General features: G+C 43.8%; 3 protein-coding genes and 2 long non-coding RNA genes across 5 annotated transcripts in view; 4 read left to right on the top strand and 1 right to left on the bottom strand.

The window, feature by feature from the left end:
- The window catches only part of LOC129861014 (protein bicaudal D homolog 2-like), a 98,303-nt gene extending 78,264 nt beyond the window's left edge, over positions 1-20,039 (bottom strand). Inside the window, exon 1 of the mRNA XM_055932022.1 lies at positions 19,434-20,039. Coding sequence (XP_055787997.1) covers positions 19,434-19,673 — 240 coding nt within the window. The 5' untranslated portion in view covers positions 19,674-20,039. The remainder of the gene's footprint in view (positions 1-19,433) is intronic.
- A 6,128-nt stretch (positions 20,040-26,167) lies between these two features.
- On the top strand, positions 26,168-34,843 carry LOC129861013 (uncharacterized). Its single transcript, XR_008760493.1, has 4 exons — positions 26,168-26,272; positions 29,668-29,787; positions 33,161-33,366; positions 34,032-34,843. It is a non-coding gene; the product is annotated as an uncharacterized LOC129861013 (long non-coding RNA).
- A 5,638-nt stretch (positions 34,844-40,481) lies between these two features.
- LOC129861012 (androgen-dependent TFPI-regulating protein-like) lies at positions 40,482-47,905 on the top strand. The gene is made up of 6 exons (XM_055932021.1): positions 40,482-40,736; positions 40,952-41,101; positions 41,255-41,356; positions 46,528-46,643; positions 46,803-46,975; positions 47,181-47,905. The coding sequence occupies exons 1-6, from the start codon at positions 40,497-40,499 to the stop codon at positions 47,204-47,206; spliced, it is 807 nt and encodes a 268-aa protein (XP_055787996.1). The 5' UTR covers positions 40,482-40,496; the 3' UTR covers positions 47,207-47,905.
- Positions 47,906-48,011: 106 nt separating this feature from the next.
- LOC129861011 (protein tyrosine phosphatase domain-containing protein 1-like) lies at positions 48,012-56,089 on the top strand. The gene is made up of 9 exons (XM_055932020.1): positions 48,012-50,144; positions 50,670-50,835; positions 50,929-51,009; positions 51,116-51,237; positions 51,334-51,471; positions 51,580-52,622; positions 52,914-53,108; positions 53,525-53,635; positions 53,722-56,089. The coding sequence occupies exons 1-9, from the start codon at positions 50,135-50,137 to the stop codon at positions 53,854-53,856; spliced, it is 2,001 nt and encodes a 666-aa protein (XP_055787995.1). The 5' UTR covers positions 48,012-50,134; the 3' UTR covers positions 53,857-56,089.
- An 11,490-nt stretch (positions 56,090-67,579) lies between these two features.
- LOC129861010 (uncharacterized) lies at positions 67,580-70,503 on the top strand. The gene is made up of 2 exons (XR_008760491.1): positions 67,580-69,051; positions 69,242-70,503. It is a non-coding gene; the product is annotated as an uncharacterized LOC129861010 (long non-coding RNA).
- The last annotated feature ends 1,586 nt before the right edge of the window (positions 70,504-72,089 follow it).

Genomic DNA, 72,089 nt, shown 5'->3' with positions numbered 1-72,089 from the left:
ATTACTCATATCAGAGCCCGTCTCTGGTGTTGATATCATGACTCATATCAGAGCCCGTCTCTGGTGTTGATATCATGACTCATATCAGAGCCCGTCTCTGGTGTTGATATCATGACTCATATCAGAGCCCGTCTCTGGTGTTGATATCATGACTCATATCAGAGCCCGTCTCTGGTGTTGATATCATGACTCATATCAGAGCCCGTCTCTGGTGTTGATATCATGACTCATATCATAGCCCGTCTCTGGTGTTGATATCATGACTCATATCAGAGCCCGTCTCTGGTGTTGATATCATGACTCATATCAGAGCCTGTCTCTGGTGTTGATACCACAGCCAGAAGAGGACTGGCCACCCCTCATAGCCTGGTTCCTCTCTAGGTTTCTTCCTAGGTTTTGGCCTTTCTAGGGAGTTTTTCCTAGCCACCGTGCTTCTACACCTGCATTGCTTGCTGTTTGGGGTTTTAGGCTGGGTTTCTGTACAGCACTTTGAGATATCAGCTGATGTAAGAAGGGTTATATAAATACATTTGATTTGATTTTGTACCCAAATAATTTGAACTTCTCTTTTAAAAATCCACCTCTCTAAAAACAAGTCTCTCACCGTTGCCGCCTGCTTTAGACCACCCTCTGCCTCCAGCTGTGCTCTGGACACCATATGTGAACTGATTGCCCCCCATCTATCTTCAGAGCTCGTGCTGCTAGGTGACCTAAACTGGGACATGCTTAACACCCCAGCCATCCTACAATCTAACCTTGATGCCCTCAATCTCACACTAATTATCAATGAACCTACCAGGTACCACCCCAAAGCCGTAAACACGGGTACCCTCATAGATATCATCCTAACCAACTTGCCCTCCAAATACACCTCTGCTGTTTTCAACCAAGATCTCAGCGATCACTGCCTCATTGCCTGCATCCGTAATGGATCAGCGGTCAAATGACCTCCACTCATCACTGTCAAACGCTCCCTAAAACACTTCAGCGAGCAGGCCTTTCTAATCGACCTGGCCGAGGTATCCTGGAAGAATATTGACCTCATCCCGTCAGTATAGGATGCCTGGTTATTTTTTTTAAATGCCTTCCTCACCATCTTAAATAAGCATGCCCCATTCAAGAAATTTAGTACCAGGAACAGATATAGCCCATGGTTCTCTCCAGACCTGACTGCCCTTAACCAACACAAAAACATCCTGTGGCGTTCTGCATTAGCATCGAACAGCCCCCGTGATATGCAACTTTTCAGGGAAGCTAGAAACCAATATACACAGGCAGTTAGAAAAGCCAAGGCTAGCTTTTTCAAGCAGAAATTTGCTTCCTGCAACACGAACTCCAAAAAGTTCTGGGACACTGTAAAGTCCATGTAGAATATGAACAGCTCCTCCTAGCTGCCAACTGCACTGAGGATAGGAAACTGTCACCACAGATAAATCCACTATAATTGAGATTTTCTATAACATTTTTCTACGGCTGGCCATGCTTTCCACCTGGCTACCCTTACCCAGGTCAACAGCACTGCACCCCCCACAGCAACTCGACCAAGCCTTCCCCATTTCTCCTTCTCCCAAATCCAGTCAGTTGATGTTCTGAAAGAGCTGCAAAATCTGGACCGCTACAAATCAGCCAGGGTAGACACTCTGGACCCTTTCTTTCTAAAATTATCTGCCGAAATTGTTGCAACCTCTATTACTAGCCTGTTCAACCTCTCTTTTGTGTCATCTGAGATTCCCAAAGATTGGAAAGCAGCTGCGGTCATCCCCCTCTTCAAAGGGGGGGACACTCTTGACCCAAACTGCTACAGACCTATATCTATCCTACCCTGGCTTTCTAAGGTCTTCGAAAGCCAAGTCAACAAACAGATTACCGACCATTTCGAATCCTACCGCACCTTCTCCGCTATGCAATCTGGTTTCAGAGCTGGTCATGGGTGCACCTCAGCTACGCTCAAGATCCTAAACGATATCTTAACCGCCATCAATAAGAAACAATACTGTGCAGCCGTATTCATTGACCTGGCCAAGGCTTTCGACTCTGTCAATCACCACATCCTCATCGGCAGACTCGATAGCCTTGGTTTCTCAAATGATTGCCTCGCCTGGTTCACCAACTACTTCTCTGATAGAGTTCAGTGTGTCAAATCGGAGGGCCTGTTGTCCAGGCCTCTGGCAGTCTCTATGGGGGTGCAACAGGGTTCAATTCTTGGGCCGACTCTCTGTACACATCAATGATGTCGCTCTTGCTGCTGGTGAGTCTCTGATCCACCTCTACGCAGACGACACCATTCTGTATACTTCTGGCCCTTCTTTGAACACTGTGTTAACTAACCTCCAGACGAGCTTCAATGCCATACAACTGTCCTTCCGTGGCCTCCGACTGCTCTTAAATACAAGTCAAACTAAATGCATGCTCTTCAACCGATCGCTGCCTGCACCTGCCCGCCCGTCCAGCATCACTACTCTGGACGGTTCTGACTTAGAATATGTGGACAACTACAAATACCTAGGTGTCTGGTTAGACTGTAAACTCTCCTTCCAGACTCACATCAAACATCTCCAATCCAAAGTTAAATCTAGAATTGGCTTCCTATTTCGCAACAAAGCATCCTTCACTCATGCTGCCAAACAAACCCTCGTAAAACTGACCATCCTACCGATCCTCGACTTCAGCGATGTCATTTACAAAATAGCCTCCAATACCCTACTCAATAAATTGGATGAAGTCTATCACAGTGCCATCCGTTTTGTCACCAAAGCCCCATATACTACCCACCAATGCGACCTGTACGCTCTCGTTGGCTGGCCCTCGCTTCATACTCGACGCCAAACCCACTGGCTCCAGGTCATCTACAAGACCCTGCTAGGTAAGTCCCCCCTTATCTCAGCTCGCTGGTCACCATAGCAGCACCCACCTGTAGCACGCGCTCCAGCAGGTATATCTCTCTGGTCACCCCCAAAGCCAATTCCTACTTTGGCCCCCTCTCCTTCCAGTTCTCTGCTGCCAATGACTGGAACGAACTACAAAAATCTCTGAAACTGGAAACACTTATCTCCCTCACTAGCTTTAAGCACCAGCTGTCAGAGCAGCTCACAGATGACTGCACCTGTACATAGCCGATCTATAATTTAGCCCAAACAACTACCTCTTTCCCTACTGTATTTATTTATTTTGCTCCTTTGCACCCCTTTATTTATATTTCTACTTTGCACATTCTTCCACTGCAAATCTACCATTCCAGTGTTTTACTTGCTATATTGTATTTACCTCGCCACCATGGCTTTTTTGCCTTTACCTCCCTTATCTCACCTCATTTGCTCACATTGTATATAGACTTATTTTTCTACTGTATCATTGACTGTATGTTAGTTTTACTCCATGTGTAACTCTGTGTTGTTGTATGTGTCCAACTGCTTTGCTTTATCTTGGCCAGGTCACAATTGTAAATGAGAACTTGTTCTCAACTTGCCTACCTGGTTAAATAAAGGTGAAAAAAAAATAATCCACCCCCATCAACCCCTCATCCTCGATTCCACACCCATCAACCCCCCACCCTCGATTCCACACCGATCCACCCCAATTCCTATCTAACCCACCCACCCAACCAAACCAGTCTCTTGGCTAGCCCCCCCCCCCACCACAGACAGAGAATAATGACCCCTTTCCCACTAGCAGTAATTGGTCTCTGGGTGTGGGGGGCTAGTCACTCCTGCCCTCTCTCCCAGTGGGGTTAATTGTCAGGTCAGGAAGGTACAGCCCTGCCATATGAGACCCAATCCATCATACAGACAGACAGACACACAGACAGACACAATGTCACATGCATTAACCATTCTGCATTACAATGACAAATTGCTGGGTTTCATATGCACACTATCCTTTAAGTGAGAAATTAGTCCAAGCGAAATGCATGGATGTTCACTTCCAATAACTGCATTGACTTTCTGTCAAATGATGGATATCTCATCATTAGTCTACCTTAATATACTTTAACTCTAACATACACAATGCAGTGAAATACTTGGGAGAGAAAAACAGTGCAAATGCAGGCCACATATCCCTCCTAACACAGCCTAACAATGGTTAAGCACTTCCCTTCTGAGTTGTGGCTCTTTAAACTCATTAGGAAGACTTCTGGTGAAACCGAGCAGGGTTTTGCTCTCTTCTATTCACACCTAAAAGAGAGCAGGCTGGTTCCCACAGGAAAGCCTGACACTGGGCCTTGCCACCCCACACCCCTCTCCCACTCTCCATCTCTTAGTCCCAGTTTTCAAGGACCCCTGAGAGACTGGCACACATCCAATTACAATCTCCCCATACCTACCCTCCTTTCCAAAACACACACAATCCCCTTACCCCTTCCTAGTCCCTTGTGATCGTTCTTGATCCACCCCTCCTGCTTCACCCATTTTCTAGCACCATCCCTCCCTGCCTCCCCTCCTACATGTCTGACATACAATAGAACATATAGCAGTGTTCCAGTTGGGTTTCCCTGACTATGGTCCGCTCTCCTCCACACCCACCCAGGCTCCACACCCACCCAGGCTCCACACCCACCCAGGCTCCACACCCACCCAGGCTCCACACCCACCCAGGCTCCACACCCACCCAGGCTCCACACCCACCCAGGCTCCACACCCACCCAGGCTCCACACCCACCCAGGCGGAGAAAGGAGGATACTGGGGGAGATATTCAGGGAGTGAGAAGGGACCCAAATTGACTGGCCTACTTTCACTGAGGGCCTGGTGGAAGACGGGGGAGAGGGATGGTGGGGGGGGGGGGGGGGTGTTAACAGAAGGCCTGGGGCCATAGCCTGGAATGAGAGGGTGGCCCAGTGGAGCTGGGTCTGGTAGTGTGGTGGGACTCAGAAGGCAAACCATGGACCCACCCAGATACACTATACACACAGTGCCCCCAAGCTCTTCAACATGGTCATTCAAACAGTGAGCTGCAGACTGCAGTGTAAGATGGATGGATGGATGGATGCATAAATTAACGGAGGTATTTCATCACTGAGTCTGACACCTCATCCCAATATAAGCTCTCCTTTCCATGTCTGAGCCCCTCGATTGAAGATAGGGGTGGGGCTGGTCACACCTGTGTGTGTGTGTGTGTGTGTGTGTGTGTGTGTATGTGTCAACTAATGCAATAAACATAATTATCCCTGCGCTCTGTATTATGCTAATAATACCCCCTCCCCCCGTGCCCCTCTTTTGTTTTTGGGCATGTTCCCGTACCCCAAGGGGACCTCTTATACACCATCAGGGCCAATTCTCCCCCTATATGCCCTGAGGGTGTTCTCCTGGGGGAGAGGCTCAGGAGGGGAGGCGGATCCAATCTCTCATACACCACTGAGCACGTGTGTAATAGCCAGGTCATTAGCACATTCATCCACATACTAGAGCGTGAGTATATGTGTGTTAAATTAGAACACATTAGTAGATGCTGGTTAAGGACCACATCACAGCATCAGCTCAGAGGGGTAGGTATCCTCCGTTTCCTTGGCGATAGTCAGAACAGGAAACAGTGTATTTAAACACCCCACTGAGAGAAAATCAACACATTGCTTCCACAAACACTCATCTTCATTGTCTGACGACTCATACGGTATTGAATTCCCCTGCTCTGTCTATCGCAATACATTCATTTTGGGGATGAAACGTTTGTGGGTGTGGCGTTTGGACGGAGCAATGTGTATGGGTAGCCAGGCTACCATCTTCAGTATTCAAAACATAAAGGGGGTGGACAGGGATTTTAATGAACTCTATGCCTCTGCTCTGTACCTCCTATTCTCTCAAAGATGTCCGGTCTAGTCCATAGAGCCATATTTCAGCTGCTTCCGTACTCCTATAATTAACCAGCTAGGGCTGTGTTGAGGTAAACAGGATGCATGGTTGGACTGTAATTCAATAGAGGGTAGGAGCTGTGAGGAGCAACAGGGAGGTAGCTGAGGGAGAGCGGACGGAGGGAGTCAAGACGCCATGGGTTCGGAGTGAGGAGGCCAAGCAGGGTTGAGACTTGATGCCTCTAGAGATGCCCTTGAAGTATGGCCTTATCTCTCTTATCTTAACCTCTGAGGAGGGCTGGGGGCAAGAAAGATGTCTTGTTGTCGGGCTCTGAAGCAGAGACATGACATTTGATAAAGACTTTTTCCACATTTTGTTACGTTACAGCCTTATTCTAAAATTGATTAAGTCGTTTTGTCCCTCATCAATCTACACACAATACCCCATAATGAGAAATCTAAAATAGGTTTTTAGAAATGTTTGCACATTTATTACAAATGAAAAACTGAAATATCACATTTACATAAGTATTCAGTCCCTTTACTCAGTACTTTGTTGAAGCACCTTTGGCAGCGATTACAGCGTCAAGTCTTCTTGGGCATGATGCTACAAGCTTGGAACACCTGTATTTGGGGAATTTCTTCCATTCTTCTCTGCAGATCCTCTGAAGCTCTGTCAGGTTGGATGGAGAGCGTCGCTGCACAGCTATTTTCAGGTCTCTCCAGAGATGTTCGATCGGGTTCAAGTCTGGGCTCTGGCTGGCCCACTCAAGGACATTCAGAGACTTTTCTTGAAGCCACTCCTGCATTATCTTGGCATTATCTTGTGTGCTTAGGGTAGTTGTCCTATTGGAAGGTGAACCTTCGCCCCAGTCTGAGGTCCTGAGCGCCCTGGAGCAGGATTTCATCAAGGATCTCTCTGTACTGTTCTCCGTTCATCTTTCCCTCAATCCTGACTAGTCTCCCAGTCCCTGCTGCTGAAAAACATCCCCACAGCATGATGCTGCCACCACCATGCTTCACCGTAGGGATGGTGCCAGGTTTCCTCCAGACGTCACACTTGGCATGTTTGGCCGGGCGGCCAGCTCTAGGAAGGGTCTTGGGGGTTCCAAACTTCTTCCATTTAAGAATGATGGAGGCCACTGTGTTCTTGGGGACCTTCAATGCTGCAGAAATCTTTTGGTACCCTTCCCCAGATTTGTGCCTTGACACAATCCTGTCTTGGAGCCCTGCGGACAATTCATTCGACCTCATGGCTTGTTTTTTGCTCTGACATGCACTGTCAACTGTGGAACCTTATATAGACAGGTGTGTGGCTTTCCAAATCATGTCCAATCAATTGAATTTACCACAAGTGGACTCCAATCAAGTTGTAGTGACATATCAAGGATAATCAATGGAAACAGGTTGCATCGGAGCTCAATTTCAAGTCTCATAGCAAAAGGTCTGAATACTTATGTAAATAAGGTATTTCTGTTTTTTATTTTTTGTAGGTCTTAAATCACAAAATGGGGAGAGGGAAGGTACAGTGTTGCTCACAACAAGCAGGGAGGAGCGGGGTAGGGTGGTAAGGCTGTTTCCCTGGATCCGTTAAGGGTGTGTGGGTGTAAACTAAACTACTGTATCTCAGGTCGCCTGGAGCGCTTGGCAAGGCAGAGAGCATAAACAGGGTTTGATGGCGATCCGATAATAGAGTTAATCCATACACTTTCATAAAAGGAACTATGCAGGCGGGAGTCAAGTAAACACACACATCTGATCCATTTATATAACATACAGTATACTTGCAGAAACAGCATCAAATAACCACCCTGACACTGACAGGCATTTACTCTTGACCAGGCAGAGAATAGAGAGCCTATCTCCAGAAACACTACATAACCAGGTGAGGGTCAGTGCAAGTACAAATAGTATGTATGGTTAAGTGAATCTAAGCCGAACACCAGTGACAGTACCCAGTGTCTAGGTGAACAACACTGACAGTACCCAGTGTCTAGCTGAACACCAGTGACAGTACCCAGTGTCTAAGTGAACACCAGTGACAGTACCCAGTGTCTAGGTGAACACCAGTGACAGTACCCAGTGTCTAAGTGAACACCAGTGACAGTACCCAGTGTCTAGCTGAACACCAGTGATAGTAACCAGTGTCTAGCTGAACACCACTGGCAGTACCCAGTGTCTAGGTGAACACCAGTGACAGTACCCAGTGTCTAGCTGAACACCAGTGATAGTAACCAGTGTCTAGCTGAACACCAGTGACAGTACCCAGTGTCTAAGTGAACACCAGTGACAGTACCCAGTGTCTAGCTGAACACCGGTGACAGTACCCAGTGTCTAGCTGAACACCAGTGACAGTAACCAGTGTCTAGCTGAACACCAGTGATAGTAACCAGTGTCTAGCTGAACACCAGTGACAGTACCCAGTGTCTAAGTGAACACCAGTGACAATCATGGGACTAACAAGCCTTTCACTCTCAGAATATGTGTAATAATAATCATCAGCACAATCATTGATATAGGACACATTTGAGAGAGACAATTAAGAGACACAAGTTAGATAAAAAATGTGCTGAAGAGTACATTCTGTGGTGAAGACAAAACGTCTAGCCTAATCAGCTAGTTGAGGAACGGACAGAATGTGATGACAGAGATAAAGAACAACAGAAAGAGGAGGAGGACAGGAGAGAGGGGAGAAGTGGGGAAGGAGAGGAATGAGAGGCTCCCCTCCATCAGTTTACAGCACCAACTCTGTAACACACATGCACACAGGCATGCACACATGGTCTCAGATGGCCCATTCACACACATTGGGTTCTTTGTGTTGAGGGATTTATGAAGGCGATGAGTAGAGGAGGCAGGAGAATGTCAGTCGTACACAGAGACCAGAGCTCTTCTGTTAAAACCCTAACATCGTGACAGAGGATCTCAGGCCCGCCATGATGACCTCATCCTCTACTTATAGCCTGATCTGGCCATAGTGCTCCACTAATAGGATTACACTAGTGGAAGAATGACCCTGCTGGGCCACTGTACTGCTACTCTCAATGCACTGTGACTGGAATCATTAATTCAGAGCTACCTCGATCTAATGTCCAAAGAAACAATTACCAGTCCACACACACACACAAACACACACACACACACAGTCAATCAGATCACACACACTGTCTCTTTATGCCCTCCTGAATTCCAGGGGTACTCCGGGTGGTTGAGGAAATACCCAAATTGCCGTTATCCTCAGTCTAATACCCTCCGAAAGCTAAATACAGCTAATATGGCCCGATACTGTAATCTGGGGTCCATACTGCACTAGAGAGGGCAGATGGGGGTCTGGGATTTAACCCGCTCTAGGGTGGCATCCTGGGGGCGGGGGGGCATGGCCCCACCATAGCTCCCACCACAACAGAAAGGTGGCGGACTCAACAGGGCATGTGTTTAGAAACGGTGGCTGAAGTGAGTCAAAATCCCCATGAACATGAACTTCTACCACACCAAGTCTGATAAGACTGAGACTTGGCCAGTGAGAGGGATATAGACGAGACACAGGTAAGCTACTTGATATCTGATCCTGGCGAGAGAGCTTCCACTGCAGTCAGTAATGACATCATCCTGGGTACTATATGCTTAGCTAGGCAAGGGGGCAGTCAGTCTCCACATGCTGTCCATCATGTGTGTTGCACTACAGTAAAACCCAGAGAAGTGATCTAACAGACAGTTATACCCTGGAAATACCAGGCACCTGAAGCATAATACCAGGCACCTGAAATTCTAAACCTTTACTCTTGCTGATGTCATGGCTGCTTTCTCCCAAAGCAAACAGCAACAGTTCACCTGACTAACCCTCCCACCAGAGACGCACCTACACCAAACCTCATAACTGAAGAAGAGACAAACACAGCTCCTTCCCCTGCCACACCACCCAGCTACTACCCTGCTTCACAAACACTCAGCTCCTGGCCTTAATCTGGCCATGTATTCTCATAATCTCCAACCGGCACAGCTAGAAGAGGACTGGCCACCCCTCGGAGCCTGGTTCCTCTCTAGGTTTCTTCCTAGGTTCCTGTCTCTCTAAGGAGTTTTTCCTAGCCACTGTGCTTCTACATCTGCATTGCTTGCTCTTTGGAGTTTTAGGCTGGGTTTATGTATAAGCACAAGGTGACATCTGCTGATTTAAAAAGGGCTTTATAAATAATTTGATTGATTGACTGTTTCAATACAGCCACCCTGGCCCTGTGCTCTGCTTCACTCAGCTCCTGTTTCAATACAGCCACCCTGGCCCTGTGCTCTGCTTCACTCAGCTCCTGTTTCAATACAGCCACCCTGGCCCTGTGCTCTGCTTCACTCAGCTCCTGTTTCAGTAGAGCCACCCTGGCCCTGTGCTCTGCTTCACTCAGCTCCTGTTTCAATACAGCCACCCTGGCCCTGTGCTCTGCTTCACTCAGCTCCTGTTTTAATACAGCCACCCTGGCCCTGTGCTCTGCTTCACTCAGCTCCTGTTTCAATACAGCCACCCTGGCCCTGTTTCACTCAGCTCCTGTTTCAATACAGCCACCCTGGCCCTGTGCTCTGCTTCACTCAGTTCCTGTTTCAATACAGCCACCCTGGCCCTGTTTCACTCAGCTCCTGTTTCAGTAGATCCACCCTGGCCCTGTGCTCTGCTTCACTCAGTTCCTGTTTCAATACAGCCACCCTGGCCCTGTGCTCTGCTTCACTTACACTCAGCTCCTGTTTCAGTAGAGCCACCCTGGCCCTGTGCTCTGCTTCACTTACACTCAGCTACTGTTTCAGTAGAGCCACCCTGGCCCTGTCCTCTGCTTCACTTACACTCAGCTCCTGTTTCAGTAGAGCCACCCTGGCCCTGTGCTCTGCTTCACTTACACTCAGCTCCTGTTTCAGTAGAGCCACCCTGGCCCTGTGCTCTGCTTCACTTACACTCAGCTACTGTTTCAGTAGAGCCACCCTGGCCCTGTCCTCTGCTTCACTTACACTCAGCTCCTGTTTCAGTAGAGCCACCCTGGCCCTGTGCTCTGCTTCACTCAGCTCCTGTTTCAGTAGAGCCACCCTGGCCCTGTGCTCTGCTTCACTCAGCTCCTGTTTCAGTAGAGCCACCCTGGCCCTGTGCTCTGCTTCACTTACACTCAGCTCCTGTTTCAGTAGAGCCACCAAACAACTCAAAGTGCTTCACTGTACAGTACCTCAGGCTTAAACACCCAGCAACCAACATACACTTGATCTGTGATTAATACAGCCTGCTGGTCCTTTATCCATCACTGATGGTAGAAACAAAAGCCCTTTATTCATCAAGGCTAACAGCAGTCGGGTCTTTGTACAGTCCAAGGCACCATATATGGTAGCTCGGTCCAAGTGATTGTAGTTACACCAGATATAGATTGTTGGCTTCACTTGACAAATCTAGAGTGGAACTCTTTTCTGAAGGTTATGTTTTTGAGACATTGCTGACACTGCTTTCTGCTCTACCTCACATTGGACCCACACATCCTCTATCTGACTTCATTTCAGGTTGGCCTAATCTATAGGACACCAGAGAAGCACGACAGACCCGGTGGAGACAGACAGGCAGACAGACAGTCGAGTAGGCTAGCAGGGCACCGGGGGGGGGGGGGCAGGAGAGCACCAGGCAGGGGAGGGCAGGGGAGTGTCAGGCAGCAGCACCCAGACAGGCCCTCCCTTCCCTGGGCTGAGCGTGGAGTGTCGCTGGGCTCTGGCCTGGCTCCCAGACCTCCGTAAGCCCTGAGCACAGTGGCTGGGATTCATCCTCTTAGGCCCAGAAGGGAGGGGATTTGGGACTTTATTTAGTGCCATTTAGAAAAGATTACCCCTTAATTGCGGCGTGGATGTCCGGCGCAGGGCCGCCACAGATGAAAGGGCCTGTTAAAATACCCTCTACATTACGGGGAGAGGGCAGGAGGAGGGACATAGTTTAGAGAAGAATCCCCATCAAACACACACGGTTTGATGGCTCCAGGGAGGGAGGCCCTGTCCATCTCTGACCAACCCCACCATCAGGGCTCCATACTGGGGCAAACACACCAGACAAACACTCCCTACTACCAGAGCCCAATCCAACCGTTGGACTACAATCAAACCTTCCGACATTTCTTCCCTTATAAGGCAGCAGATGGGACTGTGTTATCCTCCTCCTATTTTCAAAATTTATCCAATGGGGATCCTAGGTCAAACACAGTGGAAGAATTTAAAGTCACACCAAACATCTTTTTTGAAGGACATATGTATGTTAGTGAATTGGCATTTAAAAGTGACCTGTCCTTTCAAATATGGCCACAAAGGGACGCCTCTCTCAATCTGTATTTTGTTCTCCTCTGTGAGCGTTTCACTCTCCCTTCGTCTGTGACACCCAAGACCTGTTAACCCCATCGTGCTCAGGCACACAAAGACCAGCGAGTCAAGGACAGAGACAGTTTTTATTAAACTTAACCCTGTCTTGGACTCCGATTGTCAGGGAGAATTCCACAGCTGAGTGAGTGAGTGAGTGAGTGAGTGAGTGAGTGAGTGAGTGAGTGAGTGAGTGAGTGAATGAGTGAGTGAGAATGGCTGAATGACACCCCCCGCAATGCCACAAGAACCCAGAGAACACTTGCCTTTGTTATGACAACTGTGTGTTGACTTACAGAGAGGTCTGTAAGAAAGAGACAGAAAGAGAAGGAAAAAGAAGGAAAGAGAAGGCTATGGGACTGCTGTCTGGTCCCATAATAATTAGAGAATGCTGACATCTTTATGGCCACTCGGTCAACCTTGTGACATTCTGGGTGATTTAGAGATACTACATGTAACAGCAACAGTTGCTTGAGATAATGTTACATCATGCCTCAACTTCACCACAAGACAAACATGCCACAATCAGTGAAGTTTCCCCTGACCACTCATCCCTGTAATAGTCATGATTAAGATTGGGGTTGAGGAAATCTACATTTCAGTTTTGGGCTAATTGGGTAACATTTGCGATTTTTTTGTTGTCTGAGTGAGGGATATGCTGTAAATTAAGATGGCTTGATGTATTTTGAAAGTAAGACATTGAAGATTATAATAAATAGTGCTTTGACGTCATACAACCAAGTCAAACACCTGTGAGTCCAAATGTGTACTTTACATTTTCAAGTCATAAAACTCAAGTCATATCAAATGTCAACGCTTATGATCACTATGTTTGATGTACAGTTACAAGATGACATGGCATCATACCCTGGATTGGTCTGAACAGAATGAGCCTGTTTGTTCATTGTGCAGAACATTTGCCGGGGCACACGCACCTCAATGCACTCATGACTATTTTCTATGTGCACCAAAATGACCATCTGTTTCTCTAAATTGCCTTGTGAAAGTCTAACACTGTAAGATCGTATTTTATAACTTAGCTAATCATGTTGGCAACAGAAGAAGCTTTTAAATCTTTCCCACCTAACCCAGATTGCGATTTCTAATGGACCGTTCTTGGATTCCATAAACAACAACAATAATTGTGTGATGGCGGGGATGCAGGGTTGTGTTCCAAATGAAACAACTACAGGTGTGCTTGCTCTAGTTCCTCAACGGCACAGCTAGGAGAGATAAAAAGTACCTTATAGTTGAAAACTCTTCTTTACGTCATAAAAGTGAATTGAAATTGCTTAGGAGTTGTGCACACTTTGGAGGTTTGTGTCCACTTGGAGACACCAGCTAGTCCTGTCACTCAAAGCCTTGTAGTGTTTTTGTCCTATGTTGCACCTACCCCACAGAATAGTCTTATCATGTTACTGAATATATCCTGAGTATTTTCAGATTTCGATATCAACAAATGAAATGTACAATGCACATAAAATCAATAGTGTAATGATTGGATTCAGTCTTGTGTACAGTGAACTGTTGTCCTCACCTTTTGGTCTAATCATTTCCCCATAATATCCAAACTGTTCCCTTTCAATGGCTACCATTGTTGGGTATATGCTTTTCATATTTCTTCTGTAAGAAACATTTCTATCCATATAGGCCAATTCCCACGAGTGTAAATGGTTAATGTAAGAGGTGAAAGTCCACAGTCTTCACATCACAGGGTGGTGAGTTCCTGTATTACTTTATAGAATTAAAGGAAGTACCAAACCTCCTCTTATAAACCTACAATATGAAAAAAATGTATGTTGTGTTTTGATACGATTTGATCATTGAAGACGAAGGAGTTGACGGAAAGGAGACGAGGAGAGGAATCCACTTTAAACTACTGAGAAACACCCCAAAACTCCTCACAGGGGCTGGGAGCCAAGTGACCCAGGATGTAGGTCACACTGGACAACAGATGGACACTCTAATCCAGCGTAGCCGTAGCGGCTAGCTCAGACTGCCACCCACTTCCCCTCGCTATGGGCTATCAATGGGTAGCTAGCAACAGTCACCAAGCAGTAAGCACCCTCTACCCCTGTGAGGTGGGTGTAAGATTAGGGAGGGAAAGTTAGCTTGCCACCAGTCCACTCACTCACAAACAATGACAAGTCAAAAGCAAAGCCAAACAGAGAGATCGCAACCTTATGTTATAGCTATGAGTTCTATGGAATAGGATGGGAACAGTAAGTCAGGGCGATTAGCAATTAGGAGGGCAGGAGGATTCCTAGAACACTGTCTACTAGAAAACGTGAAAACAACATGAGGGGGAAAACATGTATGTATTCAGTGGATAGAAAAACAGAAAATATCCTCAAAATATACTATATCAAATCCATCCATAGTTATAGCCTCATGGATGGTCTCTCATGTTCCATTATATGCCATTCTGCAGTAGCAGCCTCGGTCACACTTATTCACAGGCACACTGCCTCCCAAGTGGTGTTGACTAGTGTGTGTGTCCTCTTCTTCAAGTCTGTCGTTGACTGCCCCCGGGGTTTGACCTACTGTACACCATTGCAGCTGGACTTTGCTCACTGCCAAAGATAACTTCTGACCTGCTTGTTCCACCCAGATTGGAACAAAAGAGTAAAAAAAAAACATTTTAAACACGCAACAAATATGAATTACGTGCACACACAGAGACATACACACAGGCTGAGAGAGTGTGTCATCTGGACAGGGTTCAGTGTTGGACAGACAGCACGGTATAAATCTTCCAGGTCTTTTATTCCGACCTGTCTAAGTCCTCAGAGAGGACCGCCAAAGAGAAAGGAAAACCAAACATGGTATTCAGCAGGGTAAATAGTAACCAGGTACAACCATCTCCAGAGAAAATGGTCATTCAACATGACATTTACCTGACTAGACAGTAGTCCAACAGTCTTAAATACCCCTAGAGACAAAGGACAGCCAACATTCTGTTTGTAGAGGTCAGCTAGACCGTTTGCAGTCGCTATAGAAAACTAATAGCAGTAAACCAGAATTGCTACTAATAGCACTGCCCTAACTCAACACACAGTGGCAGGCAAAAATAAATGAGCTATTTGAATTCAGACAACCCATTCTGACTGAAGACCTATAATTGCATTAGTGCACTGTACTTCTAGAGGCCATGTGAGCTAAGAGTTTGTTTCAACAGAACAACTCGTCTCTTCTGTTACAGATAATTCAATTCAGGCTTCCTGTATAATATGAAATATGAAGACATTTTGAATGATTATTATATTTCCCACAGATATAGATAAGGTGTATTTTTAGACACCAGTCAGACAGGCCTCTCTTGTCTCTGACCATGTTAACCAGGTATCCAGCTGCTATCCCACAGCGAACTAAAGGAAGTCAGAGTTAAAAGGGATCTGTTTTTTCCCCGTCCTCTTTCCTGATAACAGAGCTTCCTGCCTCCACACACCACCACAGAGGGAGAGGAGGGCTGGGAGAGAAAGCGTAGGGCGGATGGGGGAGGGGGAAGATGGAGGAGGGGGAGGGGAAATGTTTTTCCTTTTAGAGTCACCTTTTACAATAAACCTTGACCAATGACCTACGGCCAACGTTTAACCCTGAAGGTACAAGACCAGACAACACAACAATCCCCGGATATCACTGCCCTCTGGTTATTATTGTGGTTAATGGCTACACAGATGGGACATTTCTTACATTAAACATTTTTACATTTTAGTCATGTAGTAGACACTTATCAAGAGCGACTTAAAATTAATGGATTTATCTTAAGATAGCTAGGTGAAACAACAACACATTGCAATCGTATCATGTACATTTTCCCTCAGCAAAGTATTTATCAGCAAAGTCCGTGCTAGTGGGAAAAGAGAAGTAGGGAGGGGGGCGTCGGGGGCGTCGAGCTGGGCTCTTCAAAGAGGTAGGGTTTCAGACGTTTTCCAAAGATGGTAGAGACTCTGCTGTCTGCTGTCCTGACTTTAGGGGGAAGCTTGTTCCATCAGGACAGAGAAGAGCTTTGACTGGGCTGAGTGGGAGCTGACCTCTCGTAAGGCTGGGACGGCCAAGAGACCAGAGGTGGTGGCACGGAGTGCTCAGGTTGGGATGTAGGGTTTGAGTATAGCCTGAAGGTAAGGAGGTGCAGTTCCTCTTGCTGCTCCGTAGGTAAGCACCATGGCCTGGAAGATGATGCAAGCTTCGACTGGAAGACAGTGGAGTGTGCGGAGGAGCAGGGTGACATGGGAGAATTTAGGAAGGTTGAACATCCGGTGGGCTGCGGCATTCTGGATAAGGTGCAGGGGTTTGATGGCACAAGCGGGGAGCCCAGCCAACAGAGAGTTGCGGTAGTCTAGACGGGAGATGACAAGTGCCTGGATCAGGATCTGTGCTGCTTCCTGTGTGAGGAAAGGTCGTACTCTACAGACGTTGTAGAGCATGAACCTGCAGGAGCGAGTCACTGCTTTGATGTTCGCAGAGAATGACAGGGTGTTTTCCAAGGTCACACCAAGGTTCTTTGCACTCTGGGATTTCTAATACTAAAAAAGTAGTGTTGGACAGAAGGCTAGTATCAGCCAGGACTTGACCATACATCTAACACTGGCAGTAATAAAACCGTTGTTTCATCTACCAAGCGGAGAGGAAGAAACACATTTATCATGACAATGATGTCATCTCCTTAGCTAGGCTACATCGAGGGTAGTCACTAAAATGGCAAAATATCAATTCAATTTCAACACACCATTCGGATCCAGGCATGACTCAATGCAAATGGGGCGGCAGGTAGCCTAGTGGTTAGAGCGTTGGGCCAGTAACCGAAAGGTTGCTAGATCAAATCCTCAAGCTGACAAGGTAAAAATCTGTTGTTCTGCCCCTGAACAAGGCAGTTAACCCACTTTTCCTAGGCCGTCATTGTAAATAAGAATTTGTTCTTGACTGACTTGCCTACTTAAATAAAAGGTTTAAAAAAATATCAATATCTACAATAGGCCCACACATGGCAGCCAGACAAACAATGAACTGATTTCCAAATGGACAAAGTTTGACTGATCATCAAACCAGAATCACTGCACAAACAGTGGATATTGGACATTTGTTCATTACAACATATCAGTGACTAAGTCAACGGGTCACTAACTTCATAAGTCAGACAAAAATGCAGTCATTCAGACTGCTTTTTGAAACAATTATTGGCTTGGAAAATAATCAAGAAAGCAGACGAAAAACAAAAGCACTCCATCTGTATCTAGGAGCAACCAGTTTATCCCATTCTCTCTCTTTTACTGCCATGGTTACCATTCTTGCTTGTTTCCAGTCTGTTTCCTCTATTCAGAGGTTTCATGTTGTTATTCTGAGATTCTGGCCAGGGGAATGCATGGGAACACAGAAGAGAGGCTTCTGAGACAGCCCCAAGAAAACCTCTCTAAAACCCAGCCACTATGCACAGAGGAAGAAGGGGAGAGAAAGGGGGAGAGAAAGAGAGACATGCAATAGGGAAGGAAAGAAAATGGGAGAGAAGACTGAGGAGAGGGGGGATAGAGAGAAACAATGAGCTAATTTCCTTCAGATTTTACTGCGTCATATCTGTTCAGCCAAGGGTACCTCTATCTCTTTCTCTGCCTCTCTCTTTCTCTGCCTCCCTCCCTTTCTCTTTCCATCTCAATCCTCATCCCACTCACATATTCACACACCCAAGGGAGCTGTGCACATGTTAAGCAAGGCAAGGAGGAGTGCAGCATCATGGGGTACCCGGCCCACTGAGCACGAATGATTGGTCTATTCTAGTCATGTGGGACGAAAGAGGGATGTAAGATCTGAGTCGTCACTAGCTTATATACCCACAAAGTCATAAACCCCACCAATTTCCAGAATTAATCTTATTACAATTGTTTTTCTAAACCTTAAAATAAGTATCAAAATGTATGTAATCACTACTGTAAGTCGTGATAAATGTCTAAAATATAAATGTCAAATGTAACCCTAACCTTAAACCAAAAAGATCATGTTTGTAGCCAATGTGGACTTTTTGGCTGTGGAATCTGACTTTGTGGCTGTGCTAACTGGTGGAACCCCTCAGAAATGGATTCCACATAGGAGGAAGCGACTCATCCAGGCCATGAAGTGACGCTCTGGGAAGAAATCTCCTCAGTGCTAAAAAGGGCATCCCCTTTTTCTACCAAACTGCCCTGGGACACGTGAGCTGTTCAGCCGCTGCAGCGGTTCTCTCTGACTCTCTTACTCCCTAACCCACTTCTTACCCTGCTCTCTCTCACCTAATCAAAATCATAAGGCTGCTGAAACCTCTGCCAGGAAAGGGAAGAGAGATCTAGGACTGGCATGTGAAATTTAAGTGGGAAAGGGGTTTTCACAGTTTGGAAACACAGGACAGTCCTTTATCCTGTCTCCCTGCCCTGACTAACAGTCAGCATTCCTCCCATTCCTGAATGGTCGGAACTCCTTTAGTTTCCTCCATTAATAAGTTACTCATCCTTCCTCTTTTCAGGCGGGAACTTTCAAAATTCAAAAACCACATGCCCGCCTCTTTCAAACCGTACTGGAAATACCAGATCATTCAGGTCCTCTGGTTTGGGAGACTGCTTTAGTAAGAGTACTGTCTTAATGAGCATTTGAAAGCTTTCATGTGTGTGTAAATTAGAAATTAAACCATATCAACCAAAAGCAATGGAGTGAATGTCCACTTTTTAATTAGTTACACATTAATAATAATCATTTATTACAATTCTACAGCTCTTTTCATAGACTATCAAAGCACTTAATAAGCAGGGTGTCAGTGGATAACCATTACTCAAATACATTTGTGATGATAAAACTTTCAGCATTGGTCAGATAACTCATCTTCATCTTCATCAGAGTACTATTTCAGCGGTGCAATGTATTAGAGTTCACATTTCAAATCACAAAGAACATGACTATACACAGCAAACACTGTATGGGCATGCAAATATTACTAAGCACGGAGCTAGAGAGAAGAGGCAGTATGGCAAGAATATCAATGCACCCACAGAGGCCAGGGGAATCACTGATAGAGCATGAGGCAAGGTTACAAATACGTCATCATCTCCTCACCCCTTACAGCTGACCTTGTGGGGTGGGGAGTACTGGTCAGAATAGAATGTTTAAAAAAACGGCATTTCAGGGCATATCATAGGCTAGGCCTACAGCTGCCAATAATAAATAAGCATAGGGCCCATATCATTCATGCAAACATAAAATCGATGGTATTTTATAGCACTGTACATTTAGTGCAGTAAATAAACACCAGTAAAAGACTACTACTTATATGCCTACCTCTTTGAGCATGTCCAGTTCCTGGCGCACGGTCTCGTATTCGATCTCCAGGTCGTCATACTGCTGTTTCAGTTGCTGCTTCTCCTCCAGCACCGCCAGCCCGTACTCCGCCGCTTGGATCTTCTCATGGGTAGTCTCACTCAGCTCCCGGGAAAGGCGCTCGATCTCGGCTCGTAGCCACTCCGGTCCGGCCTCTAGCACCCGCATCGCGTCGGAATAGCGCTGGTCCTCCACCGACATACTATGGACGATGGTGATCGATCAACCGCGGTCGATGCGCCAGCGACGTACAATGTGGGGACGGGACGGCTTGAAGCGGTTCCAACCTTGAAGGATCACGGAGAACCCTTTCGTTGGAATAGATTATTCGATTCTTCTGTATTTGAACTGCATGATTGATACTCTTGTGTTTCTCGTTGCCGCTTTGGGAATTACGTTTTCGGTCATGTAGCTTTGGTTTCTTTGCTTTCTTCCAGAAGGGGAGGCTTGTCCATTATCCCCTACAACTGCTCCATGATTGCTGTTCCTTTGCCCTTCGCCTCTCCCCGGCTGCTGAGCGATTGGGGAAGAAGCGGTCGGTCGCTGTCAGATCACTCAGCTGAGAGTACAAGATAAGAATGGGGGTTGATGGGAAATGTAGTACCACAGACAAATCCCTCACATGGGTAAACTTCCTGTGAAATTGGTGGCTTTTCACAAACAGGCTTTAATGTGCTGGTCTTTGCTGTATAAACAGAACTTTTCACCTCATAAATGTTTTATATGGAATAATGGGTCGATATTACATAGAAACAAGATGTTATTTTACCGTAATTGGTTCTCGTAAAAGATTGTCCTTGTCAGCCAATTAGTTAGTATTCGTGGGAATCTATTTAAGCAGAGAGAATTTATAGAAATATACAACTTCGAGGTTTCAAGCAAGGAATATGACACTGTTATAAAAGCTATACCTAGTGGGATAAAATCTTACTTCAGAATAATGCATATTTTGGAACATCTAATGTAAGCAATATCCAGGTGAATGGCATGGGTTTACTAGATAAGAAATTAAACAATAGTTTAATAAGGGATATATATTTTGGGGGGGATTTCAATCGTTTCAATTAAACTGCCCCGGTGCTTGACTCACTCCACACAAATGTATGGTGACCAATAAAGTAAAGGAGTTCACCTTTAAGATTATCCATAGATTCTACCCGTGTAATATAGGCTGACCACACTGCTCTCGTCGCGTGCGCCAGCATTGCAAAATAAATTTAGAAATCTGTTATTCAATTATTGCACCCACACTGCTCGCGCTCGTCAACGAGCATCTGCGTTGCCAAGGGCTAATAACACGGAACCCAAACCAGCTGCGCGCGTGCGCCATCGTGCATACATTTATTTTGTCCCTCTACATCAAATGCAATCACTACATGCAGGTTAAAATATCAAAACAAACTCTGAACCAATGACATTAATTAGGTGACCTGGTCGAAAAGCATTAAACATGTATGGAAATTTAGCTAGTTAGCTTGCACTTGCTAGCTAATTTTTCCTATTTAGCTAGCTTGCTGTTGCTAGCTAATTTGTCCTAGAAATATCTAAGTTTGACATTGTACTACACTGATTCCACCATTAAACGTCAGTATGTCATAAATCTCTTTATTTTATTAGGAAAACGTTTCACACAAAAAAATCACATTTTATGAAGAAAAAGCCGTTTATTTAAAAATAAAATCTGATTTGGAAAACTATTTAGAATCATTAAAACGTATGCAAAAAAAAAAGTAAAAAAAAATGTATCCGTTACATGTCTGTATTTGATTTTCTATATTTTTATCTTCCTTATTTATTTGTGTAATCCCTCTGGCTATTCTGTATTTTGTGTTTTGCATTTTACTGTTGAATAAAATGAAATAAAAAAATAGATGGCGGAAACGTACAGTTGAAGTCTGAAGTTTACATACACCTTAGCCAAATACATTTAAACTCAGTTTTTTCACAATTCCTGACATTTAATCCTAGTAGAAAATTCCCTGTTTTAGGTCAATTAGGATTACCACTTTATTTTAAGAATGTGAAATGTCAGAATAATAGTAGAGAGAATGATTAATTTCAGCTTTTATTTCTTTCACATTCCCAGTGGGTCAGAAGTTTACATACACTCAATTAGTATTTGGTAGCATTGCCTTTAAAATTGTTTAACGTCAAATGTTTTGGGTAGCCTTCCACAAGCTTCCCACAATAAGTTGGGTGAATTTTGGCCCATTCCTCCTGACAGAGCTGGTGTAACTGAGTCAGGTTTGTAGGCCTCCTTGCTCAAACATTTATTCAGTTCTGCCCACAGGTTTTCTATAGGATTGAGGTCAGGGCTTTGTGAGTGCCACTCTAATACCTTGACTTTGTTGTCCTTAAGCCATTTTGCCACAACTTTGGAAGTATGCTTGGGATCATTGTCCATTTGGAAGACCCATTTGTTACCAAGCTTTAACTTCCTGACTGATGTCTTGAGATGTTGCTTCAATATATCCACATAATTGTTCTCCCTCATGATGCCATCTATTTTGTGAAGTGTACCAGTCCCTCCTACAGCAACGCAACCCCACAACATGATGCTGCCACCCCCGTGCGTCACGGTTGGGATGGTGTTCTTCGGCTTGCAAGCCTCCCCCTTTTTCCTCCAAACATAACGATGGTCATTATGGCCAAACAGTTCTATTTTTGTTTCATCAGACCAGAGGACATTTCTCCAAAAAGTACGATCTTTGTCCCCGTGTGCAGTTGCAAACCGTAGTCTGGCTTTTTTATGACGGTTTTGGAGCAGTGGCTTCTTCCTTGCTGAGCAGCCACTCAGGTTATGTCAATATAGGACTCTTTTTACTGTGGATATAGATACTTTGTACCTGTTTCCTCCAGCATCTTCACAAGGTCCTTTGCTGTTGTTCTGGGATTGATTTGCACTTTTCGCACCAAAGTACATTCATCTCTAGGAAACAGAACTCGTCTCCTTCCTGAGCGGCATGACGGCTGCGCGGTCCCATGGTGTTTATACTTGCATACTATTGTTTGTACAGATGAATGTGGTACCTTAAGGCGTTTGGATATTGCTCCAAATGATGAACCAGACTTGTGGAGGTCTTGGCTGATTTCTTTTGATTTTCCCATGATGTCAAGCAAAGAGGCACTGAGTTTGAAGGTAGGCCTTGAAATACATCCTCAGATACACCTCCAATTGACTCAAATTATGTCAATTATCCTATCAGAAGCTTCTAAAGCCATGACATAATATTCTGGAATTTTCCAAGCTGTTTAAAGGCACAGTCAACTTAGTGTATGTAAACTTCTGACCCACTGGAATTGTGATACAGTGAATTATAAGTGAAATAATCTGTTTGCAAACAATTGTTGGAAAAATTACTTGTGTTTTGCACAAAGTAGATGTCCTAACCGACTTGCCAAAACTATAGTTTGTTAACAAGAAATTCATGGAGTGGTTGAAAAACTAGTTTTAATGACTCCAACCTAAGTGTATGTAAACTTCTGACTTCAACTGTATGTTCTGTTCGAAACTGATGGCGGGACATGTTAATAAGTTGAGTGTACAGAGAGTGAGAATGAGTGGCCTACAGTCATGAAAAAGAAAGGAAACAAAATAAGTAAAGTTGTGATGGAAACTAAGAAATCCCTAGATTCGTTTATTGTCGTTGTTTTGGATCAATTTTACCTGGGGGGATCCGTTTGAAGTCATGAGGAGAGGAGGCATTGGGTACGTTTGCGTCTGTGAGAGTCAAGAGCTGGGGGGCGTATGTAGGCATATCAAATATCTCAAAGTAGCAGTGCTGCTGATTTAAGATCAGTTTAGCCTTTTAGATCACTATAAATATGATTACATTGACAGAAGGTACCTGATCCTAGACCAGCACCCCTACTCTAAGAGGCTTGATACACATATGGCCCCTGGTCTTATTCAGATTTTGTGTGAGTATTTCAAATACATTTCAAATACATGTAGATACATTTGCATTTTTTCTCAAATACATGTAATGCTTTAAAATGTATTCCAGAGATGCATGTAAATAATGTGTATGTCTGACAATGTATTCCAGAGATGCATGTAAATAATGTGTATGTCTGACAATGTATTCCAGAAATGCATGTAAATAATGTGTATGTCTGACAATGTATTCCAGAAATGCATGTAAATAATGCGTATGCCTGACAATGTATTCCAGAAATGCGTGTAAATACTTGGCGTTGACATATAGTCTACAAGGTGACCAGATTGTTAATATTATAACAAAATAATGTAATACACACAAAGGAGAAACAATAATCAATTTCAAATTTCAAGCTATTTTTATGACAAGGTTCACATTAATAAGCATTTAATTTCACACATCAATGTAGGTGTAAAATGTTTTTTTTTTTTTTAGTTTTCAGATTCTATACATTCATGTTCTTGTCTCATGACATATTCCATGTACATATTCCATGGTAGATACAGTGGCTTCTTTAGATAGCCTACTTTTTTGTCAAGTTTCACTGGACCATCTCTTGCAACAGACAATTTCACACGTATAGTATTTACACTTGTCCATTAACATGACATAGCCTAATATTATTCCATGTTCAAATGCCATGCTATATAGATACAGTGGCTTCTTCTTTAATTAAATGTACAATTTAAAAAATAAATAAATAAAGAACTATTAACAACTATTCATGTTCCATACTTTTATGTTTTTGTGTAAAGACCTTTTTCATGTACATATTCTATATCCTATGCTAGATACAGTGGCTTCTTCTTGACTTTTTTGTGACAAGGTCCAGTAAGACTTGACATCTATTCACACTTCAAAAAAATATGTAATAAATCTTCAGCTTGGTGGTTTGGATGAACAAACAAAATTTTCTAAGCCAAGATAAAATACTGGGGTCTTTAATTCCCTTTCCAGCTTTGCCAGACTCTAGTGCTGAATCTATAAAAGTCAGTCTGAGGCGGATTTTTGAGTTGACTGTTTTCCTCAAAAGGATATGCACGCGTATGCCCTCTTCCTTTTGCTGCTATAGTACCTTTATGGAGACAAAGTGCAGCTAAATTCCCCATTAAACTGTTTAAAGTTCTGAAGAAGAGGTCTAGCAACTGAGTCACTGACTAAAATTAAAGGACAGACTTTGTTAATCACAAAGAAAATCACAAAAGCACCTTCAAGATTTTTCCATTTGACATACATTCATCTACAAAAGGTTTCAAGTAGTTTTTCATGTGTGGCTTTTGGGGCCCAAACCATGAGCGTGCTTTTTTGTTATGTGTACGGATTTCCAAAGCAGGGCGGGCGCCTGTCGAGGGGGTTATTTATGGGGTTTTGCATTAAATGGATGCAGATGATAGGCCTATACCTGAAAAAGTAGATTAAGTGATTGGTGCACGTTGACTGACCTGTATGGTGGATGGAGTAAGGAAACCCACTTCATCCAAATAAAAAAATGTTTATGAGTCTCTCCCTTCTCATGTCAGCTAGGCTTTATGGGATACACTGTAAGAGCGTTTGTGCACAAGCCCCATTGCTGCGGGAAGTAGGGGTGCTGGAGGTGCTGCAGCACCCCCTGGTTGTGAGATGGTAAGACTGCAAGAATGGGTGGTGCAAAAAAAAATGGTACAAAATAAATCCAGTTGCATTATTGATCTAAATGATAATGGAATTGGGGAAGGAGAGAGAAAATAACATGGAATATTTCTATATGGGCCTCATTCTGCATGGAGAGCTATCAGCTCTGCTTTGTAAGCGGTGTGCTGATGATGTGCTTTTATCTATTCAGTTGTGGGGGTTTGGAGTTAGACAGTACAATAGACAGTTTAGTTTGAGTTGAGTTGGGTCTCTCTCTGTCCCTCTCCCATAGGCGGCATGTGAGTTTCAAGTTTGGGGAAGCTAATTTTCACCATAAAAATGCAGCCTCATGATAAAGTATTCCATTAATCTATCATTGCATTTGCAGACTTGTGTAAGATGGTTTGCTATTGCTAAAGTGATGAGTAGATTGGATAGTCATAATTTAGGCTAATAATATATATTTTTTAACTGCAGTGTTCAGTGCATGGCTGAGCATGTAGTGGCGTAGAGTAGGCCTAGGCTATAGGAAATATCATATCTGTTTCTTCTCCTTTTGTGTTTATTAACACATTTCAAACAATTCTACCAGACTTTGTCTGGAGACATTAGCAGAATCCTATTTTTAATTTGACAAAAAAATGCAGGGTAGTATAGGCCAACAGGCTACGGCTGATGCTGACAAACAGATAAATAAAAACGACCATGTCTGCAACCATCTAATCCAGGCCTATGAAAAGGGAAAACACAAATTGTGCAATTTGAAGTCCATCTAACCTGGAGGAGGAAATTATTGTCCAAAAACAAAGTTTCAGATAGCACTGACCCAACAATAATAAATAGTGAATATGCTCATTGCGCTTCTTTTGAGCCTATGCGCCTTTTGGAGCGCGTTCTTCTCTGTCTCGATTAGCTCAACAGTGAAATGACTGACAACACTGTCAGCCAATCCGATGTCTAGCTAGTCAATTCAATTCAATGGGCTTTATTGGCATGGGAAACATATGTTAACGTTGCCTCAGCTTGTCAAGTTGTCTCAACTAGCGAAAAGTCCCCAATGGGAATACGAGACAGTCGCAAATAATTGTATCCAACCACCATCTCCTGTTTGACATGTGGTCCAATCATATTTGTCCTTTGACTTTAGACCCTGCCCCAAACAGAATTTTCAAAAAACTAGCGGCGGCCACGACGCTTTCCCCTGATCGGATCATTGTTGTTTACATCACACGAAGAGAGAGTTACAGCGTAAGTATATTTTATAAGCTGCATGAAATCCATTGTAATGTTATTGCTACATCTGTGAAGTTGTAAGAATGTAAAATTGAATTGTGAACATTATTATACGGTGCGATCTCTGATGTCATCTACCTATGATGCAAGTAGCATTGGTTTTGTCATCGGTAACGTTACCTAACTAACGTTAGAATCAGCCACAACTTGGCTGCATTTTTTTATAATATTTTTACAATCGTAACTATTTTAATGCTTACTATCGCTTAAAATCGTGCTTTGTTGTATGGTATAAAACGTTTGGGCAGCTGTGATAACGTTTTGAAAGCATGTGCACGCGATGTAGGCTAAAGTACAGTACAGTAACGTTAGCGTACAGTAGTTTATTTTCGGTTCCAGTATATGGCACAATTTTCCAGTATATGGTACAATAAATCTAGTATTAGCTAATACATGTATTATGTTAGCTAGTTTAACGGTGTGAAAACCGTGATATTCGCCTTGCATTTCTGTCATATAGGCCTATGCATTCTTTGTCCTATAGCTACATAACTAAATCTAGTTGCTGTCACTTACCATTCATGCTGCGGCTTGGCTGTAGATTTGTTCTCATGGTGCTGGGATTGCTTAGTGCTGTAGCTGTCACTTATGTATTCTCTGTATGTATTATGTATGAACCCTTGAACATACAGGTACCTCCTCCAGCGCTCCCTCCTGCCTCACGTTCGGCCCCTGCCCCTGGTAATCTACCCCAGGCCCCCTTGTATCCATCCCAGGCTTCTGTCCTTCCCGGAGGCAGGAAGGACATCACCTATTCTACTGGTCTTCATGCTTTTTAAAATAATAAATGAGAAGCTTAGAAATGATAATTGGGTATTTGCTAATGTTGCTTCTATATTGTCTGTAGCCTAGACTAATGGCAGGAACTCTCATGACAAACAATTCTGAGGTGAAACACCAGCCTGAGATCTGTCCTTTTTTCAATGTTGGCCTCTGCCACGCTGATCTTCAACACAGGGGCCCCTCAGGGGTGAGTGCTCAGTACCGGTTCACTCATGACTGCATGGCCAAGCACGACTCCAACACCATCATTAAGTTTGCCGACGATACAACAGTGGTAGGCCTGATCACCGACAACGATGAGACAGCCTATAGGGAAGAGGTGTGGTGCCAGGATAACAACCTCTCCCTCAACATGATCAAGATAAAGGAGATGACCGTGGACTACAGGAAAAGGAAGACTGAGGACACCCCCATTCTCATCGAAGGGGCTGTAGTGGAGCAGGTTGAGAGCTTCAAGTTCTTTGATGTCCACTTCACCAACAAACTATCATGTTCCAAACACACCAAGACAGTCGTGAAGAGGGCACGACAATGCCTATTCCCTCTCAGGAGACTGAAAAGATTTGGCATGTGTCCTCAGATCCTCAAAAGGTTATACAGCTGCACCATCAAGAGCATCCTGACTGGTTGCATCACTGCCTGTTATGGCAACTGCTTGGCTTCTGACCGCAAGCCACTACAGATGGTAGTGCGTACGGCCCAGTACATCAATGGGGCCAAGCTTCCTGCCATCCAGGTCTTCTATACCAGGCGGTGTCAGAGGAAGGCCTTAAAAATTACCAAAGACTCCAGCCACCCTAGTCATAGACTGTTCTCTCTGCTACCACACGGCAGCGGTACCCGAGCACCAAGTCTAGGTCCGAAAGGCTTCTTAACAGCTTCTACTCCCAAGCCATAAGACTCCTGAACAGTTCTCTGTTTATTATCTATGCATAGTCACTTTAACTCTTCCTACATGTACATATTACATCGACTAACCTGTGCCCCTGCACATTGACTCTGAACTGGTACCCCCTGTATATAGCCTTGCTACTGTTACTGCTACTGTTTACTGCTGCTCTTTAATTATAGATTTTTTTAAATTACATATGTATTTTTTTACTTAACACTTATTTTTTCTTAACTGCATTGTTGGTTAAGGGCTTGTAAAGTAAGCATTTCACTGTAAGATCTACACCTGTTCGATTTGATTTGAATTGGCCCAGTGTCGTCCGGGTTAGGGGACGGTTTGGGTGGGGTAGGCCGTTATTCTAAATAAGAATTTGTTCTTAACTGACTTGCCTAGTTAAATAAAGGTATAAAAAAAAATGAAAGTGATGCTGCTATTTGCATCATGTTTTTTTTATTTTTTTTATTTCACCTTTATTTAACCAGGTAGGCTAGCTGAGAACAGGTTCTCATTTACAACTGCGATCTGGCCAAGATAAAGCAAAGCAGTTCGACACATACAACAACACATAGTTACACATGGAATAAACAAACATACAGTCAATAATACAGTAGAAAAAGTCTATATACAGTGTGTGTAAATGAGGTAGGACAAGGGAGGTAAGGCAATAAATAGGCCATGGTGGCGATGTAATTACAATATAGCAATTTAACACTGGAATGATTGATGTGCAGAAGATGATTGTGCAAAGTAGAAATACTGGGGTGCAAAGGAGCAAAATAAATAAATACAGCAGCGGAAGAGGTAGTTGTTGGGGATATTTATAGATGGGCTATGTACAGGTGCAGTGATCTGTGAGCTGCTCTGACAGCTGGTGCTTAAAGCTAGTGCGGGAGATAAGTGTTTCCAGTTTCAGAGGTTTTTGTCGTTCGTTCCAGTCAATGGCAGCAGAGAACTGGAAGGAGAGGCGGCCAAAGGAGGAATTTGCTTTGGGGGTGACAAGTGAGATATACCTGCTGGAACGCGTGCTACGGGTGGGTGCTGCTATGGTGACCAGCGAGCAGAGATAAGGCGGGACTTTACCTAGCAGGGTCTTGTAGATGACCTGGAGCCAGTGGGTTTGGCGACGAGTATGAAGCGAGTGCCAGCCAACGAGAGCGTACAGGTTGCAGTGGTTGGTAGTATATGGGGCATTTTCTATATGTGACGCAAAATGTATCATACGGGGTGGATTTCTGTATTTTGAAAGTTACATATCTTGAAAACGTGATTGCTGACAACCAAAACATTTTTGGGACTATGACAACAGTGGACTAATGAAACAAATACCAACATTTTGTTTTTAGGTGTAAGTTTCCTTTAACGGCAGCTAGCTAGGAAGCTAACTAACTAATGTTAACCATGTGGTTTAACCAAAGCCAAGGTGGTTTAGTTTTCTATACCGTTCCTGGTTTAACTAAGAGCATTGCACCATTAATGTGGATGCTACCATGATTACGGATAGTCCTGAATGAATTGTGAATAATGAGCGAGAAAGTTAGATGCACAAATATCATAATCTTAGTAGTACAAAAAGTGTTGATATGGAGGAAAATACCCTCATATTAAAGCTGACAATCTGCACTTGAACCTCATAGTCATTGTATCAAATATCTTATTTTCCTTTCTCTCATTCCAGTTGTTCTCGGGAGACAGATCAGTGTGTGTAGAGAGAAAACATTTGACCAGGTGGAGTCAGGCTTCTTCTTTGTCTTTGGACCACTACACCAACAAGGCAGAAGACGCCAAGTTTGGATCAGTGAGTCACCAACTCATCCTATGCCTTACACAACTCAGCACATACCTTTGTATATATAGTGTATGTGGACACCCCTTCAAATTTGTGACTGGCTGTTTCAGCCACAGACGTTGCTGACAGGTGAATAAAATTGAGCACACAGCCATGAAATCTCCATAGACAAGAGAATGGTCTTACTGAAGACCTCAGTGACTTTCAAAGTGGCACCGTCATAGGATGCCACCTTTCCAAGTCAGTTCGTCAAATTTCGTCCCTGCTAGAGCTTCCCCGGTCAACTGTAATTGCTGTTATTGTGAAGTGCAAACATCTTGTAGCGACAACGGCTCAGTAGCGAAGTGGTAGGCCACACAAGCGCTGAGTACTCTTAGCAAAAATTGTTATCTTTAATTTATAATCTGTTGGAACGATGAGAATAGAAAGGTTCAGAACATTTGTTAAACATCACAGCACAGTTGAAAGATATATGGCAAATAGAAATCAAAACTGGATGATGTTGAGAGATAGATGGGAGGGGTTGAATGGAGCTGAAGGGTGGGACTAAAAATAACAAGATAACTATTGTAAAATATACTGTGTCTGTAAAATGTATATAGCATGTAGTAGGCGAAGTGTTGTTGTCCATTAGTTTCGTGCAATTAAGGGAGGGGTGGTAGGGTTACGGGAAAATAATAAAGGAAAATATATATAGTGCCTTCGGGAAAGTATTTAGACCCTTTGACTTTTTCCAGATTTTGTTACGTTACAACCTTATACTAAAATGGATTACATAAAACAATTTCCTCAGCAATCTACACACAATACCTCATAATGACAAGGCAAAAACAGGTTTTTAGACATTTTTGCAAATGTATTAATAAATAACAAATAAAAATACCTTATTTACATAAGTATTCGGGACCCTTTGCAACAGTATGAGAGTCAAAATTGTGCTCAGGTGCATGTTTCCATTGATCATCCTTGATATGTTTCTACAACTTGATTGGAATCCACCTGTGGTAAATTCAATTGATTGGACATGATTTCGAAAGCCACACATCTGTCTATATAAGGTCCCACAGTTGACAGTGTATGTCAGAGCTAAAACCAAGCCATGAGGTCGAAGGAATTGTCTGTAGAGCTCCGAGACAGGATGCCAAGCATCATGTCTGGAGGAAACCTGCCAACATCCCTACGGTGAAGCATGGTGGTGGCAGCATCATGCTGTGGGGATGTTTTTTAGCGGCACGGACTGGGAGACTAGTCAGGATCGAGGGAAAGATGAACGGAGCAAAGTACAAAGATCCTTGATGAAAACCTGCCCCAGAACACTCAGGACCTCAGACTGGGGTGAAGGTTCACCTTCCAACAGAACAACGACCCTAAGTACTCAGCCAAGACAACGCATGGGTGGCTTCGGGACAAGTCTCTGAATGTCCTTGAGTGGCCCAGCCAGAGCACGGACTTGAACCCGATCCAACATCTCTGGAGAGACCTGAAAATAGCTGTGCAGCAACGCTCCCTATCCAACCTGACAGAGCTTGAGAGTATCTGCAGAGAACAATGGGAGAAAATACTCAAATACAGGTGTGCCAAGCTTTTAGCGTCATACCCAAGAAGACGCGAGGCTGTAATCACTGCCAAAGGTGCTTCAACAAAGTACTGAGTAAAGGGTCTGAATACTTATTGAAATTATATTTCAGTTTTTTATTTTGTGTACATTTGCAAACATGTCTAAAGACCTGTTTTTGCTTTGTCATTATGGGATATTGTGTGTAGATTGATGAGAAAAACAACAGTTTAATACATTTTAGAATAAGGCTGTAACCTTACAAAATATGGAAAAAGTCAAGGGTTCTGAATACTTTCCGAAGGCACTGTATATACATATTTACAAAATAAAATGTATGCGGGATTGGAAAGAATCCAGACAATTACATTAATGAAGCCACAATACATCTGCAATATTAAAGCTGATATACCCCTGCCCCCCAAAAAACAATGGCTCAGCTGCGAATTGGTAGGCCACACAAGCCTACAGAATAGGACCGCCGAGAGCTGAAGCGCGTAAAAATTGTCCTCGGTTGCAACACTCACTACTGAGTTCCAGACTGCCTCTGGAAGCAACGTCAGCACAAGAACTGTTCGTCGGGAGCTTCGTGAATTGGGTTTCCATGGCCAAGCAGCCGTACACAAGCGTAAGATCACCATGTACAATGCCAACTGTTGACTGGAGTGGTGTAAAGCTTGCCATCATTGGACTCTGGAGCAGTAGAAACACGTTCTCTGGAGTGATGAATCACACTTCACAATCTGGCAGTTCAACAGACGAATCTGGGTTTGGTGGATGCCAGGAGAATGCTACCTGCCCGAATGCATAGTGCCAACTGTAAAATATGGTGTAGGAGGAATAATGGTCTGGGGCTGTTTTCATGGTTCGCGCTAGGCCCCTTAGTTCCAGTGCGGTACCAGAGCACCAAGTCTAGGTCCAAAAGGTTTCTTAACAGCTTCTACTGCTGAACAGTTAATAAAATTGCTCCCCGGACTATTTGCAATTACCTCGACTAACCTGTACCCCCGCACATTGACTCGGGGGTACTTTTATTTTATTTTGTTACTTTTTATTTAGTATTTAAGAAAATATATATGTTTTCCTTTAGTTTATTTTGTAAATATTTTCTTAACTCCTTTTTTTTCTTAAACTGCGTTGTTGGTTAAGGACTTGTAAGTAAGCATTTCATGGTAAGGTCTACACCTGTTGTATTTGGTGCATTTGAGAAATACAATTTGATTTGATTTGAAGGGAAATCTTAAAGCTATAGCATACAATGACATTCTATACGATTCTGTGCTTCCAACTTTGTGGCAACAGTTTGGGGAAGGCACTTTACTGTTTCAACATGACAATACCCCAGTGCACAAAGCGAGGTCCATACATTAATGGTTTGAGATTAGTGTGGAAGAACTTGACTTGACACAGAGTCCTGACCTCAACCCCATTGAACACCTTTGGGATGAATTGGAACGCTGACTGCAAGCCAGGCCTAACCCAAAATTAGTGCCCGACCTCACTAATGCTCTTGTGGCTGAATGGAAGCAAGTCCCCGCAGCAATGTTAGTGGAAAGCCTTCCCAGAAGATGTTAGCTGTTATGGCAGCAAAGGGGGGTCTGACTCCATATTAATGCCTATGAGTTTGGAATGAGATGTTAGACAAGTAGGTGTCCACACCTTTTTGGTCATGTAGTGTATGTATCGCTCCACCTTGCTCAAACTCCAGTGCCCTACTTTTGTTTACCTTTTTACCTATGTCTATCCTTGTACAAGGATTTTAAGTTGGGACTTCGACTCCATACTAAATCTAATTCCATATCCTGTATTGTTCTCCACTCTCTATAGATTAGGCTGATGCCCCACTAAGAACCTGGAGATCTTCACTGTTTCTGGGGGAGGTGACGTGGCCACAAACAATGCGTGGGACACCTTCCAATGCTACCTCTGTCTGGACAACAGCCAGAGGGTGATCAAGACATCTTCAACCCCATTGGAGGAGACGACCCAAGGTTCCTCGCCTCAGACTTCCTCCAATGGGTTTTGAGAAGGATGTGAGTAGTGAGGAGTTGAGCAGAGATTCATTGGGACAGAACTCATGTCATTGTTTTAGGTGGAAATGTATTCTGTTTGCAGCACAGGAGGTTGGTGGTGCTGTATCTTAATTGAGGATAACGTGCTGCTGGTAATGACGAGTGGAATGAGTGGAATAGTATCAAATACATCAAACACATGGTTTCCAGGTGTTTGATGCCAATCCATTTGCTCCGTTCCAGCCATTATTTTGAGCTGTTCTCCCCTCAGCAGCCTTCTGTGGTCACACTTACATATGTTGTTCTACTTGTGCTCTTTCCACAGATGTTATTTAATTGAACCTTTATTTAACCAGGCAAGTCAGTTAAGAACAAATTCTTATTTACAATGACGGCCTACACTGGCCAAAACCAGACGACGCTGGGCCAATTGTGTGCAGCCCTATGGGACTCCCAATCACGGCCGGTTGTGATACAGCCTGGATTCGAACCAGGGTGTCTGTAGTGGTTCTGGCTTGCTGATATCATCTGATCTGATGAGACTCCCTGCGATTTGACTCCTGTATTACTGACAGTTTTCAATAAAACTTCCAATGACAAAGTGAAATAATTTGAGATTCTGTAATTGAAAGACAATTGTAGTTTCCAATCAGACAATTACTATAAAACAAATCTGTTTTCCTCAGTGCAGTTGTAAACAACCATCAACGAGTCCATCCTCAGCTCCTCCATCACTGCAACGGATTGTCCGGTCTGCTGAGAGGGTCATTGGCTGCCACCTGCCCTCCTTTGCGGTCCTGCACGACTCCAGGGCAAGGAAGCTTGCAGGAAAGATCATTGCCAACCCCTTCCGTCCCCTCTGGCAAACGGTTCAGGTCAATCACGACCAAAACCTCACGCCACCTGAACAGTTTCTTCCCCTTGTGCCATGGCCCTCATCCAGCCGGCAACCTGGTCTACGATGATCCTGTCATCCATGGACTTTGTACTCTGTGCTATTCATCCACAGACTATTCACTGCACTATCATCCCAGAACTGCACATGTCTCTTTGCACTCTCTGCACATCTCTTACATGCATCATTTATAATGTAGCTTATAGCGCTCACAGTGTACATACTGTATGTGAATCTGTGGAGATTCTGCATCTATATATTTTTTGGTCTGTAAATGTTGTTTATCGTCTGTCTGTATATTGTTTATTGTGGCAGCACCATTTCAGTCATTCCTGTACATGCAAATGTACTTGGCGAATAAAGCTGATATGTTAACCTGAGTTTATCATAGGTCAGTTAATATTCTATTATTTGAGACTGGTTATGTACAGAATGAACTGTAGCAGATTCTTCCCTTTGTGTCTTCATGTAATTCAACATTCCCCATGTGCTGTGTGTGTCCTTGGGCTTAACCTAAGCATTGGCTCCTGCCTGTAATTAGTGGACTTGTTTTATGGTGTTTGCTAGAGCTGACTGTCTGCTTTTACAGATACACATTTCTGGCTAATAAGCTATAACTGACTTTAGCAAGTAGATTCCACTGAACTCAACGTATAGTATACCTATTAGAATTTATTTGGTTATCAAGCTGCTGGGTTTCCCAAGTTGTTTGGCGCTTACTGCTCAAACCTACTAGCTAGCTAAAAAGACAGCTCTTATATGGTATATTGGCGATTGCCCAATTGAATGTGCATCCCGCCACCTACTGTGTGGGATGGAAACAGCATCCCCCCTCAAAAAAACTGAAACAAACTACCAGAAAAACGACCATATCTGATCCCTACACAGGCTCAAGGGGAGCCTGGGAGGGTGGGCCGTCTTCCGGCGCCAGTACCCCTTGCAAGTCTTCAGATGTAAAATCCTTAAGTCCCAAAAACTTTTCTGCCGCAGCCACAATAATGTCCAGTTTCTTAGATTTATTTTAGACTTATAGTTTATTACTGTGGCAATGAATGCCACAAAATCCACCTTAACACACAGGGTATCTTTTGACTGGCAGGAAACATTTACTACACGCTGTGGTGCATCCACTACCATATTGTCACTAGCATCACTTATTTTCTCAATTATTTTAATTGCCTTTCTATAGGAGATTCGAATGGTTGCTCTAACTTTTGCCACCCCAATCTCCTTCACCTTTACAGGGAACTCCAGGAACTCGGGATCATGATCCCCACCACCACCATCTGACATAACCAAGCTTCTCATGCGTAGGTAGATGCTCTATATCAAAAAACAACAGGATGGACAGACTTTCTTATTTTTCTCCATTCACGCGGTGGGTCAGATGCCGGGCAGCAACCACACCAGGAATTCTCTTCAGGTATTCAAATTGAACCCCTGCGATGACTCCTTTGACAGGTGCTCTACTCCAAAGTTCAAAGGACGAAACTTCTGTTGTTTGGATTCTTTTGAGGTCCACTGCAATCTTCCTCTGTTCTTCAGAAATACAATGAGTTGAAAATAAGACCACTCCTGGTCACTTTGACAGACTTTTTTGTTACAGTTTTCGACACTACTGTTGTCCATTCAGGACATCCATTTTCACCAACTGCTAGACACACTGCTTGATTCAAACTCAGCATCCACTTCCCCACACATGTCTGTCTGAAGCATCATTATACACAAGACCTGCACCCAGACCTCTACTGTGTTCTTTGTTTTTTTTCTCTCTCTCTTGTGTTCTGCCCGCTTTTTGCAACGCACCAATCAACTCAATCCAATCGCTCTGCAGTGCATCACAAATAGAAGGCTCATAATAGCCAATCACATCACAGGACTTGCCAATGATAGGAACTTGTTAGTTCGTCCTACACTCCAGTGAAAGTGACCAATCGAAGATTTCTAGACACGCACCCGCCTTTAAGCCTGCCCCCATCAGCCGAGGTCCAACCCCAAAACTGCCAAGATTTGAGAGAACAATTTGAGAAATTGAGAGAGAAAACTTTACAATGATAAATTACTATTGCTGGTAGACAATTTTATGCTTTCATATAAAGTTTTAGACGTTTGAATCACGTTTCTTTGCTTACAGTTCTATATGTACTGTTTAAGAAATGTCTATTTTTGAGCTGTGGCAATGATGTTCTGCTCGCTCAATGTCACAGTTGCAAACTCTCAAATTTAATCTGCGCTCTCGGCGGGCATGTATACTTCTGGGACCTGTCCTGACCTCTGCTTGGTCGACCAACTTTCTTCTCTCGACTGTTTGCTTGCGCAATGATGTTTCATTTTACTCGCGTGCGCCATCTAGTGCTCGTTTAATTTTTTAATTGGATTTGACACCTTACCCCGTAGCCGACGATGCTGTAGAAATGATGACGAGCAAGTTACGCACCCTGAGGACATTGCAACATTCTATTTGTGCTGTTGCACGCGATGTAATATTAGTCATAATGTGAACTGTACCGTGCGCTTACTGTTGTTAGTTAGTATTGTTTTTGTCTCTGGCGGTTAAAATCGTTACATTGGATCTTTTTGACCGTTGAGGAGTACTGCACCCGGCCTCTAGGTTGCGTCATTGATGTACGTTTAGGTTCTTTGCTGCACACTGCTACACGGATTCCAAAGATTTGATAACTAACCCAATATAGACCACAGCCTGTCGTTTCCAATGAGAACATATTAATCATAGTGGGTAGAAAAAAAGCTAGTTATAATTGTAATGGCTTAGCAGATAATAAGAAAAGAAGAACAATATTTACCTGGCTCAAAGAGAAGAAATATAGGAATATAGAATATAGAATAGGAAACTCATTCTACAATTTTAGATGAAGGTGAGTGGAAAATGGACTGAAATGTACTTCTCCCATGGGTAAAGAAACTCAAAAGGGGTGATGATATTAATTAACAGTCATTTTGATCTGAATGTGCAAATTGTCAAAACAGATCTGCAAGGTAGATGATTTTAAATATGTTATTGGATCATAAACAGATATGGCTCATTAACCTTTACGGACCAAATAATGATGATCATCGCTTATTTGAAAATATATATAGTACATTATCAATCATGCAAGCAATACAAGACTCTATTATTATGGTGGGAGATTATAATACTGTTTTAAATACCTTAATGGACTGTAAAGGAAATCACACTACAAACTATGACCCTCATGCTCTTAAGAAAATCATGAATGTCATGGAAATATTGGAACTAGTAGATATATGGAGGCTTAAATAACCTGACCTACTGAGATATACATAGCGGACGATCAATCAATCTCGTAGTCTTGACTTCTTTATTATATCATTCTTGTTGGCACCATAAGTGAAAAAAGTGGTGATAGGGGATAGAATGTGGTCGAACCATCAGATAATTGGCATATACGTTACTCTTGCTGAATTAAAGCCTTTAAGTCCGGGAAACCTCCAGGGCTGGATGGTATACCAGTTGAGGTATACCAAACCTTTTTTGATATACTCAGAAGATGTTATTAGCATGTTTTAATCACTCATATGCAAATGGTAGATTATCAAACACTCAACAAGGTCTGATTTCATTATTACTGAAACAGGATACAAGTGGGAAATATAAAGATCCAGTCCATTAAAAAAATTGGAGCCTCCTTACAGTTGTGTTGTGATGCAAAAATGCTTGTAAAATGTATAGAGTATAGAATTAAAAAGGTATTGTCGAACATTATTCATTCTAATCAGACAGGTTTTTTACAGGGATGATACTGTAACGACCCTGGGTTTATAAGCGCGGAAATCGACTCTGCCGCTTGAGCATGCTTTTGCGGCACAGTCGATAGCGCGCCGGACCTCGGGCTAGGAGGTCGAGGGTTCGAGACCTGCTCCCTGCTGTTTCATTACACTGGTGTCGGAAGTGATCGGACCTCGCCAGTCAATAGCGCGCCGGACCTCGGGCTAGAAGGTCGAGGGTTCGAGACCTGCTCCTTGCTGTTTCATTACATTGGTGTCAGAAGTGATCGGACCTTGCATCCACGACAGTGCGTGTGCTTGGCCGGTGAGCGTGTTCCTGTAAGACGTAAAGTCGCAAGCTAGCGCGAGGACGCGCTCTTTGAAAGGAGGGGCTAGTGTAACGACCCTGGGTTTATAAGCGCGGAAATCGACTCTGCCGCTTGAGCATGCTTTTGCGGCACAGTCGATAGCGCGCCGGACCTCGGGCTAGGAGGTCGAGGGTTCGAGACCTGCTCCCTGCTGTTTCATTACAATACATTGGAGATAAGACTTTGAAAAGCCTTTTGATAAAGTACGACTGGAGTTTATATATAAATGCCTGGAACATTTCAATTTTGGAGAATCACTTATAAAATGGGTAAAAAATTATGTATAGTAACCCTATAGTAACCCTGTAAATAATGGCTACATCTCAGAAAGTTTTTAACTGTCAAGAGGAGTGAAGCAAGGTTGCCCACTATTGGCATATCTATTTATTATGGCCATTGAAATGTTAGCTATTAATTTCAGATCCAACAATAATATCAAGGGATTAGAAATACAGTGCTAAAAACCAAGGTGTCATTGTACACTAATGATGAATGTTTTCTTTTAAATCTACAACTTGGATCCCTCCACAGCCTCATGGAGGATCTAGATCATTTTTATAACCTCTCTGGATTACAACCAAATTATGATAATTCTACTATATTATGTATTGGATCACAAAAAAATACTACTTTTACTTTCCATGTAGTTTACCAATAAAATGGTCTGATGGTGATGTGGATATACTCGGTATACATATCCCGAAAGAAATACATGATTTCACTCCAATACATTTTTATAGAAAGTTTGCAAAAATAGATAAGATCTTGCTACCATGGAAAGGTAAATAACTTTCTATTTGTGGAAAAATCACCCGGATTATCTATTTAGTCATATCCCAGTTTACCTATTTGTTCATGGTCTTACCTACACCTAGCAAACAGTTTTAAACATTTTATGAGAAAAAAAGATTCCATTTTATTTGGAAAGGCAAGCCAGACAAAATGAAACTGGCCTATTTATATAATGAATTTAATTCGACCTCCCACTAAAGGCTTCAGTCATACAAAAGTTATACTTAAATCCAAACTGGTTCTCTAGCAAATTAGTAAGAATGTCTCACCCTATGTTCAAGAAATGCCTTTTTCCCATTATTCAAATTACAACCTCTCACTTTCAGTTATTTGAAAAGGAGATAATCTCTTAAATATCACTATTTTTTAAAACAAGCCTTAGAAAGTTGCTTGTAATTTCAATTTAATCCACCAGAAAAGACAGAACAAATAATACAACAAATATTGTGGTTAAACTCCGATATACTAACTGATTAAAAAAAACATTATTTATTGATTTAAAAAAAAAAAGTATAATCTTCGTAAATTATATCATAAAAACAACGGGTGTCATACATGCAGCTAACTAAAACATATATTTATAGATTGCAAAATGGTTGGGAAGACATTTTTGACCCGATTCCATGGCACATGGTTTATTGAACTGAGACGCAAAAAGACCCAGATTCAAAATGTTGCATTTTTCAATTTAAACTATTATACAGAATTCTTGCAACCAACAACATTTTATTTATATGGGGGATACAGCCTTCCCAGAGCAGCAGATTTTGCTGCGAAGAGGCAGAATCATTAGATCATTTGTTTTGGTACTGTCCATATGTAGCTTGTTTTTGGTCACAGGTCCAGGAATGACTAAAGAATTGCAATATTTACCTGGAGCTAACCCTGCAGATAGCACTACTTGGGGATCTGAAATGTCATAGTCAATCGATCAACAATATAATAATACTTTTTGCAATTTTTTTTATTTAAAATTGAAAGGCTCAGAACTTTTGAGAAACGTCACAGCACAGATGTAAAATATATGGCAACTAGACATCTAATATGGATGTTGTTAATAAGAGACAGATGGGAGGGCTTGAATTGAGCTGAAGGTTGGGACTAATAGCAACTAATAACAGCAAGATAAATAATTTCAAACATACTGTGCCCGTAAAACGTATATAGGTTAAGAACTTATTTGAAAGAGCACAGTTTGAAAGATATGGCAAATATAAATTAAACTGGATGGACATCATAACTATATGGGAGAGGTTAGAGGGTAGAGGAAGGACAAGAGTTAAAAACAAACAAACGGCCACTGGGCTTCCTCTCGTCATTATATGGTAGAGAGTGGAAACGGAAACCGGATGCTTCACATTTATACATCCGGTGAAATATCTGTCTCATTGTTCTATCTGTGCGGAAGCTCAAAAGCTGTCAAAATGGCTACGAACATGTCATGGGGATCATATCTCCTCATTCATGTAGTAATATTTTCATGGTATGTCTTTACCTTATCGGCGAATTGCTCATTGAAAATCACACAGGGCCACCCAGGAGCTAAAACATACGGAGGCCGCTGGAAATATCTGACTTTCCTCAATCTGGTGAGTGTGGTTGGTGGCTATGTTATGTTAGAAAATGTTAGAAATAGTTTACACATCCGCGTTATTGTATTACCCTACATAATCTTTTACCTTGCTGTGGCTTCGAGCCAAGTGAGACAATTCTATAATTGCATTGCTGTGTTATATAGCCATATTGCTAGAGGCGGTGTCCTAAGTAAGGGTAGTCTAACCATTTCTGCATCATTTCTCCCAAGGTTTTGCAGACAGTGTTCTTCGGACTCGTTGTTTTGATTGACATTATCCACCTGATATTGCCATCCAAAAATTTGAGGTGTGGTGTACCTCTCCTCTTAGTGAAATTAAGAGACACCCTTTTCACTATTTGGGCTTTTCCTATTGGGACAGTAAGTGCCTTTAATGTCTATATTTATATTGTGTGTGTGTGCACATTTGACTACATTTATGACGTGTATAATCAACACTACATCTAAACTGGTATTACTGAAAACATGTATTTGGACATAATAACCAATTTACTCTTCATTTCTAATCCCCAGTTTGTGTTCTTGTCCTTCTGGTCAATATATCACTACAACAGAGAGCTGGTGTTTCCAAAGTTTCTTGATGACATTATTCCTATCTGGTTGAACCATGCTATGGTAAGTGTCACAATCATGTGCACGTACTGCACATGGTGGACTTTGTACTGACTGTGTGATCCCAATGTATTCTGTTAAATATGGGGCTGTATCCAATTGGTTGTGCAGGTCAGTGTGGCTTTGTATCACATGGATCTTTGAAGAAGTCATGTCCTAGTAATTCAAGGGTAGAGGTTTCTGAATAGGGTTATGGTCAGATTCACATGCTTTGAACAGTGTCTCTGATCTTTCAATTATGGTTGCATTTCACATGAATTAATGTAGCCAGTCACACAACAATGTGGTGTTGCCAGTGTTTTCCAACCAACGGAGCCATCCAGACTACATTAGTAATCTGTCAGCACAATGGACACACCTCTCACTCTGTGGCCTCTGTCTCCACTGCACCTGTACTGTACACACCTGGTCAGTTTTACAATTTTAACAGTAGAATACCTTGTCAGAACTGGTTTTAACACATTGCGAGCTGTACAGGATGGCACCGACAGAGTTGGTCGCCTAGCTTTGCATTCTTAGGAAACTATGCAGTATTTACTTTTTTTATTTATTATATCTTGCACTGTTACCCCAAGAAATATTAAGTCTTATCACATACAGTCAGGAAGAACTATTGGATATAAGAGCAATGTCAACTTACCAACATTACGACCAGGAATACGACTTTCCCGAAGCAGATCCTCTGTTTGGACCACCACCCAGGACAATGGATCGGACCCCAGTAGGCGACCCAAAACAACGGCGCCGCAGAAGGAACAGACGGAGCGGTCTTCTGGTCAGGCTTCGTGGAGGGGCACATCGCTCACCGCTCCCGAGTATACTACTCGTCAATGTTCAGTCTCTTGACAACAAGGTAGACGAAATTCGAGCAAGGGTTGCCTTCCAGAGAGACATCAGAGATTGTAACAGTCTCTGTTTCTCGGAAACATGGCTCACTCGGGATACGTTATCAGAGTCAGTACAGCCACCCGGTTTCTTCACGCATCGCTCCGACAGAAACAAACATCTCTCTGGTAAGAAGAAGGGCAGGGGTAATCATAATCATAATCTTATGATTATAGAGTCGTGATGTGAGCATAACAACATACAAGAACTCAAGTCCTTTTGTTCACCTGACCTAGAATTCCTTACAATCAAATCAAATTTATTTATATAGCCCTTCTTACATCAGCTGATATCTCAAAGTGCTGTACAGAAACCCAGCCTAAAACCCCAAACAGCAAGCAATGCAGGTGTAGAAGCACGGTGGCTAGGAAACACTCCCTAGAAAGGCCAAAACCTAGGAAGAAACCTAGAGAAGAACCAGACTGAGGGGTGGCCAGTCCTCTTCTGGCTGTGCCGGGTGGAGATTATAACAGAACATGGCCAAGATGTTCAAATGTTCATAAATGACCAGCATGGTCAAAAAAATAATAATCACAGTAGTTGTCGAGGGTGCAGCAAGTCAGCACCTCAGGAGTAAATGTCAGTTGGCTTTTCATAGCCGATCATTAAGAGTATCTCTACCGCTCCTGCTGTCTCTAGAGAGTTGAAAACAGCAGGTCTGGGACAGGTAGCACGTCCGGTGAACAGGTCAGGGTTCCATAGCCGCAGGCAGAACAGTTGAAACTGGAGCAGCAGCATGGCCAGGTGGACTTGGGACAGCAAGGAGTCATCATGCCAGGTAGTCCTGAGGCATGGTCCTAGGGCTCAGGTGCTCCGAGAGAGAGAAAGAAAGAGAGAAAGAGAATTAGAGAGAGCATACTTAAATTCGAACAGGACACCGGATAAGACAGGAGAAGTACTCCAGATATAACAAACTGACCCTAGCCCCCCGACACATAAACTACTGCAGCATAAATACTGGAGGCTGAGACAGGAGGGGTCAGGAGACACTGTGGCCGATGACACCCCCGGACAGGGCCAAACAGGAAGGATATAACCCCACCCACTTTGCCAAAGCACAGCCCCCACACCACTAGAGGGATATCTTCAACCACCAACTTACCATCCTGAGACAAGGCCGAGTATAGCCCACAAAGATCTCCGCCATGGCACAACCCAAGGGGGGGCGCCAACCCAGATAGGAAGACCCCGTCAGTGACTCAACCCACTCAAGTGACGCACCCCTCCTAGGGACGGCATGGAAGAGCACCAGTAAGCCTGTGACTCAGCCCCTGTAATAGGGTTAGAGGCAGAGAATCCCAGTGGAGAGAGGGGAACCGGCCAGGCAGAGACAGCAAGGGCGATTCATTGCTGACCGCATTATCTACCAAGAGAATTATCTTCGATTATAATCACAGCCGTGTATATCCCACCCAAGCAGACACCTCGACGGCCCTGAAAGCACTTCATTGGACTCTATGTAAACTAGAAACCGCATATCCTGAGGCTGCATTATTGTAGCTGGGTATTTTAACAAAGCAAATCTGAAAACAAGGTTCCCTAAATTTTATCAGCATATCGAATGCGCGACCCGGGCTGGCAGCATTCTGGATCATTGTTACTCTAACTTCCGCAACGCATACAAAGCCCTCCCTCGCTCTCCTTTCGGCACATCTGACTACGACTCCATTTTGTTGTTCCCAGCATATAGACAGAAACTAAATCAGGAAACGCCTGGGCTCAGGTCTGTTCAACGCTGGTCCACGCTTCAAGATTGCTTCGATCACGTGGATTGGGATATGTTCCGGATAGCCTCAGACAAACATTTTTGATGTATACGCTGATTCGGTGAGCGAGTTTATTATCAAGTGCATCAGGGATGTTGTACCCACAGCGACTATTAAAACCTTCCCCAACCAGAAACTGTGGATTGATGGCAGCATTCGCGCAAAGCTGAAAGCCCGAACCATTGCTTTTAATCATGGCAAGGCGACCGGAAACATGACCGAATACAAACAGTGTAGCTATTCCCTCTGCAAGGCAATCAAACAAGCTAAGCATCAGTATAGAGACAAAGTAGAGTCGCAATTCAACGGCTCAGACACGAGATGTATGTGGCAGGGTCTACAGTCAATCGCGGATTACAAAAGGAAAACCAGCCCCGTCGAGGACACTGACGTCTTGCTCCCCGACAAACTAAACAACTTCTTTGCTCGCTTTGAAGACAATACAGTGCCACTGACACGGCCCATTCCCAAAACCTGCGGGCTCTCCTTCACCACAGCCAACGTGAGTAAAACATTTAAACGTGTTAACCCTCGCAAGGCTGCCAGCCCAGACGGCATCCCTAGCCGCGTCCTCAGAGCATGCGCAGACCAGCTGGCTGGTGTGTTTACGGACGTATTCAATCAATCCCTATCCCAGTCTGCTGTTCCCACATGCTTCAAGAGGGCCACCATTGTTCCTGTTCCCAAGAGAGCTAAGGTAACTGAGCTAAATGACTATCGCCCCGGAACACTCACTTCCATCATCATGAAGGGCTTTGAGAGACTTGTCAAGGATCATATCACCTCCACCCTACCTGACACCCTAGACCCACTCCAATTTGCTTATCGCCCCAATAGGTTCACAGACGACGCAATCACACTGCCCTAATCTATCTGGACAAGAGGAATACCTATGTAAGAATGCTGTTCATCGATTACAGCTCAGCATTTAACACCATAGGACCCTGCAAACTCATCTTGAAGCTCGAGACCCTGGGTCTCGACCCAGCCCTGTGCAACTGGGTCCTGGACTTTCTGACGGGCCACCCCCAGGTGGTGAGGGTAGGAAACAACATCGCCACCCCGCTGATCCTCAACACTGGGGCCCCACAAGGGTGCGTTCTCAGCTCTCTCCTGTACTCCCTATTCACCCATGACTGCGTGGCCATGCACGCCTCCAACTCAATCATCAAGTTTGCAGACGACACTACAGTGGTAGGCTTGATTATCAACAACGATGAGACGGCCTACAGGGAGGAGGTGAGAGCCCTCGGAGTGTGGTGTCAGGAAAATAACCTCACACTCAACGTCAACAAAACAAAGGAGATGATCATGGACTTCAGGAAACAGCAGCGGGAGCACCCCCCTATTCACATTGACGGGACAGTAGTGGAGAAGGTGGAAAGTTTTACGTTCCTCGGCATCCACATCACTGACAAACTGAAATGGTCCACCCACACAGACAGCGTGGTGAAGAAGGCGCAACAGCGCCTCTTCAACCTCGGGTGGCTGAAGAAATTTGTCTTGTCACCAAAAACACACAAACTTTTACAGATGCACAATCGAGAGCATCCTGTCGGGCTGTATCACCAACTGGTACGGCAACTGCTCCGCCCACAACCGTAAGGCTCTCCAGAGGGTAGTGAGGTCTGCACAACGCTTCACCGGGGGAAAACTACCTGCCCTCCAGGACACCTACACCACCCGATGTCACAGGAAGGCCAAAAAGATCATCAAGGACAACAACCACCCGAGCCACTGCCTGTTCACCCCGCTATCATCCAGAAGGTGAGGTCAGTACAGGTGCATCAAAGCTGGGACCAAGAAGTTGTTTTTCAGTATCTATCTCAAGGCCATCAGACTGTTAAACAGCCATCACTAACATTGAGTAGCTGCTGCCAACATACTGACTCAAATTTCTAGCCATTTTAAAAATTGGATGTAATAAATGTATCACTTGTCACTTTAAACAAGGCCACTTTATATAATGTTTACATACCCTACATTACTCACCTCATACGTATATACTGTATTCTATACCATCTACTGCACCTTGCCTATGCCGCATGGCCAACGCTCATCCATATATTTATATGTACATATTCTTATTCATTCCTTTACACGTGGGAGTTGTTGTGAAATTGTTAGATATTACTGCACGGTCGGAACTAGAAGCACAAGCATTTCGCTACACTCAAATTAACATCTGCTAACCATGTGTATGTGACAATACAATTTGATTTGATTTACAAAAGTCTAACAGACACTTGCTGTAGATGTTTCACAAGCAGGCATTGCTGAGTACATAATGGCCTGACCTCTTCTTCTATTCCTCCAGTCTGTCCTATTGTCTCTCAATCTATTCCAGGTGGTGCATGTTTTTAGTTCTTGCCTAACACTAACATGACATACCCTTGTTTATGTGGCCACAATGCATCAACACATGCAATGAACTATTACACATTTGTTACACGTGGGGCTATGCTGATAGGGTTGGTTTCTGTCAATCTTTATTTCAGTCATGTCTTTTCCCTCTGCTTACAGCATACTGTCACCCTGCCATTGGCGCTGTTGCAGATGTATATTCAGCCTCATAGATATGGCAGCAAGATGAGAGGCCTTCTAGGTCTGTCCGTCTTAGTTGTTCTTTATCTGGGATGGTAAGTAAGGTTCTAGCAATCACATTGTTAAGTTGTTGTGGTTTGACGCAAAATGCTCTGTTTCTTCGATGCCGCCTCTTACTCCTCCACTTCTTGACTGAATGTTATGATACTTTAACAACATTTGGACATCTTCCTACAACCCCCCCCCTCTCTCAGGGTTCTGTGGGTGCACCATGTGGCTGGTATCTGGGTGTACCCCATCATGGAGCGTCTGAGTCCTATGGGCCTGGTGATATTCCTGGGGGTGTCGTCCATCACCATGGCCCCCCTCTACCTGCTGGGGGAGAAACTCAACCACAAGATCTGGAAGAGCACTGCAGTATCTGCAGGTGGGACAGCTCTCTGACTGTATGACAGGAAAATAACCACACTGTTTAGATGCCCCCACCATCTCAATATAGCAGGGTTTCTGTCCTAGAGTACCACGAGGCCTCTGAATTTGCTTTGTCAGGTTGTCAGAAGAGGGGGTTACCTTTGGTGTGTCAGTGTGTTGTTCATTAACTACTCTCTACTCTCGTTCTCTCTCTCTGAAAGGGCCTCAGAGAAAGAAGAAGAAATAAGTGTGTGCTGGCATGTCAGCTGAGAGCCACAGAGGGGATCAGAGAGGAAAGACAAACAGGACCGGTACACCCAGCACTGATCACCTCATCCAAAAAGAGACTGCTGGGTCTCTTGGTGAAGGTAGAAGTTGCCCCTAATCACAGATCTAGAATCAGATTACCTTACCCTCAGTCCTATTTATAACCTTTAGGATTAAACAACTATATCTTATCCTGTATCAATAGTTAGAGTCAACTTGTACCTGCTCAGTATCTCTCAGGCAGCTCTCAGGCAGTGGGCATTATGTGCTTCTATGGTCAGATGCCAAATAATTTTAAGATTCAATTCAGCAATTAGACTTCATTTACTCCACCACAGGATATTGTGCTGTGTCACATTGAGGTAACAGCTCAATATAATATTTTATATTAAGTTGATCCTTTATTGGTTGAGTTAACCCATTGTTCTCTCATCCTACGTGGAGTAATAATATTACAGTATAAATACATTTTGTGATTCTATTACCTTTATCATGATGCTGTTTCACTTGATACGGTACTGTTGGTTGTGAAAGGCACAGTTCCTTATGTGCATTTGTTATTTTACATTTTGAATTAATGTTTATACTGTATGTTGAATTTTAGAACACTATCGTTCCTTATTTAACTTGGAGGGAAGTAAGAACAAGATAAAAATGAAATTAAAAGATTTGAATTATATACATTGATGTGACTCCTTTTATTAGGTGAAATAGTTGACATATTGCAATCTGAGCTGCTTTATAAACAAAGTGAGGATTCATTCTATTTTCCTGCTCTTGAATCCTTGCCTGTCACTGCCATTTGTAGCCAGGTGGTGGAGCCATCAGGTGCATGTTTCTCCTCTGCAGGAAACCACGGTAACCCCCTGGCTATCGGAGGGTACTACTAGCCTTGTCTGAGCCAGAAATGCCAATAGGGCACGAGCCGATCTCCTGTTCCTGTAAAGTGATGCAGTTTTTGTTTACTTAGCGAAAGCGTTCAGATCTAGATTAAGTGTCTAGGGGGAGGGACTAGAGGTTGTTTCTAGACGTTAATTTAGTTGTGTCTGTCCCTGATTAGGCCTGCCTGGACAGCTGTCCCACACTATGATCTCATTCATCAGGCCAGGCTAATCTTCTCAACGATATCCTCTCATCCAGAGGCCATGTATCACCCTCTGTTATGTAAGACTCCTACACAATTAGATATCTGTAGAAAAGAGTACAATTAAGCAGAAAAAGAGTAGAATTTAGTCACAATTTACATATGGAGAGTCTTTGTTCCACTGTAGATGCAACCACACAATATAATTTCACAATGTAACAGCACAGTAATACAATGTTACTAGAGTCATTACATTTTTATTGTGTAGTTACATTGTATCTAAAGTGTTACCAAATTAAAGGTGCATTGTGTCCTCAGAGGATTCAACTAGACTGAAGTACTAAGCTAATCAGATAATACAAGAGATTACAGTAACCTTAAATCCTTCATGAACAACACAATCAGTTAAGTGCAGGACTGTCAATCCGCTAATCAATTTATCATCCTTACCATGTCACACATTCATCTGTTGTGAAAGCCATTGTAAGCAACATGTTCTACCCTACCAGAAGGTTCTATCTTACCAGAGGGACCTCAAGGACACTTTCCCTTCCCAATTACCATTCATTGTTGCAGAATGGCCTGAGATGCGTCAGTGTCGTATCTTTTCCTTAGACGGATCCATAATCAGCTTTCAAGTACCTCAGGTAAGCAAATCATGATCGAACTTGACACTGTGCTTCCTATTTCATTCAGGTCCTGCCCCTTACCTGAATAGGATCGACTCAATCTTCTCTACAGTGTCTGAACCTGGATATCACAGTCAATGACAGTTGCTTCACTTTGGTTGTTAATCCCATCAACCAACAAATGTACCATAGGATTTTCTTTGTGTGTAGGATTGATATACAGTGCAGCATAGCACACTGAATGACTCAATGAGAGTACAGTTAATATTTTGGTGTAAACATACTATACATTGGATGTATTGATTTCTGATCACATGATATCTCTGGATGATTGATCCGACTAACAAGTGTTATCTCAGTGTGGACTGAAGGGAGTTCAAATCTACATTGTCAGAGATGACCAGTCATTTTTGCTCTATTGTGAGGTGGATTGGCCACGGGCTTTTGCCTGTTGAACCTATTTGTACAGTAATGAGATTAGTGGGTTAATCCAGGAGTCAGGAATAGACCTGCTGCTCTTCCTCCTGAGGGAGGTACAGTACATGACTAAGGAGGAGAGAAGAGGAGCGTCCAGGGAGGTGTCTTAACGTCCAGAGCCATGCCACGGTTCAACCTACACCTCTGATGTTCCTCCTTTCTCTGACTCCTCTCAACGGAGGCAGCCCAGGATGCTGTATTCCCATGGATCAAAATACCTGTTCCTGGTGAGATACATGGCACTGCCAGTCCAGAGATGAGCATAACGAATGCAGTGGATGGTGTCGTTGCCAAACCCTAATTTCCAGAGATAATCCAGGCTGATTAACTGAAGACCCGTGGTGGTGCAGGACTACTAAAGCTTAGATTTAAAGCATCTGAGCAGACTACTGTCTGTGGTCCAACGTGGGCATGTGGAGTCGTTTTAGGTTGATGTCTGAAGATGCTGACGATCACTAGCTCCACATCCTTGTTGCTACAGGTGTAAGTGCTGAGGATACTTTATTTGACTATTTCGAGGTTGCTGTTACTTTGTTAATGTGTTTAGGTTTTTATCTTAGACTGTGTATGTGTGTGTGTTTGTGTGTGTGTGTGTGTGTGTGTGTGTGTGTGTGTGTGTACGCATGCCAAGGCACTGCCATGGCAGTGGATGTCTGCCTGAGTATTCCGTCCTCTAGTACTCCACCCTCAGACGAGCAGTGGAGTCCCCTACCGCTTCATGGAGTCAGGTATGCCTATACTATATCATAGAGGATAATATATACTGTTAATAAAACAAATTGTTCAGTATGTATGAAGAGTTGAAATAGGTTTTTGTGTTGCTATTTTTACAGTAATTCAGTTACGTCTGGTGGAGTGTGCCAGGCAGATTAGCTAGCTGTAAATGGCTGAACACCTCATACTTAAGCTTGATACTACTTCTTTACATTGTGAACACCTCATAGTTAAGCTTGACACTACTTATTTACAATGTGCTAATCCAATCACAGATGTTGATTCTGCAGTTGGATTCAGAAAGAAGAAACAATGTAGTGTTTGATTTACCTGTATGGTAGTCCATTGCATGTATCAGTTCTTTCCAACATGTCTCCACAAGCAGACTACAACATAAAATATAATTCTGAGCGGAAACTGCTGAGTTCAGATGGTTGAAGTGACAGAGGACGATATTCTACAAACACCACCATCCCACCACCCTTGATATCACCCCTCATCTCTCCTATAAAATCCCCAATCCTCCCTGTGTCTCCCAGTCAGAACCCCCCGGGCGAATTACACGTTGGTCGGGGAGGTGATACGTCATGTCATACCTGGAACCACACAGTGCTCCATAGGGTGTGGAGGTCTGAACTGCAAGTATGAGGACCCTGACCGCTGGAGCGAGGACGAGCAGGCCATCAAAGGCCTCTACTCCTCCTGGTAGGATTCAGAAAGGCTCTATGAAAATGTGTATGTTGAACGTAAGTGGATTATACCCATACGTTTTATGCAGAAGCATGCCTTTCTTTTCAGGGTCACAGAGAACCTACTTGCCATGGCCAGGCCCTCTACTGCATTAATAGAAAAGTACAACATCATTGACCAATTTAAAAGGTAATTTAATAGATTTACTATTTCATGATTTACTGTCCTCATAAATCAGTTCAATACAGCTAGTAAAGATAAAATAATAGATTCCTAATTCAGTGTGTGTGTGTAGATGTGGCCTAAAGACCGTGATAAACCTGCAGAGACCAGGGGAACACGCCAGCTGTGGTCCCAACACACTGGAACCAGAGAGTGGATTCTCCTACCGACCTGAGGTGTTCATGGAGAATGATAGTAAGTTTATGACTATTTCTCTACAATGAGGAAAACTGAAGCCAAAGGCAAACTTACCATGAGAATGGTAAAATAATGACTGTCCTTATACTCCAGTATATTTCTATAACTTTGGATGGAATGACTACGGGGTGGCCTCCCTCACATCCATCCTGGACATGGTGAAAGTCATGTCCTTTGCGATGCAGGAGGGGAAAATGTCTGTCCACTGTCATGCTGGTCTGGGAAGAACAGGTAATGTACTATAGGACAAAAAAGTTTGACAGTCACAGTAATCAAAATGACTATGCTTTGTGGTCACGACTGACCCTAACGCTGATGGTTTTGCCTGTGTCTTCTCAGGTGTGTTGTTAGCGTGTTACCTGGTCTTTGCCACCAGGATGACCGCTGACCAGGCCATCGTGTTTGTACGTTCTAAACGTCCCAACTCCATCCAAACCAGAGGTCAGCTGTATTGCGTGCGGGAGTTTGCCCAGTTCCTGGTCCCCATCAGGAGTATTTTCTCCTGCGCTGAGCCCAGGACTAACCCAGTCACCCTGTCCCAGTTCCTGACCCGCCAGAGACACATGCTGCACGGCTATGAGCGACGGGAGCTCAGGCACCTGCCCAAGATCATCCATGTGATCTGCAAGCTGCTGCTGGACATCGCTGAGCACCGTCAGGTTATCGAGGAGGACATGCTGGACGTCAATGACATGACCGCCGAGGAGGAGATGGAGTTTGAGCGCTACTACGACTTTGGCTTCACCAAGGGTAGCTTCGGGGGAGGCAGCATGGGGGACCGGCCCCGCTTACCGGGACCCCCAACGAAACACCGACACGCCAACGAACCGGCCCTCTTCTACCACCGCAAGAGCCTGAGCTACAGCGAGTCGGACGTGCAGAGGCTAGGCTCTGAACTCCACCTGCTGACCCAACCTCTCTCCAACTTTCTGTCCGCTAGCAACGTGTCTGTGGCCTGTTCTCCCTCCCTGAACTCCCTGCATAGAACCCTGGCCACGGTCAGCCCTGTCACCACCACGTACAGCTCCCAAAATGGATCCTTCCCCCATGGGTCCCTCTGGGAGCAGAAGAGCCTGGCGGAGGGATCCCCACTCCTAAAGAAGAGGCAGAAAGCCTGCCAGAGCAGCGAGTCTGAGTGCCACCCTAAGCAGAAAACGTTTGGCAGCATGTTGTTTAGGTGGAGGAAGAAGCAGAGGGAGATTTTAGAGAAAAATGAGAATGTGTCCCACGTGTTTCAGATAGAGGAGTCAGAGGTGCCCTTCATCACCATCCAGACAGAGCTGTCCAAGGAGGCCAGGCGGGTGCTGGTGGCCCAGGCCCTGGCTGTGGATCTGGAGCTGGATGGAGAGGAGGAACACAGGGAGAGACTCCACGCCTGGCAGGTAGGAATTCTATATTTAATCGCATCGTTTAAAAAAAATACTGTCCATACAATATACTTATATTTCTATATACTGAAATATTATTAGATGTGTAATGGTACTTATAGAGTAACATAGCACAATTGACAACTCATGTTTACCTGACCCTTATCTGACAACTACATTTGTACATAAAGGAAATTCATATAGGTTTGATTTTCCTTTTTGATACTGCAGTGCCATTAGGTTAACTCCAGTAGGCCTTTTGTGTGCTTGGGCAGCAATGATTGTCTATTTTGTATCTGTTTGCAGTCCGGGTTAAACATGGGAGGGGCGTGGGAGAGGCTGTGTACATTGGAGAAGGACCCGTTTGTGCTCTCTGGGCTGATGTGGACCTGGCTGGAGCAGCTGAAGGAGCCAGTCATCTCCGTCAGAGATGTACAGAAACTGGACCTTAACGACAGTGACCCTGCAAACCCAGAGGCTGTCTTCAAACCACTGGACCAGGTCAGCAGCACTTATTGTAGGCCACATCAGGGCTTCACACTCTGGGCCCAATCATACTGTACATGATAGATCTACCACAGAAAACTTGGACTTGCTAAATACTGTGTGAATCTACTGACTACTTCTGTTCAGTTAACCTATTCATTTGGGTACAGCAGTTGCCTAGAGGTTAGAGCAGCCGAAAGCCCCGGGCCAGGCAACACAAAAATGGGAATTGAACCAAACCTGCAGTTGGAAGGCTGTTGGTCTCTGATCCCATGTACCATCTCCTACCTTGTGCCCTTGAGCAAGGCACTTAAACCCCCCATAATTGCTCCCCACAAAAGGCCCACAGTTTCTGGGGGTGTTCGGAAAGACACAAGACACATTTTCGTTCAACAATAAAGCTGTATTCTATTTGACCACATCCCCTCCAGGCTCCCAGGGAGATGTTGATGTGCATTCTGGACTGTATGGCTCATGTTCTCACAATACCAGAAGAGGTGGAGGCTGCTTTCCTGGAGCGCACCATCAAGGCTTTCACCAAGGTAGAATACTAGAGGATGTAGCGTTCTCCCTTTTAACAACAGTAGTAGTTTAAAGCGGTATAAACAGCTGTTTTGACTCTTCACAGATGGGACAATGCTCAGCGGTGTATCCGGCCATGACAGAGATCCTCAGGCTGGTCCTACATGACATGAGGTTTATAGCCATAGAGGAGGATGAGGTACCATTTATGCCTCCTGGCCCCATTATGCTGACCCCATAGCCCTGCTGGATTCTGTTCCAGACTGTCCCTATGTAGAGACTTGTTATATATTAAACAGCCATATACAGTGGCAAGAAAAAGTATGTGAACCCTTTGGAATTACCTGGACTTCTGCATCAATTGGTCATAAAATTTGATCTGATCTTCATCTAGGTCACAACAATAGACAAACACATTCTGCTTAAACTAATGACACACAAACAATTATATGTTTTCATGTCTTTATTGAACACACACCATGTAAACATTCGAAGTGCAGGGTGGGAAAAGTATGTGAACTCTTGGATTTAAAAACTGGTTGACCCTCCGTTGGCAGCATAACCTCAAGCAAACGTTTTCTGTAGTTGCGGATCAGACCTGCACAGCGGTCAGGAGGAGAATTTTGAACCATTCCTCTTTACAAAACTGTTTCAGTTCAGCAATATTCTTGGGATGTCTGGTGTGAACTGCTCTCTTGAGGTCATGCCACAGCATCTCAATCGGGTTGAGGTCAGGACTCTGACTGGTCCATCCCAGAAGGCGTATTTTCTTCTGTTGAAGTCATTCTGTTGTTGATTTACTTCTGTGTTTTACGTCGTTGTCCTGTTGCATCACCTAACTTCTGTTGCGCTTCAATTGGCGGACAGATAGCCTTACATTCTCCTGCAAAATGTCTTGCTAAACTTGGGAATTAATTTTTCCGTCAATGATAGCAAGCTGTCCAGGCCCTGAGGCAGCAAAGCAGCTCCAAACCATGATGCTCCTTTCACCATACTTTACAGTTGGGATGAGGTTTTGATGTTGGTGTGCTGTGCCTTTTTTTCTCCACACATAGTGTTGTGTGTTCCTTCCAAACAACTCAACTTTAGTTTCATCTGTCCACATAATATTTTGCCAGTAGCGCTGTGGAACATCCAGATGCTCTTTTGCGAACTTCAGATGTGCAGCAATGTTTTTTTTGGACAGCAGTGGCTTCTTCCGTGGTGTCCTCCCATGAACACCATTCTTGTTTAGTGTTTTACGTATTGTAGACTCGTCAACAGAGATGTTAGCATGTTCCAGAGATTTTTGTAAGTCTTTAGCTGACACTCTAGGATTCTTCTTAACCTCATTGAGCATTCTGCGCTGTGCTCTTGCAGTCATCTCTGCAGGACGGCCACTCCTAGGGAAAGTAGCAACAGTGCTGAACTTTCTCCATTTACAGACAGTTTGTCTTACCGTGGACTGATGAACATCAAGACTTTTAGAGATACTTTTGTAACCCTTTCCAGCTTTATCCAAGTCAACATTTCTTAATCTTAGGTCTTCTGAGATCTCTCTTGTTCGAGGCATGGTTCACATCAGGCAATGCTTCTTGTGAGTAGCAAACTCAAATTTGGAAGGGTTTTTATATGGCAAGGCAGCTCTAACCAACATCTCCAATCTCGTCTCATTGATTGGACTCCTGACTCCAAATAGCTTTTGGAGGAGTCATTAGCCTAGGGGTTCACATACTTTTTCCAACCTAGACTGTGAATGTTTAAATGATGTATTCAATATAATTTGTGTGTTATTAGTTTAAGCAGACTGTTTGTCTGTTTTTGTGACTTTGATGAAGATCAGATCTAATTTTATGACCAATTTATGCAGAAATCCAGATAATTCCAAAGGGTTCACATACTTTTTCTTGCCACTGTATGTTGTGCCTTCCTGCGCAGTTTGGGTTGTTTTGAATCCACAGTTTTTGTTATTTTGTCATCACATATTGTACTTTAAGTGTATTGTATATAATATATGATTTGTTTACCTCAATATTGTACAGTTACAATGCAGACCCAAAGAAATGCAGTTTATTTCAGAGTTTAAAATTAAAGTGTCAGTTTGGTTTTGTTAAGCAGATCAAGGTGGAGTATTTGTTACAGTATATGCCTTAAAGACTTGTAGTTATATTGAACATGTAACATCCAACACAACACACTTCATCTCCACATAAAGCCAGCTCAGTGATTATCACCATCCCTGTACAGAAATGTGGTATTACACAAAAATAAAGTATCATGGCACGGTAAACTGCAATGGTTTTCCCATTCATTCGTGCATGGGCAGGCTTAACATAATGGCAATATTCATCTGCATTAGTTATTGATTACAATGTCAATTGCATAAACAAATGGTTTATAAAGCAGGCACAATAGCAGTGATTAAACTAGTCTTAAACAGTGGTGGAAAAAAGACCCAATTTTCATACTTGAGTAAAAGTAAAGGTACAGTTGAAGTCGGAAGTTTTTATTTATTTCACCTTTATTTAACCAGGTAGGCTAGTTGAGAACAAGTTCTCATTTACAACTGCAACCTGGCCAAGATGAAGCAAAGCAGTTCGACACATACAACAACAGAGTTACACATGGAGTAAAAACAAACATATAATCAATAATACAGTAGAATAAATATATACAGCATGTGCAAATGAGGTAGGATAAGAGAGGTAAGGCAATAAATAGGCCATGGTGGCGAAGTAATTACAATATAGCAATTAGACACTGGAATGGTAGAATGTGCAGAAGATGAATGTGCAAGTAGAGATACTGAAGTGCAAAGGAGCAAGTTAAATAAATTAATACAGTATGAGAATGAGGTAGATTGGATGGGCTATTTACAGATGAGCTATGTACAGGTGCAGTGATCTGTGAGCTGCTCTGACAGCTGGTGCTTAAAGCTAGTGAGGGAGGTAAGAGTCTCCAGCTTTAGTGATTTTTGCAGTTTGTTTCAGTCATTGGCAGCAGAGAACTGGAAGGAGAGGCGGCCAAAGGAAGAATTGGCTTTGGGGGTGACCGGTGAGATATACCTGTTGGAGCGTGTGCTACGGGTGGGTGCTGCTATGGTGACCAGTGAGCTGAGATAAGGCACGGGCTTTACCTAGCAGAGACTTGTAGATAACCTGTACCCGGTGGGTTTGGCGACGAGTATGAAGCGAGGGCCAGCCAACGAGAGCGTACAGGTCTCAGTGGTGGGTAGTATATGGGGCTTTGATGACAAAACGGATGGCACCGTGATAGACTCCATCCAATTTGCTGAGTAGAGTGTTGGAGGCTATTTTATAGATGACATCGCCGAAGTCGAGGATCGGTAGGATGGTCAGTTTTACGAGGGTATGTTTGGCAGCATGAGTGAAGGATGCTTTGTTGCGATATAGGAAGCTGTTTCTATATTTAATTTTGGATTGGAGATGCTTAATGTCAGTCTGGAAGGAGAGTTTACAGTCTAACCAGACACCTAGGTAATTGTAGTTGTCCACGTATTCTAAGTCAGAGCCGTCCAGAGTAGTGATGCTGGACTGACGGGCTGGTGCGGGCAGTGATCGAGTGAATAGCATGCTTTTAGTTTTACTTGCATTTAAGAGCAGTTGGAGGCCATGGAAGTAGAGTTGTATGGCATTGAAGCTCGTCTGGAGGTTAGTTAACACAGTGTCCAAAGAGGGGCCAGAAGTATACAGAATGGTGTCGTCTGCGTAGAGGTGGATCAGAGAATCACCAGCAGCAAGAGCAACATCATTGATGTATACAGAGAAGAGAGTCGGCCCCGAGAATTGAACCCTGTGGCACCCCAATAGAGACTGCCAGAGGTCCTCCGATTTGACACACTGAACTCTATCAGAGAAGTAGTTGGTAAACCAGGCGAGGCAATCATTTGAGAAACCATGGCTGTCGAGTCTGCCAATAAGAATGTGGTGATTGACAGAGTCGAAAGACTTGGCCAGGTCGATGAATACGGCTGCACAGTAATGTCTCTTATCGATGACGGTTATGATATCGTTTAGGACCTTGAGTATCGCGGAGTTGCACCCATGACCAGCTCTGAAACCAGATTGCATAGCGGAGAAGGTATGGTGGGATTTGAAACTGTCGGTAATCTGTTTTGTTAATTTGGCTTTCGAAGACCTTAGAAAGACAGGGTAGGATAGATATAGGTCTGTAGCAGTTTGGGTCTAGAGTGTCACCCCCTTTGAAGAGGGGGATGACCGCGGCAGCTTTCCAATCTTTGGGAATCTCAGACGATACGAATGAGAGGTTGAACAGGCTAGTAATAGAGGTTGCAACAATTTCGGCAGATAATTTTAGAAAGAGAGGCTCCAGATTGTCTAGCCCAGCTGATTTGTAGGGGTCCAGATTTTGCAGCTCTTTCAGAACATCAGCTGACTGGATTTGGGAGAAGGAGAAATGGGGAAGGCTTGGGCATTGCTGTGGAGGGTGCAGTGCTGTTGACCGGGGTAGGGGTAGCCAGGTGGAAAGCATGGCCAGCCGTAGAAAAATGCTTATTGAAATTCTCAATTATAGTGGATTTATCGGTGGTGACAGAGTTTCCTATCCTCAGTGCATTGGGCAGCTGGAAGGAGGTGCTCTTATTCTCCATGGACATTACAGTGTCCCAGAACGTTTTGGCGTTCGTGTTGCAGGAAGCAAATTTCTGCTTGAAAAAGCTAGCCTTGGCTTTTCTAACTGCCTGTATATATTGGTTTCTAACTTCCCTGAAAGTTGCATATCACGGGGGCTATTCGATGCTAATGCAGAACGCCACAGGATGTTTTGGTGTTGGTTAAGGGCAGTCAGGTCTGGAGAGAACCATGGGCTATATCTGTTCCTGGTTCTAAATTTCTTGAATGGGGCATGCTTATTTAAGATGGTGAGGAAGGCATTTAAAATAAATAACCAGGCATCCTCTACTGACGGGATGAGGTCAATATCCTTCCAGGATACCCGGGCCAGGTCGATTAGAAAGGCCTGCTCGCTGAAGTGTTTCAGGGAGCGTTTGACAATGATGAGGGGTGGTCGTTTGATCGCAGACCCATTACGGATGCAGGCAATGAGGCAGTGATCACTGAGATCTTGATTGAAAACAGCAGAGGTGTATTTGGAGGGCGAGTTAGTTAGGATGATATCTATGAGGGTGCCCGTGTTTACGGATTTGGGGTTGTACCTGGTAGGTTCATTGATAATTTGTGTGAGATTAAGGGCATCAAGCTTAGATTGTAGGATGGCCGGGGTGTTAATGATGTCCCAGTTTAGGTCACCTAGTAGCACGAGCTCAGAAGATAGATGGGGGGGCAATCAATTCACATATGGTATCGAGGGCACAGCTGGGGGCAGAGGGAGGTCTATAGCAAGCGGCAACAGTGAGAGACTTGTTTCTGGAAAGGTGCATTTTTAGAAGTAGAAGCTCGAATTGTTTTGGTACAGACCTGGATAGTAAGACAGAACTCTGCAGGCTATCTTTGCAATAGATTGCAACACCGCCCCCTTTGGCATTTCTATCTTGGAGGAAAATGTTATCGTTAGGGATGGAGATTTCAGGGTTTTTGGTGGTTTTCTTAAGCCAGGATTCAGACATCTGGGTTGGCAGAGTGTGCTAAAGCAGTGAGTAAAACATTTACATTACATTTACATTTAAGTCATTTAGCAGACGCTCTTATCCAGAGCGACTTACAAATTGGTGCATTCACCTTATGACATCCAGTGGAACAGCCACTTTACAATAGTGCATCTAAATCTTTTAAGGGGGGGGGGGGGGGGGGGGGCAGAAGGATTGCTTTATCCTATCCTAGGTATTCCTTGAAGAGGTGGGGTTTCAGGTGTCTCCGGAAGGTGGTGATTGACTCCGCTGTCCTGGCGTCGTGAGGGAGTTTGTTCCACCATTGGGGTGCCAGAGCAGCGAACAGTTTTGACTGGGCTGAGCGGGAACTGTACTTCCTCAGTGGTAGGGAGGCGAGCAGGCCAGAGGTGGATGAACGCAGTGCCCTTGTTTGGGTGTAGGGCCTGATCAGAGCCTGAAGGTACTGAGGTGCCGTTCCCCTCACAGCTCCGTAGGCAAGCACCATGGTCTTGTAGCGGATGCGAGCTTCAACTGGAAGCCAGTGGAGAGAGCGGAGTGACGTGAGAGGACTTGGGAAGGTTGAACACCAGACGGGCTGCGGCGTTCTGGATGAGTTGTAGGGGTTTAATGGCACAGGCAGGGAGCCCAGCCAACAGCGAGTTGCAGTAATCCAGACGGGAGATGACAAGTGCCTGGATTAGGACCTGCGCCGCTTCCTGTGTGAGGCAGGGTCGTACTCTGCAGATGTTGTAGAGCATGAACCTACAGGAACGGGCCACCGCCTTGATGTTAGTTGAGAACGACAGGGTGTTGTCCAGGATCACGCCAAGGTTCTTAGCGCTCTGGGAGGAGGACACAATGGAGTTGTCAACCGTGATGGCGAGATCATGGAACGGGCAGTCCTTCCCCGGGAGGAAGAGCAGCTCCGTCTTGCCGAGGTTCAGCTTGAGGTGGTGATCCGTCATCCACACTGATATGTCTGCCAGACATGCAGAGATGCGATTCGCCACCTGGTCAGAATAACAAACTTAGGGAGTAGGCTTCTAATGTTAACATGCATGAAATCAAGGCTTTTAAGGTTACAGAAGTCAACAAATGAGAGCACCTGGGGAGTGGGAGTGGAGCTAGGCACTGCAGGACCTGGATTAACCTCTATATCACCAGAGGAACAGAGAACTAGGATAAGGGTATGGCTAAAGGCTATACGAACTGGCCGTCAAGCACATTCAGAACGGAGAGTAAAAGGAGCAGGTTTCTGGGCACGATAGCATAGATTCAAGGAATAGTGTACAGACAAAGGTAGGATGTGAGTACATTGGAGGTAAACCTAGGCATTGAGTAATGATGAGAGAGATATAGTCTCTAAAGACGTTTAAACAGGTGATGTCATCGCATATGTAGGAGGTGGAACAACATGGTTGGTTAAGGCATATTGAGCAGGGCTAGAGGCTCTACAGTGAAATAAGACAGTAACCACTAACCAGGACAGTAATGGATGGGGCATATTGATATTAGAGAGAGGCATGTGTTGCCAAGTGATCATATGGGTCCAGTGAGTCGTTGGGCTGGCTGGGGACACGGCGATTCAGACAGTTAGCAGGGCGGGGCTAACAAGCTAGCAGTTAGTAGGCGATTTCTTTCCAAGCTAAAGGTTAGCTGATGACCGCTAGCAGTGGTTTGCTGACTGATAGCTGGTAGCTAGTTAGCTGGCTAGTTTCAATTGAGGGATTCCAGATCCTCAGTAAATATAAATACTTTAGAGTATTTATAAATATAAATACTTAAAATACTTTTTAAAAAACAGATCCACGCCACATTGGGTGAGGCGGGTTGCAGGAGAGTATTTAGAAGTTGAGGTTTAGGAAAATATTTAAAGATATGCGAAGAAAAATATATAAAATGATATATACAAGGGACACGACAAGACAAAGACGTCTGACTGCCTCGCCATCTTGGAAATCAATCTTTTGGAATGTAGTGAAGTAAAAGTTGTCAAAAATATAAATAGTAAAGTACAGGTACAAAAACTACTTAAGTAATACTTAAAAGTATTTTTACTTAAGTACTTTACACCACTGCTCGTAAATATGTAGACATTTCAGTGACTGGTGCGAACTGCTGTAGAACCTGTGAAGTCCTCCCACAGGGAGGAGTGTTGCACGGGAGTTGAAAGAGTAGGCCTTCAGGACATCCTTCAAGGACATCCTTCATATCCACTGCTTCCACTGATGCCAAAATGCTTCCGTAATCACAGACCACATTATGAATGCTTTGTAAACACACGACATGAAATGTACATCAGTTCATCACTACAGTACATTCTGTCTCTGTATTTAAGTACTATCTTATTTGTTTCCTTGATGGATGGAAATGTCTTCTGTACCTGGACATGGAGTGAGAGGCTCCCAGTAAGTAGTATCGACTTTCCAGGCTGAGCCCTTCGTCTCTGTCAGTTTTCCACATCCACACTCTTAAGGACAGGTCCTGAGACGTAGTGACTACACGTAAACGATCCTGAGAGACAATCCATTTCCACACACTCTTACAAATAGATTTTTAGTCCATGAGATATCCTGGCTAAACAAGGGCCAAAGTATTTTAATGAATACATCTAGGGGAGAATAGAATATTGATCTAGAACACTGCAGATACTATGCATTGTGCTGACATGCGTTTCCCTGATACTAGTAGAGCACCAAAATAAACAATCCAATCTTATCCATGGTTATTATCATCTGTAGTAGATACGCACAACAAATAAGACTGAAAACTTTACCACATAAATGAAGGAGATTGGTCCATTAGGGTCCTTGAAGCTACTCTTTTTGGCATGGGTAGCTAGCTTGCTAATTGTTTTTGTTCGAATTATGCATCTGGACACTGTACCTAGTAGTGGGGAGTCGACTCCAAATGAATCGATTCGTCGACTCCCATTTCTGGGTGTCATGCTGGAATCGACTCCTAACATTCAGTATTGTTGCAACGGAGGGAACTATTTTCCGTAGTCTACTTCGTGAACACACTTTCGCATCTTTCACAGCAACGAAAGAGCAACCTAGCGAGAGACGGAGGGGTCACAGCCAGGCATAGGCAGGCATGTCGGCCACCAGGGAGAAAGTCCGAATCGTGCATCGATAATCAAAAGATGTAGGCTATAGGCTAACGCAATGCTGTATTTCGCAACTTCTTTGCATACAATGTCTCATGCAAGTTCACTAAAGTAGGGGCTATCAATGAGTAGGCTGAGCTATTCTACTCGCAACAGACCGAAGACCAAACACATATTTAGCGTTTTTCATAGCAAAGAGGACCAGGAGAGGGAGAGAGAGCAGGTAGAGAGGCGGTCGGAACCGTGCACTTAGGCTATATTTTGGTAATCTGTATCTAGCAATGCCTCGTAAATTCACCAAAAGTATATGCAATAAGGCCCGAGGAGATGTGGTATATGGCCAATATACCACGACTAAGGGCTGTTCTTATGCACGACGCAATGCCTGGACACAGCCCTTAGCCGTGGTATATTGGCCATATATCACAAACACCCGAGGTGCCTTATTGCTATTATAAACGCAGTAAAAATACATGTTTTGTCATACCCGTGGTATACGGTCTGATATACCCCGGCTGTCAGCCAATCATCATTCAGGGCTCGAACCACCCAGTTTATAATGAAGTATATATTAGGCTATCAATGATTATGGCTAAGATATTCTTATAGTGCCAGTGAATTGAAGTTGAACATTGCCAATTGCATCAGTTTAATTAGGCCTAAATGTCCAATAAAAAGTATTGCCTATAGCTTATTTAATGAAAACCTGGTAGCTCTCCACAAACAGGGTTGGAGAGCCCTGTCCTAGGCAATAGATCTCAGAGCAGCATCTCCGCTAAACATTTTGGAAATGTTTTTCCCAATTGTTTACACACTAAAATTGGAACTTGAAACGCAATCACAGAAAGCTGAAACTCATGTACCAAATCCCTAAACCAAGTCTCCAAAATTGCAAGCACAATTCCAGTTTTCAATTCTATATCACACTTTTTGCAAAACACTACAGACAGTTCTCTATATTAGGCACAACATTCAAAATTAAAATCTCTTTAGTCCCTTTGGAAAGCAACGCCAATCACAATGCCAAGCTCTATACACCAATTGGCAACACCCACTCCTCACAGGTGTAAACACTAGTTGCTGAATGGTTCACTTAGAAATCAGAGCTTTAGCACTAGAAAAGGCCACAGATGAGCTCTCCTGTTCTGGAGGAAAATGGATGTCAATGGTGAAGAAAGAGCTGGAGGTGAAGGAGTGAGAGTAAGAGGAGGACGAGGAAGGACAGTTGTCTCAGATGAGATCAGGGCCACATTGGTTGACCATGTGCTTAACCATGGGTTGAGACTGAGGGAGGCTGGGCAGAGAGTTCAGCCCAACCTGAGCCACTACACAGTTGCATCTATCATCCTTACATTCAGAAATGACAACCGGTAAGTTACCTACCATCTACACTATCAATCAATCAATCAATTTTATTTTATATAGCCCTTCGTACATCAGATAATATCTCGAAGTGCTGTACAGAAACCCAGCCTAAAACCCCAAACAGCTAGAATGCAGGTGTAGAAGCACGGTGGCTAGGAAAAACTCCCTAGAAAGGCCAAAACCTAGGAAGAAACCTAGAGAGGAACCAGGCTATGAGGGGTGGCCAGTCCTCTTCTGGCTGTGCCGGGTGGAGATTATAACAGAACTATGCCAAGATGTTCAAAAATGTTCATAAGTGACAAGCATGGTCAAATAATAATCAGGAATAAATCTCAGTTGGCTTTTCATAGCCGATCATTAAGAGTTGAAAACAGCAGGTCTGGGACAGGTAGTGGTTCCATAACCGCAGGCAGAAGAGTTGAAACTGGAATAGCAGCAAGGCCAGGCGGACTGGGGACAGCAAGGTGTCAGCATGCCCGGTAGTCCTGACGTATGGTCCTAGGGCTCAGGTTCTCAGAGAGAAAGAGAGAACGAGAGAATTAGAGAGAGCATACTTAAATTCACACAGGACACTGGATAAGACAGGAGAAGTACTCCAGGTATAACCAACTGACCCTAGCCCCCCGACACATAAACTACTGCAGCATAAATACTGGAGGCTGAGACAGGAGCGGTCAGGAGACACTGTGGCCCCATCCGAAGAAACCCCCGGACAGGGCCAAACAGGAAGGATATAACCCCACCCACTCTGCCAAAGCACAGCCCCCACACCACTAGAGGGATATCCTCAACCACCAACTTACAATCCTGAGACAAGGCCGAGTATAGCCCACAAAGGTCTCCACCACAGCACAACCAAGGGGGGGCGCCAACCCAGACAGGAAGTTCACGTCAGTAACTCAACCCACTCAAGTGACGCACCCCTCCTAGGGACGGCATGAAAGAGCACCAGCAAGCCAGTGACTCAGCCCCAGTAACAGGGTTAGAGGCAGAGAATCCCAGTGGAGAGAGGGGAACCGGCCCTGGAGAGACAGCAAGGGCGGTTCGTTGCTCCAGAGCCTTTCCGTTCACCTTCACACTCCTGGGCCAGACTACACTCAATCATATGACCTACTGAAGAGATAAGTCTTCAGTAAAGACTTAAAGGTTGAGACCGAGTCTGCGTCTCTCACATGGGTAGGCAGACTGTTCCATAAAAATGGAGATCTATAGGAGAAAGCCCTGCCTCCAGCTGTTTGCTTAGAAATTTTAGGGACAATTAGGAGGCCTGCGTCTTGTGACCGTAGCGTACGTGTAGGTATGTACGGCAGGACCAACTCGGAAAGATAGGTAGGAGCAAGCCCATGTAACGCTTTATAGGTTAACAGTAAAACCTTGAAATCAGCCCTTGCCTTAACGGGAAGCCAGTGTAGGGAAGCTAGCACTGGAGTAATATGATCAAATTTCTTGGTTCTAGTCAGGATTCTAGCAGCCGTATTTAGCACTAACTGAAGTTTATTTAGTGCTTTATCCGGGTAGCCGGAAAGTAGAGCATTGCAGTAGTCTAACCTAGAAGTAACAAATGCATGGATTAATTTTTCAGCATCATTTTTGGACAGAAAATTTCTGATTTTTGCAATGTTACGTAGATGGAAAAAAGCTGTCCTTGAAACAGTCTTGATATGTTCGTCAAAAGAGAGATCAGGGTCAAGAGTAACGCCGAGGTCCTTCACAGTTTTATTTGAGACGACTTTACAACCATCAAGATGAATTGTCAGATTTAACAGAAGATCTCTTTGTTTCTTGGGACCTAGAACAAGCATCTCTGTTTTGTCCGAGTTTAAAAGTAGAAAGTTTTCAGCCATCCACTTCCTTATGTCTGAAACACAGGCTTCTAGCGAGGGCAATTTTGGGGCTTCACCATGTTTCATTGAAATGTACAGCTGTGTGTCATCCGCATAGCAGTGAAAGTTAACATTATGTTTTCGAATAACATCCCCAAGAGGTAAAATATATAGTGAAAACAATAGTGGTCCTAAAACGGAACCTTGAGGAACACCAAAATGTACAGTTGATTTGTCAGAGGACAGACCATTCACAGAGACAAACTGATATCTTTCCGACAGGTAAGATCTAAACCAGGCCAGAACTTGTCCGTGTAGACCAATTTGGGTTTCCAGTCTCTCCAAAAGAATGTGGTGATCGATGGTGTCAAAGGCAGCACTAAGGTCTAGTAGCACGAGGACAGATGCAGAGCCTCGGTCTGACGCCATTAAAAGGTCATTTACCACCTTCACAAGTGCAGTCTCAGTGCTATGATGGGGTCTAAAACCAGACTGAAGCATTTCGTATACATTGTTTGTCTTCAGAAAGGCAGTGAGTTGCTGCGCAACAGCTTTTTCTAAAATTTTTGAGAGGAATGGAAGATTCGATATAGGCCGATAGTTTTTTATATTTTCCGGGTCAAGGTTTGGCTTTTTCAAGAGAGGCTTTATCACTGCCACTTTTAGTGAGTTTGGTACACATCCGGTGGATAGAGAGCTGTTTATTATGTTCAACATAGGAGGGCCAAGCACAGGAAGCAGCTCCTTCAGCAGTTTAGTAGGAATAGGATCCAGTATGCAGCTTGAAGGTTTAGAGGCCATGATTATTTTCATCATTGTGTCAAGAGATATAGTACTAAAACACTTAAGTGTCTCTCCCGATCCCAGGCCCTCGCAGAGCTGTGCAGATCCAGGACAGCTAAGCCCTGGAGGAATACGCAGATTCAAAGAGGAGTCCGTAATTTGCTTTCTAATGGTCATTATCTTTTCCTCAAAGAAGTTCATGAATTTATTACTGCTGAAGTGAAAGCCATCCTCTCTTGGGGAATGCTGCTTTTTAGTTAGCTTTGCAACAGTATCAAAAAGAAATTTTGGATTGTTCTTATTTTCCTCGATTAAGTTGGAAAAGTAGGATGATCGAGCAGCAGTGAGGGCTCTTCGGTACTGCACGGTACTGTCTTTCCAAGCTAGTCGGAAGACTTCCAGTTTTGTGTGGCGCCATTTCCGTTCCAATTTCCTGGAAGCTTGCTTCAAAGCTCGGGTATTTTCTGTATACCAGGGAGCTAGTTTCTTATGACAAATGTTTTTCGTTTTTAGGGGTGCAACTGCATCTAGGGTATTGCGCAAGGTTAAATTGAGTTCCTCAGTTAAGTGGTTAACTGATTTTTGTCCTCTGACGTCCTTGGGTAGGCAGAAGGAGTCTGGAAGGGCATCAAGGAATTTTTGTGTTGTCTGAGAATTTTAAGCACGACTTTTGATGCTCCTTGGTTGGGGTCTGAGCAGATTATTTGTTGCGATTGCAAACGTAATAAAATGGTGGTCCGATAGTCCAGGATTATGTGGAAAAACATTAAGATCTACAACATTTATTCCATGGGACAAAACTAGGTCCAGAGTATGACTGTGGCAGTGAGTAGGTCCAGAGACATGTTGGACAAAACCCACTTAGTCGATGATGGCTCCGAAAGACTTTTGGAGTGGGTCTGTGGACTTCTCCATGTGAATATTAAAATCACCAAAAATTAGAATATGATCTGCTATGACTACAAGGTCTGATAGGAATTCAGGAAACTCAGAGAGGAACGCTGTATATGGCCCAGGAGGCCTGTAAACAGTAGCTATAAAAAGTGATTGAGTAGGCTGCATAGATTTCATGACTAGAAGCTCAAAAGACGAAAACGCCATTTTTTTTTTTGTAAATTGAAATTTGCTATCGTAGATGTTAGCAACACCTCCGCCTTTGCGGGATGCACGGGGGATATGGTCACTAGTGTAACCAGGAGGTGAGGCCTCATTTAACACAGTAAATTCATCAGGCTTAAGCCATGTTTCAGTCAGGCCAATCACATCAAGATTATGATCAGTGATTAGTTCATTGACTATGACTGCCTTTGAAGTGAGGGATCTAACATTAAGTAACCCTATTTTGAGATGTGAGGTATCACGATCTCTTTCAATAATGGCAGGAATGGAGGAGGTCTTTATCCTAATAAGATTGCTAAGGCGAACACCGCCATGTTTAGTTTTGCCCAACCTAGGTCGAGGCACAGACACAGTCTCAATGGGTATGGCTGAGCTGACTACACTGACTGTGCTATTGGCAGACTCCACTAAGCTGGCAGGTTGGCTAACAGCCTGCTGCCTGGCCTGCACCCTATTTCATTGTGGGGCTAAAGGAGTTAGAGCCCTATCTATGTTGGTAGATAAGATGAGAGCACCCCTCCAGGTAGGATGGAGTCCGTCACTCCTTAGCAGGTCAGGCTTGGTCCTGTTTGTGGGTGAGTCCCAGAAAGAGGGCCAATTATCTACAAATTCTATCTTTTGGGAGGGGCAGAAAACAGTTTTCAACCAGCGATTGAGTTGTGAGACTCTGCTGTAGAGCTCGTCACTCCCCCTAACTGGGAGGGGGACAGAGACAATTACTCGATGCCGACACATCTTTCTAGCTGATTTACACGCTGAAGCGATGTTGCACTTGGTGACCTCTGACTGTTTCATCCTAACATCGTTGGTGCCGACGTGGATAACAATATCTCTATACTCTCTACACTCGCCAGATTTAGCTTTAGCCAGCACCATTTTAAGATTAGCCTTAACGTCGGTAGCCCTGCCCCCTGGTAAACAGTGTATGATCGCTGGGTGATTCGTTTTAAGTCTAATACTGCGGGTAATGGAGTCGCCAATGACTAGGGTTTTCAATTTGTCAGAGCTAACGGTGGGAGCCTTCGGCGTCTCAGACCCCGTAACGGGAGGAGTAGAGACAAGAGAAGACTCAGACTCCGACTCGCTACATAATGGGGAAAACCGGTTGAAAGTTTCTGTCGGCTGAATGAGCGACACCGGTTGAGCATTCCAACAGCATTTCCCTCCAGAAGCCATGAGAAAGTTGTCCGGCTGCGGGGACTGTGCGGGGGGATTTATACTAACGTTACTATCTGTACTTACTGGTGGCACAGACGCTGTTTCTTCCTTTCCTACACTGAAATTACCCTTGCCTAACGATTGCGTCTGAAGCTGGGCTTGCAGCACAGCTATTTTCGCCGTAAGGCGATCGTTCTCCTGTATATTATGAGTACAGCGACTGCAATTAGAAGACATCATGTTAATGTTACTACTTAGCTTTGGCTGTTGAAGGTGTTGACGAACCATGTCCAGATAAAGCGTCCGGAGTGAAAAAGTTGAATGAGGGAAAAAAGTTGCGATGGAAAAACTAAAAATATAAACGGTAATTAAAAACAGAAACAAAACAAAAAACGTAAAGTTGTCAGCTAGCAAAGTAAAGTAAAGTTGGCAGCAAAACGCACAGCAACACGTCTGCAGATTCAACAGGAAGACTACTGCATCTATCATCCGTACATTCAGAAATGACAACCGGTAAGTTACCTACCATCTACATTATGCTCTTTATGTATGTATACTGTAGTATTCTGCAGTCCGAAATATCAGTGGGCCTATATTACTCAGTGATTGTTGGCCAATGTTACAGTAATATAATTTCATATTGAAAGAAAGATTATTTTTGCTTACTGTAACCAATCATATCATATTTGTGGTTCTTCTGCAGAACTGAGAGCTGGCCAGGCCATGGTGGAAGACACTGGCTGTTCACACCAGAACAGGAGACCGCTATTGTAAACATGGTGGTGGCAAACAATACCATTAGACAATGAGAAATCCAGAACCACATAATTGCAGACAACAACAATATTCAATAACATTCACCAGGTGGGCTTGTCTACATTGGACCGTGTATTACAGCGCAACCGAATCCGGATGAAACAGGTCTACAAGGTGCCATTTGAGAAACTCAGAGAGAGTTAAAGAACAGCGCTATGAATATGTGCAAGTACTATACTGTGAATTTTCTATCATATCAGCACTGTATAGACACATTACAGTACTGTACAGTGTATTGTGCCTCACCATATTGACTGCTCTAGGTCTATGTCACATATTGTCTTGTATGTTTCAGAGAGTCTTGGAGCTGGATGCTGCTGCAATTCAGCACGTTTATATTTACATTGATGAGGCTGGCTTTAACCCAGCCAAAAGAAGGGGATGGGGACGGAACATTATTGGCCACCGTGCCATTGTGAATGTCCCTGGACACCGTTGAGGGAATATCACCATGTGCGCAGCCGTTAGCCAGCAAGGCGTCCTCCATCACCATGCCAACCTTGGTCCCTACAACACCGTCCTTCTCATCACATTCCTGGACACACTACATGGCATCCTCATTCCAGTCGAGCAGTGGGGTGGATCAGAGCAGCTCAGGTATGTTGTCATCTGGGACGATGTGAGTTTCCACCGGGCTGCTCTGGTCCGCAACTGGTTCATCGAACACCCACAATTTATTGTTCTATACCTCCCACCATGTTCTCCATTCCTAAACGCAATTGAATTGTTTTTTCGGCATGGCGATGGAAGGTGTATGACCGCCATCCCCTCACACGCATGCCTCTTCTCCAGGCAATGGTGGATGCATGTGGTGAAGTTGATGTGGTGGCTGGAAGATTCTTTCCCTGCTGTTTAGCCAGGGAGAACATCGCTTGGGATGTAGATAAGGTGCTGTGGCCAGACCAAAATAGGAGGCAGGATGCAGCCTAATGTCTTTTTCCTTACATTTTGCATGTGTTTTTGTCTTTTTGTGTTTAGAATTTTGAAAGATTGAGCCACTTTCATTTTTTTTTTTCACAGAAAACCCTTTATCTTCCTGAATGTTTTTCCTGGTTTTCTCCTGTTGGGCATGGAAAGTGTTCCATACAAAACACAAGTGTTCAAAAATACAGCATTTTGGAAGTAAATGACAATGTTTTTGTTACTGTATTGCATTTGTGTGTGTTTATTTATGTATATCTGAGTAGGTATACATTACTGTAACAATATTTTACAGCCGGCTACAGTGTAACGCTGAAAATGCAAAAGGCATAAACCTACTGATGGGATATGCATCAGTGTGTTGTTGGTTGGTAGACAGATCTATTCATATGTGTCATTTTGATGCACCAAAACAATATTTTGGAAAGAGAGAAAACAGTTTTGAATGCAGTGTTTGCTTTTTCTAGCGTTTTGCATTTTGTGTTTTGGGAAAATGGGGCAAAGATTCAGCAAACGTGTGTAAACAATTGTGGAAAACTTTCTCATCCATAAACAGGCAAGTGCAAATACGGTTTAGCAGCGTAAAGCAGCAGGATGTTGGGCATTGTTATTAGGAAGGATGTCTACCATTTATGGATCGCTAAAATAATGATTATGATCACACTTCATAAATGTAAATATTATAGGGAGACCTATACATTTTGCAGCCAAGTGTAACGGATGTGAAATGGCTAGCTAGTTAGCGGGTACGCGCTAGTAGCGTTTCAATCAGTTACGTCACTTGCTCTGAAACCTAGAAGTAGTGTTGCCCCTTGCGCTGCAAGGGCCGCGGCTTTTGTGGAGCGATAGGTAACAACGCTTCGTGGGTGTCAGTTGTTGATGTGTGCAGAGGGTCCCTGGTTCGCGGCCGAGGTCGGGGCGAGGGGACGTACTAAAGTTATACTGTTAAACAAGCACAAGTTATCAGTGTAGCCTATTATCTACACGGTGTTGAAATATCGTCACGCCTACAATAAAAACCTCCAGGCTTCCATCATGAGTCAATTCAATTTGAGAAGAAAAAAAAGAATTACAGAGGGCAGTTTGGGAAAAAGAATCCTGTGTGAATCGTCCTCTAGTTAACATTAGCCTTCTACTTCTAACTACATATTGAACTTCCATCCTCTCAGGCCAGGGGCACAACAATGTATGAATAAATGCTTGGATCAGAATCGCCATTATAATCATTGGCCAGTACAGATAATTAAATCAAACCAAATCCCTACCTCCATCCATGGCTAATTTAGGATAGGGCGGCAACAAGGTCATACTCGTTTGGACTTGACAGTATCAAATAGATGGCCTACACGTAGAGTGACAGAGGGGCGCTGTTTCACTCGCTCGGATGCTTTCTCCTGTGAGATACTTTCAGACTCTTACGAATTTAAGGAAAACTATGAAACACCGAGAGACGTAAGATGAAAATAAAAACATAAAATACTTACTTTTTTGGGGAAGCCTGGCTTCGCTTGGCGTCCATGAATATACGCTACTGACTTTACCGAACATCTTTACTGAACTTTAGACATATTAGTTACCACCCTTCAAAATGTTCTTAAATTTGATATTTTGGTGCCTCTAGTGCAATTCAGAAAGGTGATTGAGGACCTTATTACTGATGAATGTGTTTGTTTTTTTATGACCATGTTGTTCTTTTTGCTTGCATTTTGTATTTATATTGATGTGTGTTTTTTCTGTAATTAATGTAATTCGGGGCTCATCTGTAAAAGATGTCTTGGTCTCAGTATGACTCCCTGATAAATTAAAGGTTAAAT

Source organism: Salvelinus fontinalis, chromosome 8, assembly GCF_029448725.1.
Source record: "Salvelinus fontinalis isolate EN_2023a chromosome 8, ASM2944872v1, whole genome shotgun sequence".
NCBI lineage: Eukaryota > Metazoa > Chordata > Actinopteri > Salmoniformes > Salmonidae > Salvelinus > Salvelinus fontinalis.
The sequence above is the reverse complement of the archived record's forward strand: the minus strand, read 5'-3'. Positions and strand labels throughout refer to the sequence as shown.

Coding starts and splice junctions, on each gene's coding strand:
- LOC129861012 (XM_055932021.1), top strand. CDS start 40,497: ATGCTTCACATTTATACATCCGGTGAAATATCTGTCTCATTGTTCTAT. Junction 41,102..41,254: donor GGGCTTTTCCTATTGGGACA/GTAAGTGCCTTT, acceptor TCTAATCCCCAG/TTTGTGTTCTTGTCCTTCTG. Junction 41,357..46,527: donor TCTGGTTGAACCATGCTATG/GTAAGTGTCACA, acceptor CTCTGCTTACAG/CATACTGTCACCCTGCCATT.
- LOC129861011 (XM_055932020.1), top strand. Junction 51,010..51,115: donor ATCATTGACCAATTTAAAAG/GTAATTTAATAG, acceptor GTGTGTGTGTAG/ATGTGGCCTAAAGACCGTGA. Junction 52,623..52,913: donor AGAGACTCCACGCCTGGCAG/GTAGGAATTCTA, acceptor ATCTGTTTGCAG/TCCGGGTTAAACATGGGAGG.